The 68,217-nt window shown below is 52.3% G+C and overlaps 4 protein-coding genes across 9 annotated transcripts; all 4 read left to right on the top strand.

Moving 5' to 3' along the window:
* Positions 12,814 to 37,613, top strand: ASIC1 (acid sensing ion channel subunit 1). Of its 2 annotated transcripts, XM_018047810.1 has the most exons (12): positions 12,814 to 12,897; positions 13,759 to 14,135; positions 14,738 to 14,933; positions 32,035 to 32,185; positions 32,782 to 32,909; positions 33,206 to 33,356; positions 33,700 to 33,756; positions 34,223 to 34,376; positions 34,771 to 34,862; positions 35,058 to 35,137; positions 35,225 to 35,329; positions 35,494 to 37,613. In XM_018047810.1, the coding sequence occupies exons 2-12, from the start codon at positions 13,774 to 13,776 to the stop codon at positions 35,596 to 35,598; spliced, it is 1,581 nt and encodes a 526-aa protein (XP_017903299.1). In that variant the 5' UTR covers positions 12,814 to 12,897; positions 13,759 to 13,773; the 3' UTR covers positions 35,599 to 37,613. The 2 variants fall into 2 exon arrangements, with proteins under 2 accessions (XP_017903299.1, XP_017903300.1); XM_018047811.1 differs by lacking the exons at positions 12,814 to 12,897; positions 13,759 to 14,135; positions 14,738 to 14,933 and adding an exon at positions 28,398 to 29,495.
* On the top strand, positions 38,059 to 50,778 carry SMARCD1 (SWI/SNF related, matrix associated, actin dependent regulator of chromatin, subfamily d, member 1). The gene is made up of 13 exons (XM_018047808.1): positions 38,059 to 38,703; positions 39,382 to 39,569; positions 39,839 to 39,881; positions 39,977 to 40,099; positions 40,577 to 40,699; positions 41,757 to 41,873; positions 43,398 to 43,499; positions 43,794 to 43,955; positions 44,035 to 44,132; positions 45,514 to 45,649; positions 47,628 to 47,750; positions 48,848 to 48,949; positions 49,078 to 50,778. The coding sequence occupies exons 1-13, from the start codon at positions 38,527 to 38,529 to the stop codon at positions 49,129 to 49,131; spliced, it is 1,548 nt and encodes a 515-aa protein (XP_017903297.1). The 5' UTR covers positions 38,059 to 38,526; the 3' UTR covers positions 49,132 to 50,778.
* Positions 51,170 to 59,138, top strand: GPD1 (glycerol-3-phosphate dehydrogenase 1). The gene is made up of 8 exons (XM_005679977.3): positions 51,170 to 53,659; positions 54,148 to 54,325; positions 55,128 to 55,268; positions 55,840 to 55,978; positions 56,211 to 56,323; positions 56,996 to 57,229; positions 57,457 to 57,563; positions 58,499 to 59,138. Exons 1-8 carry the CDS (start codon positions 53,304 to 53,306, stop codon positions 58,593 to 58,595), a joined length of 1,365 nt encoding a protein of 454 aa, XP_005680034.1. The 5' UTR covers positions 51,170 to 53,303; the 3' UTR covers positions 58,596 to 59,138.
* LOC102170668 (cytochrome c oxidase assembly protein COX14) lies at positions 61,190 to 65,625 on the top strand. Of its 5 annotated transcripts, XR_001918040.1 has the most exons (4): positions 61,309 to 61,461; positions 63,920 to 64,030; positions 64,963 to 65,118; positions 65,222 to 65,625. XR_001918040.1 is itself a non-coding variant. In XM_005679975.3 (2 exons), exon 2 carries the CDS (start codon positions 65,230 to 65,232, stop codon positions 65,401 to 65,403), a length of 174 nt encoding a protein of 57 aa, XP_005680032.1. In that variant the 5' UTR covers positions 61,190 to 61,301; positions 65,222 to 65,229; the 3' UTR covers positions 65,404 to 65,625. The 5 variants fall into 5 exon arrangements, 2 of the variants coding, with proteins under 2 accessions (XP_005680032.1, XP_005680031.1); XR_001918041.1 differs by lacking the exon at positions 63,920 to 64,030; XR_001918039.1 differs by lacking the exon at positions 61,309 to 61,461 and having other exon boundaries at positions 63,742 to 64,030.

Genomic DNA, 68,217 nt, shown 5'->3' with positions numbered 1-68,217 from the left:
TTTCCTCAGTGCAAGAAAGAAGCCACATCTTTTTGTAGCCTCATGTTGAAATAACATTCCATCACCCCTGCTGAGTCCTGTCCACTAGAAGTGAGTCATTAAATACAGCCCACACTTGAGGGGTTAGGATCACACAAAGGCATGACTGCCGGGACGGAGGGGTCACTGAGAGTCACCTTAGGGACTGCCTACTATGATGGCCATGATGCTGATGATGATAGTGGAGGAGAGTGGCTGTTCTGATGATGGAGAATGTGAACAGACTAGGGAGGGGAGGGTATCTGAGAGCGAAAGTCCAGTCCATATTAGAGTTGAAAAGAGGTTCCTCCAAACTAGACCTGGGGCTTCCCAGGTGGCGCTAGTGTTTAGAACCCACCCACCAATGCAGGAGACATGAGAGACGCAGGTTCAATCCCTGGGTCAGAAAGATCCCCTGGAGGAGGGCATGGCAACCCACTCCAGTATTCTTGCCTGGAGAATCCCACGGACAGAGGAGCTTGGTGGGCTACGGTCCATAGGGTCACACAGAGTTGGACATGACTGAAGTGACTTAGGACTCATGCAAACTAGAGCTGAGCAGAGGAGTCCACTTGACTAGAGCCAGTTATGCAAGACTGCTCTCCTCCACCACACTGCAGTCCATTCTCGGTCCAAGTGCAGGTCCATTCCCCTAGAGTCCTCCTTCCGCATTACTTTCTTTGCCCATTTCCCCACCCTAGGCTGATGCTCTTCTTTAGGCAATTAATGAACTAAGTAATCGCCAAATGGAGAGCAATTACCACCAGCAATCAAAGGGAGGAGGGAAAAGAGTGGTCAGAGGCCCAAAGGAGACAGAGATTCTGTCAGTTTGGGGGCTGGGCTGCGGTTCTTTCAAGCTGGGTAAAGCGTCCACCCCTTCCTGTACAGAGTCCTCACGTCCTCGGTCTCTAGCTCCACTTCCCGCTAGGACACAGCCCACCACCACCACCACCACTCCTGACCTCCCCTCTCACGATCCTTCACGTGGCTGAAGCTTTAGGCCACAGCTTCACTGAGCCCAGGGGAACCCAGTCCCATGCCTCTCTCACTTGCCTCTAATCTTCTCTTCCTACTGCTGACTACCTGTTTCTTTCTTTGCTTTCTTTCTTTTAGCCACGCTGTACAACATGCAGGATTTTAGTTCCATGACTAGGGTTCAAACCCGTGCCCTCTGCAGTGGAAGTACAGAGGCTCAACCACTGGATTGTCAGGGAATTCCTTTACCTGCTATTTCTTAAAATCCCCCCAACATTACTCCTGCTTCAGAAGGAGCTTACGTTTTCTGATGCTTCATACCTTCAACGACCACCACCAAGTCTCCTAATCCAATGCCATGGTTTTCAGGTCTGGCAAGCCCAATAAAGCCTACTTCTCTGCAAAAGTCTCCTTAGGCAGCCAGATGATATTGGGTGTCAAGGGGCCAAGTTCTCTTGCAGTACGTTTGCCAAGTTGAATGACAGGGATAAAATGTATTAGCTTGAGAGGCAGGAGGTTAGAGCTCTAATCTCAGCTTTGTCACTCATTAATCATACCACTTATATTCTCTGGCCTCAGTGTCCTCATCTGTTAAATGGTGGGAGCTGAAGATGGGGGGTAGATTAGGTGATCTCTAAAGACCCTGCTGGGGGCTTCACTGGTGGCCCAATGGCTAAGACTTCCAACTCCCAAGGCAGGGGGCCTGGGTTCAATCTCTTGCCAGGAAATCCCACATCCCAGGGTTTGATCCCTTTTCAGGGATCTAGATCTACACGCCACAGCTGAAAATCCACTGTGCTACAACCGAAAGATCCCGCACGCCACAACTAAGACCGGGTACAGCCAAATCAACAATCAAATTTTTAAAAAGAAATGTATCATTTTTCAACTGTCTTTAAAAAATTTTTTTGAAATAAAATAAAGACCTTTCTGGGGGACTTCCCTGGTGGCAGGTGTGGGTTCGATCCGTGGTTGGGGACCTAAGATCCCACGTGCTGCACACTGCAGCCAAGAAATAAAATTAAAAAAAAAGATCTTGCTGGTTCTACACTTTGATTCTGAGTCCCATGAGGAGGGCGGAGGGTGGGTGGAGGGTGCCAGCTATGCTGGAAAGCTGAGGGGGACATGGCTAAGAGAACCGTTTCTGTTTGCAAAGGCTCATCAGACTTGGTCACCATGGGGAGCCTTTAACCTGTGCATTGTAAAAAGCCCAGGGCCACTCCAGCCTTCCTTTTCTGTATCTTCCCAGGCCCCCCGACCCCAGGTGCATGCCCTCAGCATCACCAGCTTCCCCTGTGGACCCTCTGCAGCACGTCCAGGCAGTCACCATCTCCCAGCCCTGTCTCCAGCACTCCTTTTCCTTCCTTTCCCCCTGCCAGACACACTCATACTGTCCCCACCTTGCTCAGACCAGACCTTTGCCTATTCTCTTCTGTGCATGCTAAGTCACTTCAGTCATGTCCAACTCTTTGCCACCCTATGGACTGTAGCCCGCCAGGCTCCTCCGTCCATGGGATTCTGCAGGAAAGAATACTGGAGGGGGTTGCCATTCTCTTCTCCAGGGGATCTTCCCGGCCCAGGGATCGAACCCACATCTCCTGCAGGTCAGGTGGATTCTTTACCACTGAGCCACTGGGCTTCCCCCAAACAGCCCTGCCTGTTCTGGGGCCTCCCACCCCCTTAGTCTATGTGACCTCTCTCTCCTGGTTCTTCTCTCTGACAGTCTCAGTCCCCTTTGTCTTTCAGCCTCCTTTCCTGCCTCTGCTCCTCCTGTTTACCACTTAAACCTATGTGAATTCCCTAAAGCTTTGTCCTTGGCCATCTCAAAATGCCAACACAATAACAAAAGCAAAAACAACCACGATTTAATGGTGCTTATACTGTACAGAAGAGCTCTCACATGTATTTTCATTTGATTCTTTGAGGTAAGCCATTCTCTCCTGTTTAATAGAAGTCAGTTCTGCCTTCATAGAGTCTCTGAAAACTGTCTTTTCTTTTTTATTTTCTTTGCCACTGCCCTAATTCAAGCCCTTAATGCCTCTTCTTAGACCCTTGCTTCAGCACCTAGCTGACAATAGCGTGGGTCTTAGCAGCTGCTGAGAAGGAAAAGGAGGTAGTTCCAGTTAACCAATTGACCAGGGGCTTTAGACTTAACTGAACCAGACTGGGCCCCACTCAGAACACAGCGGGCTGTACGGTAAAGATAAGGCTGTCAGAACCAGAATCATTCTAGGGAAGAGATTAGGGTCACACACGAAAATTCAGAATCTATGATTGGTCCAAGCGTCAAGAGGAGAGTTCCCGATGAAACAGGCCAAGGGCTGCATAATGAAGTCTAGGAGAATCTCCCTGGAAGCCCCACCTCCCCAGGATCTTTGTGCCGGTCCCAAATCATCTCCAGTTAACCCAGTCTGCAGCCTTAGCCTGCTGAAAGCAGGTCCACCTTGACTCTCTAGTTTAAGTCAGGAAAATCCTACCCCCATCAGGGAAGAAAGTAAGAATAAAGAAAATAATCTTAGAAATACTAAACAAAGAAATTTAAATACAGGCTTTGTTTTTTGTAATGGACTTTTGGGGGGCAATCATCGTAATACCATTTGTTTTGTCTGCTTTTACAGATGTTTAAAGCTTTTAAGAAAATCTGATTTATGAAGAGTTTAATTGATTTCATTTGCAATCAAAGTTTAAATATTTGGGGGAATGTAATTTGCTAAATTCATAAGTTTTGGACAAAGTGGTTGTATAAGTAGTGTGAGAATATTTGGAGGGATGTTAATAATTGAATAAAGATTAATAAATTGGACATCAAAGTAGAAAAAATAATCAGTATTCCTCTCCATGCCCCAAAGTGCCCGAGACATTAAAGAACTTATCAGCCTAAACTTTCCATCAGTGATTTCTGCTGTCTTCAATTAATTTCCATCTATAACTAACACCTCTGTGACCCCATTTCCTCATCTATAAAATGGGATGATATCATTACCTACTAAAAGGATAGTTGTGAGGATTTAATGAGAGAATTCCTTCCATTGCACTTAGAACAACACCCAGTATACAAACACTCAATACTGTCGGCTGTCTTTATCTTCCCCCAGTACCACTTTGATCCTGCCAACTCCTGCTCAAAGGCCTTTTTAAAAACATAATTTTATTTGCTTGCTTTTGGTTGTGCTGGGTCTTCACTGCCGCGTGGGCTTTTCCCTAGTTGCGGTGAGCGGTGGCTACTCTTGCTGCAGAGCACGGGCTCTAAGGTGCTTGGGCTTCAGTAGTTGTAGTGCTTGGGCCCAGTAGTTGTAGTGCTTGGGCTCAGTAGTTGTAGTTGCCAGGCTCTAAAGCACAGACTCAATAGTTGTGGCCCATGGGCTTAGTTGCTCCGCAGCACAGGGAATCTTCCTGGACCAGGGATCAAACCTGTATATCCTGCATTGGCAGGCCGATTTCTTTACCACTGAGCCACAGAGAAGCCCTCAAAACCCCTTAATTGCTCCCCAATCACCCCAGACAAATGCAAGCTCCTCCACATGATGTCAGGACCCTCTCTGTCCTTACCTCTCTCTGCTTCCCAGCCTTGGTCCTCACTATTCCCCCTCACCCACCAGACAGAGTTATTATCTCTTTGCTTCACCCTGGTCCCTGTATCATTCAGTTCAGTTGAGTTCAGTTCAGTTCAGTTGCTCAGTTGTGTCCGACTCTTTGCGGCCCCATGAATCGCAGCACGCCAGGCCTCCCTGTCCATCACCAACTCTCAGAGTTCACTCAGATTCACGTCCATCGAGTCCGTGATGCCATCCAGCCATCTCATCCTCTGTCGTCCTCTTCTCCTCCTGTCCCCAATCCCTCCCAGCATCAAAGTCTTTACCAATGAGTCAACTCTTTGCATGAGGTGGCCAAAGTACTGGAGTTTCAGCTCTAGCATCATTCCTTCCAAAGAAATCCCAGGGTTGATCTCCTTCAGAATGGACTGGTTGGATCTCCTTGCAGTCCAAGGGGCTCTCAAGAGTCTTCTCCAACACCATAGTTCAAAAGCATCAATTCTTTGGCGCTCAGCCTTCTTCACAGTCCAACTCTCACATCCATACATGACCACAGGAAAAACCATAGCCTTGACTAGACAGACCTTAGTTGGCAAAGTAATGTCTCTGCTTTTGAATATGCTATCTAGGTTGGTCATAACTTTTCTTCCAAGGAGTAAGCGTCTTTTAATTTCATGGCTGCAATCACCATCTGCAGTGATTTTGGAGCCCAAAAAAATAAAGTCTGACACTGTTTCCACTGTTTCCCCATCTATTTGCCATGAAGTGATGGGACCGGATGCCATGATCTTCGCTTTCTGAATGTTGAGCTTTAGGCTAACTTTTTCACTCTCCTCTTTCACTTTCATCAAGAGGCTTTTTAGTTCCTCTTCACTTTCTGCCCTAAGGGTGGTGTCATCTGCATATCTGAGGTTATTGATATTTCTCCCGGCAATCATGATTCCAGCTTGTGTTTCTTCCAGTCCAGCGTTTCTCATGATGTACTCTGCACAGAAGTTAAATAAGCAGGGTGACAATATACAGCCTTGATGTACTACTTTTCCTATTTGGAACCAGTCTGTTGTTCCATGTCCAGTTCTAACTGTTGCTTTCTGACCTGCATACAGATTTCTCAAGAGGCAGGTCAGGTGGTCTGGTATTCCCATTGCTTTCAGAATTTTCCACAGTTTATTGTGATCCACACAGTCAAAGGCTTTGGCACAGTCAATAAAGCAAAAGTAGATGTTTTTCTGGAACTCTCTTGCTTTTTCCATGATCCAGCAGATGTTGGCAAATTGATCTCTGGTTCCTCTGCCTTTTCTAAAACCAGCTTGAACATCTGGAAGTTCACAGTTCACATACTGCTGAAGCCTGGCTTGGAGAATTTTAAGCATTACTTTACTAGCATGTGAGATGAGGGCAGTTGTGCGGTAGTTTGAGCGTTCTTTGGCATTGCCTTTCTTTGGGATTGGAATGAAAACTGACCTTTTCCAGTCCTATGGCCACTGCTGAGTTTCCCAAATTTGCTGGCATATTGAGTGCAACACTTTCACAGCATCATCCTTCAGGACTTGAAACAGCTCAACTGGAATTCCATCACCTCCACTAGCTTTGTTCATAGTGATGCTTTCCAAGGCCCACTTGACTTCACATTCCAGGATATCTGGCTCTAGATTAGTGATCACACCATCATGATTATCTGGGTTGTGAAGATCTTTTTTGTCTCATTACTTCTTCCATATTCTTCCTCTTCCCAAAACGCCATGCCTCCCTCCCTGCCATTAGGGCCAATCCCAACTCCTACCCATCCTTCAAAACCTGTCTCAAATGCTACCTCCCACAAGACACGTTCCTGGTTACCATCAACGCTCTCCCTCCATGGAGCACTTCATTAGTAGCTCTTTCCTGGCAAACAGCACATTCAGTCTCCTGCATCAGAGCCAAGACTCACTTCTAATTGATCTCGGGGAACACAGATCTACCCTGCCCCAGGCCTGGTATATAATAGGTGCTCAGCTAACAGGCGGTGGCTTCCTCTAGCTCTGGGTGGTTGTGTCAGCTAAGCAGAAGCAGCAGGGGCCAGCAGGCTCCCCAGGCCAGTGTCCCTCTGCTTGCTGGCCTCCGTGGATCACGAGAGCACAGGAAACAGCGGCCAGGCCTGCGGGGGCACTTGGAAAGATGGCCGGCACACGGCGAGCTGTATCTGCTTAGCTCATCAGTGATTCCCCTGAGTTCAGCCCCTCAACATTTTTTTAGACTCCTCTGTGTCAGGCCTTGTGGGGCAGACAGCAAGACCACTGCCACTTCCTGAAGAGGTACGCCCTTGTGCCCCAAGCTCCCGTGTGTCCACATACACGTGCCCCTGTGTGCACCCTACTCAGCCTGAGTCCCTCTCGCGACAAAGCGAGTGTCGTTGGCAAGCCCAGGCTGAGGGCCGGCTTTCCCCCAGTTTCCAAACAACTCCCCTGTCCGCGCTGGCGCCCACCGTCTGCTTGCCCTGCGCCTCCTCCTCCCTCTGTTGGGGCTGCCGCTGATGATGAAATTTGGCTTGCAACACCCTCTTCCTCCCTTTCCTGCAGGCCTGGGAGAGGATTAAGCCGCTGGAGTCTGAAATCGGAAAGATCCCAGCTTCTGCTCCCCAGCACCTCCCCACGCCCCCTCCCCTCCCCGCCCATGCAAAACCAGAAAATTAATCTCCCCTTCTGCCTGTGATATGGCGGGCTGCATTACAAGCTGGGCGTCGAGATAAAGCGAGGAGCCGCGGGACGGCGGCCCAGCACTGGGGCCCCGGGTGGGGCCGGCCTGGGAGATAAGGGCCTCCCAGCCCCATGAATTATTCACCCGCACTGCCTCCTCTGGCTCAGAGGCCGCCCAGGGCGCTGAGATTGCACCTTCCAGAGAGGCCTGGTGAAGGTGGGAGGAGGGTCCATGGGGAAGGTGTGGGCTGTAGAGGGGTCCCCAGTGGGAGCAAGAGGGGAGGACTGTCTTCAGCTGGGGAACAGCTCAGAGACACAAGCTCCTTGCAGGGCCAACTGATGCAGAGGAAGGAAAGTGTCCCCAGCCTAGGGGACCCCAGATCCAGCCATGACCCCCAGGCTGCACTATTGAGCAGCTGCTAGGGCCAGGCTCGGCCCAGGTGCTGGTCGTCTAGAGCTGGAGATGCAGACCACCCTACACCAAGGTGCCCAGGACCCCATACACCTACTGATGCGGGCAGTGCACAGGCCACCCTCCCCTCCTCTGGAGGTCAAAGTAGCCACTGCCCACTCTGGGGGGACACCCTGCCTTGGGAAGGGGTTGTCAGGGGAGGACAGAGGACAGACCTACTCCCAGAGCAATCAGAGCCCACAAAACAGAGACTAGAGCAGCTGGAGCAGGAGGAAACTGGAGGTCAGGCTGCCAGCATGCTAAGCTGCTCAGTCGTGTCCGACTCTCAGCAACCCTGTGGACTGTAGCCCGTCAGGCTCCTCTGTCCACAGGATTATCCAGGCCATTTCCTCCTTCAGGGGATCTTTCCTGCGGGATTGATGCGGGATTGAACCTGCATTTCTTACGTCTAAGCCAAGGAGGCCAGGGTTGGGTAAGGGATTAACCAGGGAAGTTTTCTGGAAAAAGAAAAGCTCCAGGTCCTCTTCAGATCTTTTGTTTCTCCTTTGTTCACTCCTCTCAAAGACCCAGAATTTTAAAGGAGTGAGGGACCTTAGTGGTCTCTTCCTATTTCCAAGTCTCCATTGCTCCATCTCTAATTACCCTCTCTCTGTCTCAGTCTCTCTCCTCCACCTCCCTCCCCACATCTGCCCTTTCAATCTGCCTTGGCCCCAGTTTCTCCTCCTCTCTCTTGCTCTCTGCCTTTCTCTGTCTTATGTTTCCTCTTTAATCATCCCTTCCTTCTGAAGCTGTGACCCGCCCCCACCAAATGACAGGATGACACACAATTTGGGACTTGTGATGGGAGAAAGGTGGCCCCCAGGGAGGAAAAGAGGAAAAAGAGGGGTCCAATGTGATCCTGGAAGTGCAGATGAACCGCCAAGACGCCGGGGAGACAGCAGGGGCAGTATGGGGAGCCTCCCAAAGGTGTCCTGGTACAGGAAAGAGACTCAGTTACCCAGAGTGCCAGGAAAGAGAGGAGCTGGGAGCAGGTGAGGGTCAGAGGAGACTCCTTCCAGGCTGCAGTGCTGGGGGCCCCACCCGGGAAGCACCCTTGAACCCACTGATCCCTGTAGCAGATACGGTGCCCAGTGAACAAGGCTCTGCGTTTTGAGACCCACACTCATGTTGGAGGGGGAGGGGTGATGTGCGGAGAAGGGGAAGAGCAGAGAGCAAAGAGGGACCAGAATGAGAGGTGAACACGGAAAGGAGAAAAGCGTGAGCCCCGCAAAGATGGAGAAAGCAGTGAGTTGGGTGGGAGACAGAGGGACATTTAAGTGGGGCAGCGGAGAGATTAGAGAGAGGAATGAGGAAGAGAGAAGACAGGACAGGATTGGGGGAGGGGTGGTAAGCAGGGAGGAGTGAAGGGCAAGGGTAGCAGAGAAATGAGGGAAGAGGTAAGAGGAGCATTTGGACCAGAAAAGAGAATGAAGTGGGAGATAATGAAGGTCAAGAGACAAAGTGGAGTCTGGAGGGGTAGAGGAGAGGCGTGTTGATGGGGCTTGTCTGCCTCAGGTCCACAGCCCCTTCCCACCGTCTGCTAATTAACTCCTTAATTGTCTCCACATTTGCTGAGCTGGCAGATGAAGTGGTTGCAGACAGATTGGGGTGCGTGTGATTTCACGCACTGGGGAGCGGAGAAGAGCTGCTGGGAGTCCCAGGGGGCCTTACCCTCCCCCCTTCTCCTCCCTGTCTCCTAGAGCTGGAGGGTGCTTCTGCACCTAGAGCAGATGGGGCCATCTGCAAGGGAAGTGTCCGTGGGGAATTTGCCCCATCAACCTCTCAGGGATGAAAATAATACTTGCTGCTGTTGATGGAACACCTACTGTTTACCAGGCAGACATTTTTTTTTTTTTTCATCCCTGTGGGCATTAGCCAGATTTTATGGTTTGTGGAGAAAAGGAGTCTCAGATGAGTTAAGGAACTTGTCCAGGATCACACAGCACTGGTGTGACTGAGGTGGGATTTGAATTCAGGTCAGTATGATGCCAAAGCCCAGGGTGGGTCCTAGCCAGATGCCTTGTGCAGGGGAGAGAGGGATACCTACAGGCCTATTTCTCTCTCAGCCCCAGAAGAGAAAGGCTGCCGAGGTGAAGGGACTGCAGGTGCCAGAGAGGAGGAAAGTGTGGACAAGAAAGTGGGAGGAAGCTAAAGGAGCTAGGATCTGTCAAGGCCTGAATAAGAGGGAGGTGGGCCCAGAGAAAGAGAAAGAAGAAGCGTGACACTAATCACAGTGCTTGGATCCCTCACATGTCATCTTACCAAAGCCAGCTTCCCTTTTCTCTCATCCCTGCACCACAAGCCCCTGTCAGTAGGACTTGCCCTCCTGCCACTTGATGCTGGTCCATCCTTCAATTTCACTCCTGGTTTTTGCTAGACTGGAGTCAGTTGTCAGCGTGTTCATCTCTCCTTTGATACTGAGAGAATTTGGCCCATGACTCCAGGGCCAGTCCTGGGGCTGGACACAAGAAAAGCCACAGTGGAAGTTTGCCAAAATGTACAAGGATCCCTCTCACCTCAAATGAAGAGGAAACAATAGCCAGAGTCTGATATACAGGAATAACCAAAGCTTTGATCCAAACCTGTGGATTCTGAAGATCTAGATTTCTCAAGACTGACTGGTATATATCACAGATGTTGAGAAGTTGGGAAATCTGGACCCCACCTCCAGAGATTCTGATTTAATTGGTCTAAAGCGGGGCCACGGCAGCAGCATTTGAAAAAGCTACCCAGGTGACTCAGATGTGCAGCCTGGGCTGAGAACCACTGTCAGATTCTACCCTGATGTGGCTGCACTGGTGGTTTTATTACTGGATTCAAACAGTAATGCTAATAATAAGTTATTACTTATTGAAGATTTACTGAGTACAAGCTAATGTGCTGAGCTGTTTCTATGCATTAGTTCATGTAATTCTCAGAATCTCCTGTGAAATAAATATTATCCCCGTCTTACCGATGAGGAAACTGAGCTCAGAAGACCTGCTCATTCTAATGAATGGCAGAGCCAGGTCTGGGACGTGAGATTGCCCGAGTCACACTGTTACTTCCCCCCAGACTCCTCCTGAGGCTGCTCCTTGGCCTCAATCAGTCCTTGCCTGCCTCCACCTCACCTCATCACCACCCCCGCTGCTCCCTCAGTAACATCCCAGGTGACTGAAGCAATTTGCAGCCATTTGAAGAAGCTCCATGTGTCACTCAGCCTGCGAGGGTGGGGAGCTAGGGGAATTACAGATGCTTCAAAATGGCCCACCCCTCCTCCTGAAGTCATTTGGAATTCAGGAATCAGACTCTGCCCAAGATTTCCTCAGATCCCTGCTTGGGACCCTCCCAGGCTGAAATCCCATTCCCAAATGCCCCCCTTCGTGGATTCTAAGTATCTGGGAGGGTGCTGCCACCCAGTGGCTGCCCGGACACATGGCGGCTCTCTGGAACAGCCTGGTGCTGCTGGACAGCTCCCCAATCCAAGAGGAGAATCTAAGATCCTCCCTTCCTCTTCGTAGCACCTTGACCAAGAATCTAGTCATTGGATCCCAGTCTCCCACCTCCGCAGCCCTAAGCCTACACTCCCTCTTGGGATCTCCAGCTCCCTTCCCTGTAGTTCCATGTGCCCCCTGCCCCCAACCCCTCACAACTTCTCATCCAACTTTTTTTCTCCGTGCCAGCCCCTTCTCATTATATGCTCTCGTTCTGACTTAAAGCCCTGGGAACACACCTCTCACCTCCCTCTCCCAGAGCTGCACCAGCCCACAAGTGGAATGAAGGAGGGGCTAGAGATAGAATTCTTGTCCCCCACACTCCCCTCCTCATCATCTGACACCATCAGACCTCAACAGCCTTCGTGCTAAGAGCCCCTAATGAGCATTAGCAAATTAACAACTTCCCTTTGATTGCTCTTACTCTGTTAATTGGATAGGGAGGGCCCCCCAAGGCCTCTTAAAGAGGAGAAGGGAGGAAGAGGAGAGAGGTGAGAGCTACAGAAGAAGACCCCCCGCCCCCAGGCCTGGTCTTAGTGGCTCAGAATTTAGCTCCAAACCTGAGTACAGCTTCCCCTTCCATCCCTTCCTCTCCTGTCCACCTCCCCCAACCCCCAACCTCCCACCTCTCCCCATTCCCTTCTCTTTCCCTGTTTCTTGACTTCTGTCCAAATTCCCTTGACCTCTGGCTATTTCCCCTTCCTTCTCTGCTTCTTCTTTAGAGGTCTGGCAATGAGAAGCTGCAAACCTGCCGCCGCCTCCCACCACCAAGGCAAGGCCAGGGTTACCAGGATGGGGTTTCTGAGGCCAAGGCTCTGTGTTTGTTTATATATGTACATGTGTGTACGTGTCACTTGTAGGTGGGGAGCCAGGATAAGAGCAGGTGAATACTTGTAAGCTCATGAGTTCCTGCTCTGTGGGCCAGGCCTCTGGGGTGTGTGGGTGTCTGTGGGGGGTGCATGTAGGTAGCTGTGAGTGGCGTAATGTGACTCTGGTCTGTATATGTGTCTATGTCTCCGCACGGGCAAGCGCTTGAATCAGTCAAGTGTGACTCGGAGCTTGTGTGTGTGTGTGTACGCGCGCGCGCACACGCGCTTGTGTGCCACCAGAGGAAGCAGCAGTAAGAGGCAGGAGCATCGATCCGAAGGAGACGGCGCGGGGAGGGGGACGCTGGGGGCAGACACCTTCCCTCCCGTGCGCGCGCGCGCGCGCGCGCACTCACACACACACACACACTCACCACAGTCAGACACAAGCCACAGGGCCTCGCAAGCAGGGAGACGGCTCCGGGACCCGAGGGAGGCAGCGCCGCCGAGCGCGGCCAGGAGGAGGGGGCGAGGCAGCGGAGGGAACCCTCGATCCCGTTCCCCGGTCCGGGGTCCCCGCGCGCACACCGGCCCAGAGACACCCTCGCAGACACTCGTAGGCGCGCACGCGCACCCTCTCCCCTCCCCCGCCGCCTCCCCTCCCGCCGCCTCCCGGCCGGACGATGGATCCCTGCAGATCCCGGGGCTGAGAGCACCGCGCACCGCGCCGAGCCCGGGCGGACCGAGCCGAGGCGAGCGAGGGAGCGCGCGCGGCGGGCGGGCAGACGGAGCCGAGCCGAGCCGGGCCGGGCGGGCCGCTCCCTGCAGGGCTCTGCGCGGCGTGCCGCGGCGGCCGCCGGCTCCCGCTCCGGGCCATGAGCCCCTCCGCGGCTCGGCGCTGAGCCCGCGTCCGGCCCCGCGCCCCAGGACCCGCCGCCGGTTGCCGGGTTCCCGAAGCCCCCTCAGGTGGGTCTCCGATTCCCCCGCCTTTGGCTGCGGGACTCCCCAGCGTCCGGAAGCCGGGACTTTCCTCCCCTGTCGCTTTCCCCAGCTTCTGGGGCGCCTCAGTGGCTGGGGAGGGGGGCGGGGGCCGAGCAGGGCATCTGGCTGCGTCGAGAAGCTAGACTGGGGTGGGGGGGTTTGCGTCCGGGGCGGGGACAGCTCGTTGTCATAGGGAACCGCCCCCCCCCATTTTTGTGCAGCCACCTCGGGCTGCCCTCTACCCCCCACCCCCCACCCCAAACATGCACACAGACAGCCTGTGCCGTTCTGAGAACTGGAGACGCCTGCAGGTGTGGACACAGGCTGGGCCCCTCTCTGCCTCCCTGGGGGTTTCTGACCCAGGTTTAGCTCATGGGGTCGAGGGCGGGGGTGAAAACCCAGTCCTGGGGACACCCTTGACCAGGAACTCCTGAGGCCGGGTTCAGCCCATTTGGGGGAGTTTCTGTCTCCAGGATGGGGTGGACATTCCTGTCCCAGAGTGACCCCACATCTGGAGGAAACTCCTGTGCCTGCCTGTGGGAATATGGGGACTTCCCTCTCGTCCTCGGATGACCACATCTGGGGTCACCCCTGGCCCAGGAGGCGTCCCTGGGAGGGCATTCTTTTGGCCTAAACTGACCCCCAAGTCCCTGCATTGGCAGGAACCCTCTTCTGGGAGGGTGTCCACGGGGCAGCCACCTTTGGGCTTGCCCACCAGAGAAGTCTTCTGCCCCAGAGGCAGTGACCTCTGGAGGGGGGGACTCACCCAGATGGACCCAATTGAAGGGACGCCACGTGTACTCTCAACCCAGGGCAGTGACTGACTCCCCACCCCTCTCCCCCTAGATCCCCTCGGCCAGGATGGAACTGAAGGCTGAGGAGGAGGAGGTGGGTGGCCTCCAGCCGGTGAGCATCCAGGCCTTCGCCAGCAGCTCCACCCTGCACGGCCTGGCCCACATCTTCTCCTACGAGCGGCTGTCTCTGAAGCGGGCGCTCTGGGCCCTCTGCTTCCTGGGCTCCTTGGCTGTGCTGCTGTGTGTGTGCACCGAGCGTGTGCAGTACTACTTCCACTACCACCACGTCACCAAGCTCGACGAGGTGGCTGCCTCCCAGCTCACCTTCCCTGCCGTCACGCTGTGCAACCTCAACGAGTTCCGCTTTAGCCAAGTCTCCAAGAATGACCTGTACCACGCCGGGGAGCTGCTGGCCCTGCTCAACAACAGGTGGGGGGCTCCTATCCATCCCCACTCCCAGACACCCCATCAGGGTGCTTGTTCTCTAGCCCGCCATACAGCCTAGACAACCCTGCCCTCCAGCCCCCGAAACCTGCCACTCACAGCAAAGGAATTGGGGTACTGCCAAGCACCCAGTTAAGGGCAACCAATCTCTGATCCCAGCATGGTTCAAAACAGCTCTGCCCTTATCCAGCCTGAGCTGTGTGACATGGTCACACTCTCTGGAGGGACCTCTGCCCACCCTCTTGCTACTACGTCTCAATTTTCTCCTCTCTTGGGAGATCTGGGCATACTGTCTTTAAAGGGTAGAAACCATGGTATGAAAGCCATAGTGCCTGCCTTGAGCTCTCTGCCCACCCACCCTTACCCCTGTGCTCAGATGCCCGACCCCTGGGCAGCCAGTGCAGATCCTCTGTCTTCTCAGATCCCAGGGGGCAGATCCTCTAGACACGCCCAGCTCTTCTTTTGGGCCTCTGCCCAGGGCTGGATGCTGCCCTTCCCCCAGAGTTGGGCATGGGACACTGGAGGCAGAATGGAGGCAGGAACTGAAGATCCTGCCAACCCATGCACTGCTCACCCCTGGGCTCCAGGTATGAGATACCAGACACGCAGATGGCAGATGAAAAGCAGCTGGAGATACTGCAGGACAAGGCCAACTTTCGCAGCTTCAAGCCCAAGCCCTTCAACATGCGCGAGTTTTATGACCGCGCAGGGCACGACATCCGAGACATGCTGCTTTCCTGCCACTTCCGGGGGGAGGTCTGCAGCGCTGAGGACTTCAAGGTGGTGAGTGAGTCCCCTGGCTGGCAGGGTGTGAGTCAGCCGGACCCCTGAGGAAGAGGAGACTAGGAGCCAGAGGGCCTCTGGGGAGGATGTTGTATGTTCCTAGGGTTCACTTCTGGCAGAAGGGGGACTTTGTTTAGTTTAGGGGGGCATTTGCTGTTAGTGAAGGCCTCAGCCTTGTGTCTGTGATGGCAGGAAAGAGAGCCTACAGTGCATAGATGTGTGTGTATGTGTGCATGTGTGTGTGCACACACAGCCTAGCAGAGCCCCGCACCCCATCAAGCTTACCTTCTGGGCCACAGGTGTCAGAGCTTGGGGTGGCAGTGGGTAAGCTGCAGCCTTGTTACTCAAAATGAGATTTTGAACAAAATCTGGGAGTTTGAACAAAAGGTAGAACTTTGCCACCCCATTTCTCAGCCCTACTGAGTCATAATCTGCAGCTTAACAAAATCCTCAGGTGGTTTGAGTTAAAGTCTGAGCTGCAGCATGAAACATGGCAAGTAAGGGAAGCTTTCTCTTAAAAAATTGGACAGGTAATTCCCTCTGTGCCACCCCTGCCCCTGGTCACACAGACACACACACACACACAGTGTCTGCTTGGGTTCCCCCCTGGCCACACACACACACACACACACACACACACACACAGAGTGTCTGGTTGGGTTCCCCCCTTGCCAGCCCATAGTCAGGGTCTGAGGAAGAAGAGATGATTTGGGGCTCATAGCATGGCTGAACCGGAGATTCCCTTTGCTTCTTGAAGTAGAGATGCCCCACAAATACTCATACCCCCCGCCACAGATGGGCCTGACTGGCATCTCATGTGACAGGGGATTATGAGCAAGTCATACGGGTTGCTGGAGGGTTAAAGTCAGGCAGAGTGTGGGGACCAGACTCCACCAGAGGGACCAGAGGAACTGGAGCCATGTGTGAAGAAGAGTACCAAATGTGAGGATGATGCCTGGAACTCTTCTGAATACTCTCTAGGCTCTCCTTCAATCCCCTGGATGAATAGTCATATTTATCTCTATTGAACGAGTGCATAAGCTGAGACAGAGAGGTAGAATGAGTTACCCAGCTCACAGAGCTGGTTAGTGAGAGACTCAGGATTAGAACTCATGTCTTATTCAGTCCTAACGCAGTGTGCTCTTTGCATTAATATTGCTGACCCTGGAGTTACCATGTTTACTTCCAATTCTGGCCATTGCTCTTGAAAGCCCAGTCTCCTTAGGACTCTTTTTCTCTCTATGTGCGTGTGTGTGAGCTGCTCAGTCGTGTCCGACTCTTTGCGACCCCACGGACTGTAGCCCCGCCAGGCTCCTCTGTCCCTGGGATTTCCCAGGCAAGTGGGTTGCCAGTCCCTTCTCCAATTTTCTCTCCATACCTGCCCCTAGTTCTCCACTCTCAGATCCTCCCCCTTTGCTCCCTGCCCATTTTCTCCCACACTTGATTGCTTCCTCCCTAGCATTAGAGGAGCATGAACTGCATTTGTGTAGAAAGGTTAGAACCATGGTCATGCTTGTTTTTTCCTCTGAAGTTATACAAGACTTCCCAATCTCTTTAAGCCTTGCTCTGAGACCAGTTTTATGGGCCTTTGTCAATCCTGCTGGACAAAGCTTACATGACCACAGTCCTTGCTGAGCCAAGCTCATAGGGAGCTTAGTGTGAGGCAAGAACCATTTCCTTCCCACTTTTCCTCAGAGCAGGTGAGTGCTAGATTCCCCAGAGCCCAAGACCAGAGGGCTCCCAGACTCACCAACTGTATTTCCGAGGGTAGTAGAACTATAGATGAAGGCGGAAATGAAAGCCAGAGCCCTCCTCCTCTGCAGCATATTTCACACAAGCAAAAGGGACCATCAAGAAAGACAGAGGGATGACCCTGGGGGATGGGATGGGGAGGGAGGCGGGAGAGGGGTTCTGGATGGGGAACACATGTGTGCCGTGGCTGATTCATGTCGATGTATGGCAAAAACCACTACAATATTGTAAAATAATTAGCTTCCAATTAAATAATTTTTTTAAAAAAAGAGGGGATTTCTCTAGTGGTCCGGTGGTTAGGACTCTATGCTTCCACTGTGGGGAGGGGTGCAGGTTCGATCCCTGGTTGGGAAACTAAGATACCACATGCCACGCAGCCAGAACAATTTGAAAAAAAAAAAAGAAAGAAAACCCATTAGATCGAATGGTTTGTAGTGTTTGGATAAGGACAGGAATTTGTTGGCTCGACCTGGGAAGGTGCTAAGGCAAAAAGTGGGGTTACCATTAGGTCATAGAAAGTATACAGTTGAGGCTTCATTCGTCCTTTATGTCCAGGAAGATTCCAAGTGGTGATGCTAACATATATTTGGTTCATGGAAATTGAGATACTGAAATGTGATCGGTCTATGTTGTCTGAAGGGACAACCCTACACAATTAGATGGAGAGATGATTGGTCCACAGAGTTCCAGAGCAATGAGAATTCTTCTTCTTGCTGGGGAGAGATACCTGGCTAGAATCCCGCAGCCCCAACACTGGCACTTCTTGGTCCTGGGTGGTCAGGGAAGATTAGGTTTTTGCTGTTTCTAAGCCCATGTGGAAGACCTGACCCTGAATCTAGCTGGATCCAAACTTCTCAGATCTTCCTTCTACCCTCTCAGGTTGCCCTCACTGCAGTCCCTTTCTACTCTGCCCAAAGGGATGTCCCTGCACATGGGAGTCTGGCTGACATCTCCCTGGTGGAGAAGGGTGCTGGCATTCTCCAGCTCTCTGGCCCTAAGGGGCACAAACACTCATGCGTGATACTCCACCTTCATCCTCCTTAATTAACACCTGCCTCTCCATCCTTGCTAGTCTCTGCTAGGCCAAGAGGCGTGTACCCAGCCCCTGGACAGATGAAGCACTGACAGAAAACATCTGTCTGTCAGATCAGAGCTTAGGGAGACCATCCTGGCATCTTTTGTTCCCTTGAGAGTAGAGGTTCTTAACCAGGCATCCAGTGCCAGCTCAATGGGTTTGCAAAATAGAGCATGTGTGGACACATGTGAACTCTTCCACAGGTTCCAAGGACAACCTTCATCCAAAAACAGGACCCCTGAATCTGGAGGATGGTGCAGGGGGCATAGGAAGGGCATCCTGTGGTCCACCAGCTCCCCCGGTGGGGTCTGCCATCACAAGCTTTCTCCCCAGATCTGCTTCTGAATCCTGCTCAACCTCGGGGATGACCTGGTGATCGAAGAAGTGGCTTGGCCAGGTCCATCCCCCAGTGGTGGCAGAGTCAGCTCAGGAGAGTGAGGGGAACCTGGGCTAAATCTGGGAGAAGCTGGTTTGGAAACCTTTGGGGACTGAAAAGGCAGAGGGCCATGGGGAAGAGCTCCCCACAGCAGCCCAGTTGGGTTGACCTCAATAGCTTTCTCCTGAGCTACCAAAGACCCACAGGCCCCATCTTTCCTGGCCTCCTCTTCTCCTTCTTGATGGGGTGTTTGGTTGCCAGGGCAACAGGGTCTGAGACTCCACTCACCCACCCCACTTTGAGGCCAGCCAGGGCAAGGCAGGGCAGGGGTTCCATGGAGGGGGCCGGGGGCGCAGCTGTCTGCTGGTGTCTGGGTGGGGGCCAGGGGGGAGCGAGCACAGTCGCAGCTGGTGCCAGCCTCCAGCTGCACCTTATCTGTCCCTGGCAGTGGGAGCGCCGATGTGGCTGGAATGCTGAACAGTTCCAAGGGGAGGGGGCTGGCAGATGGTGGCCTAGTGTGCCCTATGCCACCCCCTTCTCCAGCTGAGACCCAGAGCCTTCGCCTGGGGGAGAGAGAAGTGGGAATTCATCTCTGAACCCTGCGAGAGATGGAAGGGAGGGGCAGAGAATGGAAATCCCGGGGTGGGTGTGCAGGGGGATAGTCTTCTTTCAGGAGGGGGTGGACTTGGGGACAAGGGATAGGGGACAAGAATCCCTGGGGGACCCTGGAGTGGTGGCAGAAGCCTCTCAGAGGAGAGGTGCAGTGAGGAGGTAGACAAATAAATCCCCTCAAGGCTCTGGACCTGGACAGGGAGCTTCTGGAGCACCTAGGGGAGGTGAGATGCCGATACGAGAGGGGCGATCCTGGGGCCCAGAAGCGAGCAGAACCAGGCATGGTCGGTCCCAGGGAGAGCCAGGACTAGCAATAAGAGCTTCCTTATCTCCAGGGCTGGCTCTGCCGGTTCACTGACACCCCTCACTCCACGAGACCCCACAGCAGCTCAGACCTTGGGTCCCTGGGGGGGCCTGACCTCACTCCCGGGGTCTGTCCCCTGCAGCTGGGCAGGGAGTGGAGGGGGTGCTGGTGCGGCGCTGCTCAGACTGCTGCTCTCGGAGGAAGGAGGTTCCCTGGGCTACCGTGTCCAGAAGCCTGGTGGTCTTTGTCTGTCGGGGGAAAGGGGTGCAGATGGGGGAGCATGCAGGGATTGCGGAGGGACAGGAGGAGCTGGCGGGCAGAGATTAGGTTTGGGGAAGGGGCACCCCGCCCTCAGGCATTCTTGGGTACTTCCCATCTCTCCCTCCCACTCTCAGAAGTGTCTGAGGTTACAGGGGAGGTGACTGAATAGAGCCCATTGCAAGAATCCAGGGGACCCTGCATTGAGGTCTCTCTCATAACACACGACACACACACACCCACACACACCCCCTTGGGTGACTCAGTTTCCTCTCTCACTTCCTCCCTCTCCTCCTCCCCCATACCTTGCTGTTTCTGACTCCGCCCCTCTCCCAGACTGCTGTCAGCTAAGGGGTTACTCTAAGTTAATTGATCTCCGGCTGTTGGCTAAAGTAATAGGGAGTTGATGTAAGTAAGTGCCTCTGGGGGCAGAGCCGGAAATGGAGGGGTGCGGAGGAGCCGCTTCCAAGCCTTGGGCTTTCTTCTGCCCCAGCCGGCGGAGCACTACCTCTAAGGTAGGGCCGCCTTGGCACCTGGTGTGCATCCAGGAAGCAAAGGGGAGGCCTGCTGAGAGGTCTGAATGTCTCTGCTGGCAAACTCTGGAGGTGGCTCGGAGCATGCTTCAACTTTGTTGAAGGCAAACTGAATTCCTGGGGATGGTGAGGGAGACTGGATTTTAGGCACGAGGGCTGGAGTTGGGAGAGTCAAGCTTCGCTGAATTCCTTCCTGTGACCCTCTGAGGCCCTTAGACGTGCCAAGCCCCGTGCTGGGCACCAGGGGGCAGTGGTGAGCAGGCCGACGGTGTCCCTGCCCTCAGGGAGCTTAGAGTCACGTGCTGTAACCCCAGGAGGCACAGAGGGCAGGGCCGGCGCTAAGGGAAGCCTAAGGGTTTCAGAGCAGAAAATCACGTGCCAGGCATGAGAGGTCCCTCATCATCTGGGTGGAGTCCTTCCAATCTCCCCAGCCCAGCTCAGCTATTCCGAATCTCCAGTTCTACAGAAAGTATGGTGTCTCCTCACCCCAGCCTCCTCCCCCTGACGGCCAGTCTAGTTCTTGTCTGTGGTCAGGCTCCGGAGGCAGGAGCTGTCCCTCACTGTTCATCTGAAGTGGCTCCGAGAGTCTGTACCCTCCGCTGAGAACCTTGGGATCAGAATTCTGGTGAGGGGTTCTGGGAGGCAAAGCAGGGAAGGAGACAGCTCACAGGAGAAGGGTGTCTGGTTTGGGTGGAGGGTGCAGCTGGACACTGGCGCTCCTGGGATCTCTTTTGGGCATAGTTTCATCTGGCTCCATTTCTCAATTTCCTCTGAGCCAAGGGGGCTCTGAATGGATTTTTAAATTTGCCGGGGGGCAGCTTCTCCTTCAGCTTCTGGGACTCTCTGGCTAGCCCCTGCTGGCTCACGGGTGGAATGGGTGTGCAGTACATTTCCCAGATATGTGCATCAGACATCTTCTTTGTGGAAAATTTTGAAATGATCATGAAACTGCAGTGTAGTTTCAGTCACCTTGAGGGGAAATTCCCTTAGGAAACTCTAAGGACGGAGACGCTCACCCCAGGCTCTCCAACGCCACTCCTAAAGGAGAAGGAGGGCAAGTTGTGTCTTTTCTGAGCTCCTATGAATTCTTGGAAAGATAACCCTTTCCCGATCCTCTCATCTGCCCCCTCCATGTGGCTGACAGTACTCGAAGCCTGGGAGGCTGGGCTGTATGGCTGAGTATTGAGTGTCTCTGGTGTGTCGGCTCTTTCGTGCCTGGCTGGGAACATCCCTGGGGAGAGAAAATGCTGCAGTGGCCTTGACCCTGGACAGCAGCCAGCTCAGGCTTCCTCACCACACGCCGCACATGTGCCCTAGGTGTATGAGAAGCCGTGTGCACCTCTCTATGTATGTCTGAAAGTGTGGATTAGGGTGTGATGTGGACAGGGATGGATGTGCATGGGGGCACACGCAGCTCGCTTCATGTGGCTGCAGGAGAGAGCGTGTGTGCCCGTGAACCTCAGCCCCATGCAGAGCACATATCAGCAAAATCAATCCTCTCTTTTGGTCACGCTTTGCAGTTTACAAATTCCCTTTAAATCCTGTGATCCTTATAATTCTGGGAGGCAGGAAGATGTTAATATCTTCACTTGAAAGATGAGGAAACTGAAGTCCAGAAGTGTTACATGACCTGCCCGAGGCCACAGAGCCAGTAAATGCCAGAACATAAGCTTGGCTTCAGATCTTCTATGCCTGATTCTTTGTGGGTGACGGCAGAAGTGGGGATGTGTGTAGTAGAAGAGGGTGCCCAGCTCCCCATCTGTAAAGAGACAGTGGGGGTGAGACAGGAAAGGGAAGCAAAAGAAAGTAAAAGAGAAGATCCCCAGTCTCAGGATGACCGCACCATCTTGTGACTCCTGCTTCTTCGTGGCACCATTTGGCCAAGTCCCAACCTTACAGGGGACTTCCCAGGGCCCTAGTGGTAAAGAATCTGCCTGCTGATGCAGGACACATGGGTTTGAACCCTGGGTCAGGAAGATCCCCTGGAAGAGGGCATGGCGACCCACTCCAGTATTCTTGCCTGGAGAGTCCCATGGACAGAGGAGCCTGACAGGCTACAGTCCATGGAGTTGCAAAGAGTCGGACACGACTGAAGCAACTTAGCACAGCATACACAGCACAGCCTTAGATGGACCCACTACTGGCTTCCTCAGCCATGCTCTACCAGAGGAAGTCACATGACAGGCAGGCTCAGAATCACATTGTGTTCATGACCAACATCCTTATAAGGGCCTGCAGCGCTGCCCTGGCAACCCCACTGTGTTTTCCTGGTCAACCTGCTCTCCCCGTGATTACTGTAAATTTCTCCATGCTTCTCAAAGCGCCACCCTTCCTAGCCCTGCTCTCACCCTCGGCAGATGACCTCGCCTCCTGCTTCGTAGGGAAGATAGAAGCCTCAGACAAGATCTCTCTGCTTCTCTGGGTTCCTGCCCCCGAAGGGGAACATCCATCTTATCTAAGCTGAAATCTCAACCTATTCTTACCGTCTGATCTCCTTTGACTTTTGAGGGAATTTTACCTTAAAGATCCTGCCTCTCCCTCCTTTATAGTCAGTCTCTCTCTCTCCAGTGGAACCTCCCCATTGATAGTGAAACATGCTTGAGGTTCTTCCATCTTAAATGTATAGCTATAATGACAGCTAATGTTTATTGAGCACTTACTATGTACCAGGCTTTAGGTTAAAATAAAAACAAAACAAAAAATCTCTCAACTCCACTACTCCCCACCCCCACCCAGCTCCCACAGTCTCTCTCTGCTTTCTTTCACAGACAATATCCTTACAATTGATGGATAGATTCCACTGTCTCCATTTTCTCGTCTCGATCTCACTCTCTGACCCACTCAGGCTGCCTTCTTCCCGTCCTCAGCACTCCGCCAAAATGGTTCTCGCTGAGGCCACTAGTGACCTCCAAGTGTCCAAAATCCACAACCGTTTTTTTATCCCTGATGGCTCAAAAATCATTCAAAATGGTTTACCACCACCTTTATTTTTTTAAGCAAGTTTGCTTTATTTATTTATTGTTATTATTTTTGGCTGTCTTGGGTCTTCATTGTGGCATATAGACTCTTCAGAGGTCTGCTGGCTTCCTCTAGTTGCAGCGAATGGGGGTTTCTCTCTAGTTGGTGCATGCAGGCTTAGTATTTCCCCCAAAGTGAAAGTGAAAGTCGCTCAGTCGGGTCCGACTCTTTGTGACACCATGGACTGTACAGGCCAGAATACTGGAGTGGGTAGCCTTTCCCTTCTCCAGGGGATCTTCCCTACCCAGGGATTGAACCAGGGTCTCCTGTACTGCAGGTGGATTCTTTACCAACTGAGCTATCAGGGAAGCCCAGTATTTCCCTGACCAGGGATCAAACAGTCATCCCCTGCATTGGAAGGCAGATTCTTAATGCTGAGCCATCAGGGGAGTCCCGCACAACCTCTTTTCGCATGACTCTATTGCCTGGTAACGGTATTCTCTTGATTCCCCGGCTTTGTCTCAGTACTCCTGCGTCTTTGCCAGTTATTCTCTTCCACGTGGCCATTAAATGTTGGCACTACCCAAGTCTCAATCTCAAGCTTTCCTCTCCTTCTAAATCGTGATTTAATGGTGCAGCTTGATGAATTTTTCATTCGTATATTTTTATACTGGTGTATTTATGTAATATTTTATATATTATATCAGTGTGTACTTACATTGATATAAAATTGTAAAACAAGTCTAGAGTCCCAGAAAGTTCTTTCAGACCCTTTCCTAGTCAATCTTACCCCATAAGAGTTAACCACTGTCCTGGCTCCTGTCAGTGGAGGTCAGGTTCACCAGCTCTTTTTTTTTTTTTTTTTTTTTTTAGTTAGAGGATAATTACTTTACAATACTGTGATGGTTTCCCCAGTTCTTAAACTTCCTAGACTATGTAACATTAATGCAATATATACATGTTTGTGTTGGTCTTCTTTTGCTCATGACTACGTCTGGAAGATTCAGTCTCTGAGTTAATAAATAGTCCGTTCTTTTTCAATGCTGTGTAGTACCTCATTATGTAAATAGCATAAAATTGATCCATTCTTCTCTTGCTAGACATGTGGGTTGTTCCTAGTTTTTGGCTATTATACATAAATTTACTGTAAACATGCTGTTCTTGTCTTTAGGTTGCCAAATGCACTCATTTCTCTTGGGTATATGACTAGGAGGGCTTCCCCAAAGGCTCAGTCAGTAAAGAATCTGCCCGCAGAACAGCAGACGTGGGTTCTATCCCTGGGATGAGAAGTTCCCCTGGAAAGGGGCATGGCAACCCACTCCAGTCTTCTTGCCTGGAGAATCCCGTGGACTGAGAAGCCTGGTGGGCTACACAGTCCATAGGGTCGCAAAGAGCTGGACACGACTGAAGTGACTGAGCGTGCACGCACAATGACTAGGAGCTGCGGTTAAATCATAAAAGTTAAGGTTCTGTTTAGCTTGAATGGATACTACCAAATCAGGCCATCTTTCTGTCTTTTCTAAAAAACTTTATATTCTATTCCTGAGCGGTCTCATCTTTACTCGTGACTTCAATTACCATGTACACACTGACAACTGCCAAATGTATGTCTCAGCCCAGCTCTCTCCTCTTAGCATCAGCTCCAGTGGCCAATTTTTCACTTAACATCTCCACTTGGATCTCCCCAAGGCTCCAAGAACCCAGCATTTTGCAAAGCCAAATTCATCATCTTAGCTCCCAAACGTGTCCTGTACTTGTGTTGCTGATCTAGTGAGCCATTTACCCACTTATGCAAACTAGACACCATCGTGGGCACTCCATCTCCCTCTCCTCCCTAACCAGGTCTCCCAGTGTGCCTCCTGAACATCTCCACTCCATCTCCGTGTTTGAGGCCACCCATGGCTCCATGTCTCACCTAGACTGCTCCAGTGGTTTCCTAACAGAACTTGTAGAACCCCTCAGTCTCTTCCAGAGTGGTCTCTTTAAAACACTGCTCTGATTGCTTGAAATCCTTCCATGGGGAAATGGACCAGAATCCTGACCCTGAGGGGTCTGGTCCTGCCTGCTCTCTGGCCACATCCTCCTCCTCTGAGCTGTCTCCTCTTGGGACTTTGCAGTGCCTCTGTGCTCTGGAATTTCACCCCCACCCCCACCAACACATACATAAGCAGAGCTTTACCTAATTACTCCTCCTTATTCTGTAAGTATTTACCTGGCTGTGTTGGGTCTTAGCTGCAGCATTTGGGGCCTTTCATGTGGCGCATGGACCCTCTGGTTGTGGCTTGCAGACTCAGTAGTTGAGGCGCTTAGGCATAGTTGCTCTGTGGCATGTGAGATCTTAGTTCCCCAACCAGGGATTGAACCCCTGTCTCCTGCATTACAAGGTGGATTCTGAACCACTGGACCACCAGGGAAGCCGTCCTCCTTATTCTTTAGATTTCAGTCCAAACATCACTTTCTCAGAGAAACCTTCCTCAGTGTCGAGTCTGGGTCAGATTCTCCTGTCATTCACTTCCACGAAATCATATTATTTTTTTCATAGCACCTATCATACTTTGCAACTAAGTATTTATTTTTGCAATTAAAAAAAACAAACAAACACTGTCTCCCCCACCTGATAATAAGGTCCGTAAGGGCCCAGTCCTTTATCTTTTTCCCATGGTGCTCAGCACAAGAACACTCAGGAAAGACTTGATGAGTAAATGCAAAAATGGAGACGGAAGGGACTTAGTGAGGAATGACCTACTTATAGTGTCAAGCCCACTGCTTGCTCTCCAGGAGACTTGAATGGGTCATGTGCCTCAGTTTCCCTATTTATCAAATAGGGAGAAATTACTCAAACTTGCTTATTTTGCTGGGTTTTATATATGAATCCCCTGAGGCATCAACTAAAAAGCAGGAAATACTTCCATAGAGGTGAGGGGTGGGTGGAGTTAGAAAGAGATGTGGAGAAAGTCAGAGAGAACTGGGTGGCCAGGCTCGGCTTGAGAGAGGTCCTGGGAAGGCAGTAATGGGAGGAGTTGCATCTTTGGACGGAGAGTGCAGAATTGAATGTTGTTCCCAGAGTGTGTGCTGCTTGGGCACTTCTCCTGGCCCCCCTGGGTGTGCTGGCGGGGGAGTCTGTGTGTTCGGCTTAACCCTTTCCACATCTCCCTATTACTGTGACAAATGTGGATTATCTACCTTCCGGAACAAGATGAGGAGAGAATGTTAGAGGATGGAGGAGGGAGGAAGAGCAGTTGAGGGGTGTGTGTGTGCGTGTGTGTGTGTGTGTGTGTGTGTGTGCGCGCGTGTGTGTTCCTTGCCCACAAGAGGGCTGAGTGTAGGTGTGGGTGTGGGTCTTTGTGTTCGAGTCGGGGAAGAAGTGTCCAGCCACAGCAGATCTGCTGCCCTCAGAAGCTGCTCCGTGTGTGCTTGCCCTGCTCTCTGCCAAGGCCCAGCACAGGGAACTTTCCTGCCTTGGTTTCTTCCCTCTGGAAGTTCAATCTACTTCCTCTTCCAGGGAGGCTGCAGGAGGGGAACGATGCCCTCTAGTGGGCTTGGGGTGCAAGGGCAGCTGCAGCTTCCCCAGCCCAAGCCTCAATATAGGCTGGCCCACCCTCAACCCGAGTCTGGAACTCACCTCTGAAAAAAACGGCATCCTGGGCATGCACAAAGCACTCCAAGAGCTGAGGTCTGCTAAGCAGGAAGAAAACGCACAGGGGACAGGAACCAGAAAAAGAACCCATAAATTCATACAGGAGAAGCCTGAGGACGACAGCTAAATCCAGGAGGTCTCGCTTCATCTCTACAGTGACTTAGTGCTGGTTGGCCTGGGTGTTCCTGGTCTTTTCCTTCCTGTTTCTCCACGTGGTCCCTGCGTCCTGCTCTTTCATTCTCACGGCCCCTCTCCTTAAGGAGCTACTGATGACTGAGCATGCCCGAAGGGACTTGAGCATCCCTGGATCCTTCAGTCTGTTCTGAGTAGATACTCACTATGCCCTGGAATCAGGGTAGGCTTCTTGGAGGAGATAGCATGTGAGTAGGGTCTCGAAAAATGAGTAGAAAGTTTCCAGAGAGTCCAGGGAAGGCATGATACTGTGGATGAGCCTAGTGTGTCTGTGGAATGAAAGAGGGCATGGTGGCTGGGTGCTGGTTGCTGAACTGGGTAGGGTGGGGAGGTGAGGCTGGAGGATAAACTGCCAAGGCCTTGTAGGTTTCAGGGTGTGGGGTAAGGGTTCAGGGATGGGGAACTGAATTTTACCAAGAGGCCCTGGGGAGTGAGAGAAGGTCTTGAAGCAGAAGAATGGTCAGAATTACACAGCATGGACTAAAAGTGGGGAGAAACTGCAGGGAGGCGGGGAGTGAGGGAGACCAGCTGGGAGGCGTTTGTTTACGGGAAAGAGGAGGTGGCCAGTCTGAGGGCAGTGGCTTAAGGATGGAGAGGGACCAGATCTCGAAGGCTGCTCTTCTTCCGGGGCCTCTGTGTCCCTGGCAGCAAAGCTGGGGCCACAGGTCCCACATCAGTCAGTTCTGCTGGATCCTGGCACCTTGCCTCCCATCCTTGACACACTCTAGGGTCTCTACATACAGATGGAGGAGGAGAGATGTATGGGAGCAGGGAGGGGCAAGGAGGAAAAGGAGGGGAAGGAGCCTGGGGCTGTGGGTTGGTTAAGGATTAGAAGGGCCCAAGTAGACTTGCCTGACCCCCACTGTCCCTCCTCTGGCCCTGTGGAGGAAGGGTTAATTTGTTTCCCCTCCCTCCCCTTCTCCTCCCCTCAGGTCACCTTCTAGGCCCTGGAGACTTGGCTGGTGGCTCAAGTTCCTCAACCAGTGGCCCTGAGTAATCAGAGCACAGAGGGGCCAGGGGCCTGGGGGTGGGGACTGATGGGAGCAAGAAGAGCATCAGAGGCGCAGGCGCTGGGGGTACTTGCGAGGCTGAGGATTTGGGGGTACCCCAGGTTGATTCCCAGCACTCTCTACCTGACTCAGGACCCTGGGGAGGCCTGCAACTGCTCCCCTGGACTGTTGGGGGTGGGCAAGCTCAGAGGGGGAGTGGTGATCTGCCAGGAAGGTTTTCAGCTGCCAGAGACAGGGTCCCTCCCCTCATTGCCGGGAAATGGCTATAAATGAGTCTGTGGTCAGTGAGAGACCTCTGCTAATGGAACCTGGGCTGCCCCCCAAGCCACAGAAGGGAGTGCAGCTCAATGTGTGTGTGGGGGTTGCTGACTGAAGCAGAGCAGGGGTCAGGGGAGGGAGGGGAGGATCCATGGTGTCAAGGATGGCTAGGAGGAACTGGAGGCTGAGGGAGCAATTAGGGGTTCAGGGAGTAACCGATGGTAAACTGTGGTCAGCTCAGTGATGAGAAGCAAGTTGAGAGTCAGAGGAAAAATTAGAGGGGACCTGGGGTGTAAGAGTGTATGGGGAGAAGTGGGGGATAAATTAGTTAATTGGGGAGATTATAAATCAGGGGGAGTTAGAGAATAATTAGAGCTTAATTAGAGGTACTGAGTGAGTATGGGGGCTCAGATAACTCAGAGGAAAGGTCAGATCAGGTGAGAATGAGGGTAAGGCTGAGGGATGACTGGAGGGTGAGAGGGAGTCTGAGGGGGTGTGTGTATCCTGGGGGAGGGGCAGAGACTGTTGCTGGCTGAGTGAGAGCAGAGGACTCCGCTAGATCTCATCTCACCTGGAGAGGTGGTTACCAGGAGCCCCAGGGCTTCTCCAGGGTTTCCACTCTGTTCTTGACCCTGTCAGTCCTGCTGGAGCTGGCGACAGGCAGGGGGCTCCAGCCCCCCTCCCCTCCATCAGCCTCCATTTCTCACTGCCATCAATTATTCATGGGCTCAGACACCCGCCCTCCCTGGCAGGGCAGGCTGGCCCTCCTCTCCACGCCCCGCCCCACCTCAGCCACGCTGCCACGGAGGCCCTGGCGAGAGAGGGGACGGCCAGCCGGGCGGCAGAGACCTGATCAGAGGACCGGAGGACCCTGCCTAGGGCCACAGCCCTGTCCCCGCTCTCCTGCCAACCTCCCGGGGCCAGGAAGCCCCTGGAGAAGATGCCCATCTATATCTTCTGCTCCGTGTCGCTCTCCCCTGGGGAGGAGGCCCCCGGGCCCTTGGGAGATGTATGGGGTCCCCGTCGGCGGCAGCAGCGGGACAGCCCCGACTCAGAAGAGGAGGAAGAAGAGAAGCAAAAGGAGGCAGAGAGGAAGGAGGCCAGAGAGGGGGACTCACTGATGGACCTGGTGGCCTTCGCCAACAGCTGCACCCTCCACGGCACCAACCACATCTTCGTGGAGGGGGGTCCTGGGCCGAGGCAGGCCCTGTGGGCAGCGGCCTTCGTCCTGGCACTGGGAGCCTTCCTGTGGCAGGTAGGAGATCGAGTTGCTTATTACCTCAGCTACCCACATGTGACGCTGCTAGACGAAGTGGCCACCACGGAGCTGGCCTTCCCGGCGGTCACCCTCTGCAACACCAACGCAGTGAGGCTGTCCCAACTCAGCTACCCCGACCTGCTGTACCTGGCCCCCATGCTGGGGCTGGACGAAAGCGATGACCCGGGGGTGCCACTCGCGCCCCCAGGGCCCGAGGCCTTCTCGGGGGAGCCCTTTAACCTGCATCGCTTCTACAATCGCTCCTGTCACCGGCTGGAGGACATGCTGCTCTACTGCTCGTACTGCGGGGGGCCCTGTGGCCCTCACAACTTCTCGGTGGTGAGTGGGGCCCAGTGTCTGCCGTGTTCACGCGGACGGTGAGCGTGGCGACCGTGCTGGTGACCGTCCTGCCCCTCCTCCCCAGGCCACCCACCTCCTGTGACATGCCTCAGAGACCCCTCACCCGGGAGCCCCAGGGTCTGCAGCTGGGCTCCATTTCCAGGGCTGTGCCAGGACTGCCCTCCCTGTTAGAATCCTGGACACACAGTTGGTAACTAGTTGCTGCCCCAAAGCCTCCAGTGTCTCCCCAAATATCCTCCAGCATGTCCAGCCCTTTCCAAAACCTCCCTGTGATCCAGCAGGGTCCGGACTGGACTGACTCTGTCACTGAGGTCAGCCTTCACTGAGGTCAGCCAGTGCCTATGTGTGGCCTTAACAATTTTGACTGTCACCCCCGGAATGGAGCTGGCACCAGTGCCACCTGGTCTCTGGAGGTGCAGGAGAAGGGTGTGGAAGGGAGGCAGAGGGGTAGGGGTACCCCCTGCACCCCAGCACCCCCATCAGCAGCATCCTCACATGGTCTTCCTGTGCTCCTCCTACCACGTGTGTGCATGTGTGTGTGTGCACATGCGTGTGTGTGTGTGTGTGCGCACGTGTGTCTGAGGGAGAATGACAGGTCTCCTCCAAATCCTCCCCCTTCTGCTTCCAGTTCAAAGTGGCCAGGGACCCGATTCCCAGGGGAAGCCTAGGAACGTCTAGGGCCTTCCCTGGTGAGGGACCAAGTGACACCCCATCCTCTTCCCCAGCTCAGCTTCCAGTTTCATCTGGCCTGACAGGTGCCCTCCTGTCCCCTACAAGTGCCAGATGCCAGGCCTCTCCTCCCCATACACCCATCTCTCAGCCCCCCACCTCTTCCCTAGTGCAGGGGCCGGTGGGTGTTATCATGTCGGTGCATCGTGGACTGACTACAGACAAACTGGGACCTGGAGGTTTCGGGCTCTGGGCCTCAGACAGGCAGGGAGTTAGAGGAACACGAGAGAAGGAAGGGGTCAACCTGGTTTCTGGGATCTAAGGGTAGAGGAGGCACTTCTCAAGCAGAACCACCAGGTGGCAGCAGAGTCCACTGGTCCTCAGCACAGCCCTTGAAGCCAGCGCTAGGGCTGTAGCTCCCAGCCCATCTCAGCCACCAGGAGTTCCTCACTCCCGGGGTGAGGGGTAGGCAGGGGTGCATGTTCAGCCTGAACTCTGTGGCTCAGTGCCACAAAGCCTGGTACTGGGGCTGGGGGATTAGGAGTTCTCTACCTCATCTCTGAACCTCACCCACAAAATGGGGGAATGCTTTTGTTATTTTTTTCCAGAGGGGAGAGGAGAAGGCTGTTCTAGGAAGGGGGCAAAGACTCTCGCCTAGCAACCCACACGCCCTCCCAACCCCAGTCCAGCCTGGGGTCTCTCTTTCTCTGGGCTGTGTCTGCACTCACCTTGTGACTTGCTTTGTGGACTCGTCACCATCTCATAGGAGTAAAAGCACACTCGCCTCACGTAGGGGAACTTGGAGGCATTCTGGGAGGCTGTGGGGAAAGGACCATGAAGAATTGGTTCACTTTTCTCTTTGTGACTGTGCAATCAGAGCTGAATAAGAACTGCTCTGAGACATGGAGTGGTGGGGGAGGGGCGGTCCTGCCCCTGGGGCTGAGATCTCTTCTGCAGCCCTCACCATTCTGCACCAGCATTAGCGAATATGCCATGTTCTGGATAATTCTGGTGATAATAGAACAATGATGGCCATGAGGGGCTAATGGCAGAGGAAAGGAGCACGCTTAGCGTGGTCTCTGGCAGAGCAGGGTTTCAAATGCCTGGGCGGGGGTTCGGGGGGGCGGAAATCTAGGAGAAGAGATGTGTCTCAGAAGGCCCTGTGCCTGAGGAGAGGGTCCCAGGAGGGACCAGAGGTGTGGCAGATGATGGAGCTATGTATGCAGGGGCCCTGCAGGAAAAGGGTCACCCTTTGGATGGTTTAGTTGGAAAGACTAACAAAGGGACTGTTTTCAGAGCTGCAGGAGAGTAAAGAAAAACAATGAGGGGGGCTGAGGCACCAGAAATAGTGGGAAATTGTCAGAGTCAAGCTAAAGGAACAGGAAGAGGCAACAGTGCTAGGCAGGAAGCCCCCCTGGCAGGATTTGTAGTCAGGAAGGGTCTAAGCCACCCTCGCAGATAAATGGCCCAGTCTTTCCCTCCTGTCCTGGTAGACGACAGTCCACGGGGTGGCAAAGAGTCAGACACGGCTGAGCAAACGTCATGCAGCAGCTCCCTCCTCCCATCCTCTGATCCCTCACTGATACCTCTCCTCGGTGGAACCCAACCTGAAGCCAGTCTGTTGGCGAAGGCGCACAGGCAGTGCACCCTGCAGGGATCAGCCTTCCAGGGCGCACAGCCGGCCAAAGGACGACGGAGTGGGTGGGAAGGAGGACAGATGGGGAATGGGCTGCTCAGGAGGGATCATTCCTAAAGGGCTGAGACTCCACCAGCTGGAGGGTCCGGAGACAGTCCCCGGTGGGCAGAGGGTACGGCAGGACTCTCAGGCTCTCCACTCTGCCCCGGCCAGGTCTTCACGCGGTATGGAAAGTGCTACACGTTCAACTCTGGCCGAGATGGGCGCCCACGGCTGAAGACCATGAAGGGTGGGACGGGCAACGGGCTGGAGATCATGCTGGACATTCAGCAGGACGAGTACCTGCCCGTGTGGGGGGAAACCGGTATGTCGCCTATCTTGGGGGGAGCCCCCTCCCTGTGGCTCCAGGCCTCAGCCTCTGGCAGGGGCTCTGAGGCAGGGCGTGGGCTCTCTTCCCTTCCTCCCAGCATCTCCAGCTCCCACTCTACCTGACGGCCACACTCACATTTCCCTGGCTCCCCTTTCCTGGCTCAGTTACTCTCCAAGGTAACCAGCCATCGCTTTCCACCCGTGGCCGCCACTCACTCTATAAATAACTCTGTCTCTTCTTGGGCTGCCTGCCGTCTGTCTGGTCTCAGGGGCCTTGGGACAGAGATATGGGGGAGAAGGAGGGAGAGCAATGGAGAGCCTCTGAGACAGTGAGAAATAATCTGAAACAATGAGATATGTAACGGAAGCCAAGTAAGAGCAGAATTGTGCAGAAAATGCAGGGGTCACCAAGGCAGCATGGGGCTGGTGAATCCAGAAGGAGACCTGGGGAAGGGCCAGGGCTCCTTGGACTAACTATCCTCCCCTAGTCTCATCGTGGTCGTCTCAAGAGAGGGAGGAGGCCCCCAGCTCTGAGGAAGGTTAGGGAGGAAGAAGAAGCCCTCCCAACGCACACCCCTCTCATCCCCATAGATGAGACGTCCTTCGAAGCAGGCATCAAAGTGCAGATCCACAGTCAGGATGAACCTCCCTTCATCGACCAGCTGGGCTTCGGCGTAGCCCCAGGGTTCCAGACCTTTGTGGCCTGCCAAGAGCAGCGGGTGAGAGGGCCACAGGAAGCTAGTCCCAAGGGTGGGGCCTGGGGGCTCAAGATGGAGGTGGAGTGGTGGGCAATCAATAATGAGAAGGACAGGTGAGTTAGAGCCTGGGTAGCCATCTGACTAGTCAGGAGCATGACTGGTCCAATGAATGGGATGCTTCGTAAACTCTGAGACCCTCAGAGGCTGCAGAGGGAGAGGGGGCAGGACTCCTGAGTTCTGCATCGTGTCAGAGGAGTCCATCAAGGTGACTCGGGGAGAAGTCCCCACACCCCCCAGCTCCCCGGCTCTCCCAGCAGCTCATCTACCTGCCCCCGCCCTGGGGCACCTGCAAAGCTGTTACCATGGACTTGGATTTCTTCGACTCCTACAGCATTACCGCCTGCCGCATCGACTGTGAGACGCGCTACCTGGTGGAGAACTGTAACTGCCGCATGGTGCACATGCCAGGTGAGGCCCTGGGCCCCTCAGCCCGCCGCGGCCCCCCTCCCCCCCCGCTCCCCATGCAGGCCAGCCTCCCGCCAACAGGCGAGCGAGACCAGCTGGCTGCTCCTCACTCCAGTTCCAGCAGTCTATCCCATATGGTTCTCAACTCCTGGCTGGACCCATAGGGATTGGTGAGAAGGGTCCAGGATAGATGGACTGTAGCATGGGTCACCTCCAGTACAGACTAGGCACCGACTATTCCTGCCCTCCCACCCTCTCCCAGCCTCCAGCCTTTAGGCCTCTGCTACCACCAGTCATAAGACCCCTTTCATCTCCATCCTGTACTGCTGTCTTTTTTCGTCTCCAGGGGACGCCCCATACTGCACTCCAGAGCAGTACAAGGAGTGTGCAGATCCTGCTCTGGGTGAGTGCCCCTGGCCCAAGGAAGTCTGGGGAGGGAAGGAGGTGCTGCCAGCTGTCTGCATAGGGGTCTCAGAGCAAGCTCTCAGGAGCTTCTAATAACTCCTGGATCAGGCTTCGCGTGCACCCTTCTGTGTCTGACTCTGGCAAGGCTGGGCATAGCATCTCTAGAGGCCCTGTGAAAAATGAACAGGGGTCACCTGGGAGGGGTGGCCCTCACCTGCTCTCATCGGCACCTCAGCTGATTGACCCCAGAGCGCCCTGAGAGAAGGAGATATGGGGATTAAGAAATATCCACGGGGAGGCTGGGTGAGGGATCGGCACTGCTGGGCACAGGGCTGTAATGAAGGACAAGTCAGAAAAAGAGAAGGGGGCTCAGGCTTCCTTTGGGCAGAGCCAGGGTGTGGGTGTTGGGAAGGTGCTGGCAGAAGGCCACCACTCAACTGGCACCTCTCACCTGGCTGGCACAGACTTCCTGGTGGAGAAGGACCAGGAGTACTGTGTGTGTGAAATGCCCTGCAACCTGACCCGCTATGGCAAGGAGCTGTCCATGGTCAAGATCCCCAGCAAAGCATCAGCCAAATACTTGGCCAAGAAGTTCAACAAGTCTGAGCAGTACATAGGGTAAGGGCTCTGGCTGTGAAGGGCAAGGGATGGGCCCTGTTGGGGTCAGCAGACAGGAGGAAACTGACAACACAGGGAAGGCCACCAAAGAGTCTCAGATGGGCGTGGAGGGAAGATCAAGTCAGAACACGTTAAGGAGGCACCCCTTTCTCATTCCTCCTCTCTTCTTCCTCGTGGCTGTAACTGGGATCGCCTCACAATTGCCGGTGTGTGGAGCGACTTTTCAATTACCCCATCATGTTTAATCCTCTAAAAGGGAGGCAGGTAGCCACATCAGCAAGTTTTATAGATACGGAGGCTGAGATTCAGTGAGGATAGCTTGCTGAGGTCACCCAGCTATTAGGGGACAGAAATGCAACTTGAACCGAGGTCTCCTCTCTCATCCCCTCTGCAGGGAGAACATCCTGGTGCTGGACATTTTCTTTGAAGTCCTCAACTATGAGACCATTGAGCAGAAGAAGGCCTATGAGATTGCAGGGCTCCTGGGTGAGCTGCTGGTAGCAACCTGTCCCCTTCCCATGACACGGGCATGGCGTGACACCCTACCACCCGAAGCGGGCTGCTCACCTCTGTCCCACACGGCCTCCTCCCCTGCCGGCCCCAGGGGCCTTCTGTCCCAGTGAGCTCCACCGCTCCCACTGTGTCCTGACTCCCCTGACCTCCCTGTGGGCCCCCCTGCAGGTGACATTGGAGGCCAAATGGGGCTGTTCATCGGGGCCAGCATCCTCACGGTGCTGGAACTCTTTGACTACGCCTATGAGGTGAGTGGGGGTGGGGTGCTGGGGCGGGGCCACTGGAGGGGCGGGGCTCCAGACTGCCCACCCACCCGCCACCCCACTTCATCCCAGGTCATAAAACACAAGCTGTGCAGAAGAGGGAAGTGCCAGAAGGAGGCCAAACGGAGCAGCGCGGACAAGGGCGTGGCCCTCAGCCTGGATGACGTCAAAAGACACGTGAGGGAGCGAGAGAGGCGCGCCCTCCAGCCCCATCCCTTCCCCGACCACCCCAGGACCACCCCCCTTGCCACCTCTTCTCCTTTGCCTCCCCCACGCCCCGGGGGCACCTGCGGCCCTTCCGATAACCCATAACCGGTCCCTGTCCTGTGCCCTTCCCCCAGAACCCGTGCGAGAGCCTCCGGGGCCATCCTGCCGGGATGACGTATGCGGCCAACATCCTACCTCACCATCCGGCCCGAGGCACTTTTGAGGACTTTACCTGCTGAGCCCCGAAGGCCACTGTACCAAAGGCCTAGATGGGGAGGGCTAGGAGAGCAAGGGGGCCCCCAGCTGCCCCCCACATCTGCCCTGGGGACTCACTCCCCTCTCCCAAGGCAGCCCCCCACTCCTGGGCGGTCCTTTCCTCTTGAATGTGGTGAGGAAGGAGTCTCGAACCACAGAGTCCTCTCCCCGCCTCAATCCCTTTCTTTTCCTTTTTTAACAAAACTAATCTAAAACAGAAACTAAAAAGAGAGAATGGGGCAAGTGACCTCAGGCTGCCCCTCTCTGCTCCATGCTGCCTCCCACAGCTCCCAGCCTGAATTCTGTCTGTCCGGCTGTCTGTCATCTGAGTGTCCACCTACATTTTGCTGCCTCCAGTCACCAAAGCCCCCTTCCAATGAGGGGTGGAGGGGATCCTTGGGGTCTGGAGTTTGGCCCCAAACCAGAGAATGTACCTTGAAGGGGAGGGCTAGTAGGGGGGGCTTCCCCAGCCTTAAGAGACCCTCTGAGCCCAGTGACGCCCCCCAACCCCAAGTCTCCAGGCAGGAACCCTAGTCGTGTCTGTTCTCCCCCCACCACCTGGTAACCTGTGAAGTCTCTAGGGAGGTGGGGGTGGGGGATCCCCTGAAGAAGTGGAGCTGGGACACGATGTGGCCCTGGTGCTGTAGGCCACATCCTGATACCTGCAAGTTCACCCCCAACCCCAGAGCTGCTGGAGAGAAATCGCAAGAGGCAGCCCTCCTCTGCCATCCCATAAGAGATCCAGCTGGTTGGCTTCCAGCTCAGGGAGCTGGGCACTGGTGCCTAACCTCACTGGTCCCTCTCCCCCAGGCCCCTGCAGATGGCCACATCCATAAATTTTCTTATGGAATTCTCCCAAGTCCTCTTCTGAAACAGTTGCTTCTCTCAACAACTTCATCTGCATTTTCTATTTCTATACGATACAGACTCTATATTGCTATATCTCTGTATATACTTTCCCCCGACTCTGTCTCTATTTCATCCCCTGTGTGTCTAAGAACAACCCTCTCCATCCCTCCTACAAGTTCCCCTTCTGTGTTTCCACCCCTTCCCTGGTCTCTGAATGCCTTCGCCTGTATAAAGAGTTGGACTCTCCCCTGGTGTCTGTACTGTGTACACACATCCCTCTAAGAAGCACAAGGAGACGACACGCGCATTGTAACCTTCGCACTGTCTCGGTGGCGACATAAAGGAAGCTGTGAATTACAAGCTCTGCCTCTTTCTGGCCTCACCCTGTCCCCCCAGCCTGGGTTTCCTTTGCCTTCCCTGCAGCCTTAACATTCCCTCCCCTGCTCCACCCACCCCACTGTCCTTTGCCTGGCTGACTGAAGCCTCCCCAGGGAAGGGGCTGCTACAGCAAGAGCCCCCACCCATGGGATGGAGATCTGCTCTGCGCACTAAGGCAAGGGTGGCAGAGATGGAGCTGTGAGCTGATGACTGCAGCAGAAGCAGCAGGGTGTGAACCCGCAGAGGCTGAGGTCTTCAGTCAGTGGCCTTTGCCTCCTTCTGGATGCCCAGGCCTCTTTGCTCACCTAATACCCAAGCCCATCCCTTATACTTCTGGTGAGGTACCGTTTGATAGTGGAACGAAAGAGACAGGCCTAGAGGGGACGTTGAAAGCTCTGCTATTCTGTTCCTCCTTTCCTCCCTTACTGAGAAACCAGCGAGATAGAGGACCTGCCATGCCCCTTCCACCAGGCACTCCTCCCAGGCCAGAGCCCTGCCCCTTCCCAGGCCTTCTCTGTCCAGCTGCCTCTCAGCCTCCAATCCCAGAACAAGACCTGTGGCAGGTCATCTGTGCATTGGCCTGGAGCTGGAGAGTGAGGCCATAGGATCTTTGGCAACTCTTGGTTCCCAGGAGTTCCTTAGAGATCAAACCTCTCCAGAGGGAAGCAGGAGCAAGGCCAAAGGGTGTGCAGTGGATGGGGAACAGCAGGCAGGGCTATGGGTGACGCATGCCTCTGGTCTAATAAACTGGGTTTTAACCATCTCCTCTTCAGTGTCGTTCTTCTCTTGTTTGAATAGTATTTAGGCCTTCCCACTAAGTGTCTAGAGCTGAGCTTGGCTTGGGGCCACACAATCAGGGGAGGAGTAAGGAGGCGGGAGCAGGGGTGCTCTGGTCCTCCTGGGGTGGGACAGGCTGACATCACACCAGGAATGGTTTGAACCACTGGGCAGGGAAAGAGGAAGAGGTCAAAGGCAACAAAGATCCCAAAAAGAAGTCCTAGCAGAAAGGATTCTTTGGCGAGGAGGAAGGGTCACACTTCGAAATAAACTTAAAATCTGGTAGCAGTTTAGGTTAAAAGTCAGGGGGAAAGCTGGGCTGAAGTTCCTGTAGTTATTGAGGCACTTTATGGAATGAGCCCCGGACTATGAACCGGAAGATCTGCATTATAGGTTTCTACTTTACTACTAACTTGGTTGACTTCACCAAGTCATTTACTGAGTTCACCTCGCCTGCTTGTAAAATGGAATAAACAGTGCGTTCTCTTCAGTGTGCTGGGCTTACAGCAGGAAGAGAAGGAAAGGAAAAACGCACTGCGTTTGGAAAGGTAAACGCACTGCGCCAAGATGAAGCATTTACTCCATCACCCTCGCGCAGGGATGGTGCAGTAGTCCCCCTTTCCAGGTCCTTGTCTCCCTCCGTCGGCCTGGTGGCGCCCTTTCGCACGGCCTCTCTGTCCCAGAGCTCTTCTCGATGGTTTTCCCTCCCGGATCGTGAAAGCTGGAGGGAGTGGTCACACGCCTTTTCCGCTAGTTGCTCCCCTCTAGCCCACAGTCTCGCTGCCCTGAGCCTCCCGTGCCGGCGGGCCGGCCGGGCGGACAGGAGGGCGCACGGGGGGCGCGCGGGGGGGGCGGGGGGAGTTCCGGTTCCGGTTCTTTGTGCAGCTGCAGCAGCGGCTCCGGGAAAGATGGCGGCCCGGGCGGGTTTCCAGTCTGTGGCTCCGAGCGGCGGCGCCGGCGCCTCAGGAGGGGCGGGTGCGGCGGCTGCCCTGGGCCCGGGCGGGACACCGGGGCCTCCGGTGCGAATGGGCCCGGCGCCGGGTCAAGGGCTATACCGCTCCCCGATGCCTGGAGCGGCCTATCCGGTGAGTGGGGCAGGAGGAGGGGCGCGGGCCGGGGGCGGGGCCGAGCGGGGGCCTGGGAGTGACAGGGGTGGGGGGAGGAGGAGGAGGGACGCGCCTGGGAGGGATTCGGGCGCCGAGTTGGGGTCGGGGGAGACGCGGTGGGGAAGGGAAGGGAGGCTGTTAGCATCCCCACCTGCTCCTAGAGGCATTGTTTTCTTGGGGAGTCAGGATGTAAAACCAGGGTGGACGAAGTGAGGCCAGACGTGGGCCTGTGAGACCTTGAGTGCAAATGGACTAGGCAGGTCCAGTGCCCAGGAACACAGAAGGTGTAGCTGGCAAATTGAGGTCAGCTTCTGAGGAGATAGTGCCTGACAGTACTCTCTGAGTAAATATGGGACTAGAAGAGATGTCCAGTGTGCCAGATACAAAATAGACCGGGGGCGGGGGGCCGATTTGAGTATAGTCTGGCTGTCTTTGCTTTGGGGCTATATTCTCCTGTGGAGTCAGGGCTGGAGCAGTGGAAGTTCCAATTACTTGGATATCAGAGAGGTAGAGGGCTCTCCTCCCACCCCGCCATTGTGCTCCACCCCACGTCCCTGCCTTGTTTCATTCAAAGAACTCAGGCCTCCCCCACTTTCCCTTTCTCGGTGGGATTTGCAGGGGAAGCCATGACATCTCTAGGTCCTCTCCCCTCTGTAGAGACCAGGTATGCTACCAGGCAGCCGGATGACACCTCAGGGACCTTCCATGGGACCCCCTGGCTATGGGGGGAACCCTTCAGTCCGACCTGGCCTGGCCCAGTCAGGGATGGACCAGTCCCGCAAGAGACCTGCGCCTCAGCAGATCCAGCAGGTCCAGCAGCAGGCGGTCCAAAATCGGAACCACAAGTAAGATGATCCCAGGGTGGAGGGAGGGAGGGAGGAGGCCTGAGAGGACGCAGGTGCTGGGGTGCCTGAGCAGAGAAGCGCAGTGCCGTGTCAGCAGGCGGTACTCATTCTTGAAATAATTGCTTCGTGTTTGTTAGGGGCGGGGGTGTCTTTGATTTGAGACAAGCTTTGCAGTTTCTTCACTTTACTATAAATGGAGGTGCTGACAGCCTGTCTTCATGTTCTGGCTAGTTCCATCCCAACCTGATAACAGTATTTATTCCAAACAGTGCAAAAAAAAAGAAGATGGCTGACAAAATTCTACCTCAAAGGGTGAGTCCAGGGTATAGACCTTCTTGAGGTTGTGGTGAGTTGGAGAGTAGAGGTGGTCAGCCTTAGATCCCAATGATATCTTTCTGTTCCCTAAGATTCGTGAACTGGTACCAGAATCCCAGGCCTATATGGATCTCTTGGCTTTTGAAAGGAAACTGGACCAGACTATCATGAGGAAACGGCTAGATATCCAGGAGGCCTTGAAACGTCCCATCAAGGTAACACAGGAGAGTACTAGGCAGAGAGCCAAAGGAGAGGACTCGGGAACCTTCAGCAGGCTTAGGATGAGAAATCAAAGGCATAGCACAGCTTTCCTTGGCATTTAAATTACATCTCTTCTGCCTACAAACTGAGAATTACATTAGAAGCGTAAGAACAGAACAGCAAAGGGGAAGGGGCTTTTGATAGTTCTTGCACCAGAAATATACCCTGTTGGTGTTTTTGCCGTAACTGCTCTGCCTCCTTGGGAACCTGGCATCTTGCATGACTGTCTACCTGGCATCCCAGTGAATGCATCTGCACTGAGGCCCGTGGCCTGTGCTCCTCTTCTCATTGGAATCTCCATCCAGCCACCCCAGGGACTGGGTAGACAGTAAGCCAGTCTGTTAGGAGTCATTGTCGGGTTTGGGGGGACCCTTGTCTTCAACATCAAACCACTGAGGCCCCACTGTCAATCCTGTTTCTGCCTTCCTCAGCAAAAACGGAAGCTGCGAATTTTCATTTCTAACACTTTCAATCCGGCTAAGTCAGATGCTGAGGATGGGGAAGGGACGGTGGCTTCCTGGGAACTTCGGGTAGAAGGACGGCTCCTGGAGGATGTGAGTTCAAGGTCCACGGTGGTCGGTGTCTAGGGTGGGAGCTTCTGGGAACAAGCAGTATTGTCTGGTTGGCAGGAAGCCTGACTGGTGCTTACAGCTCCTGTTGGGAACAGCAGGGAGAGGGTCACTGTGTTCTCTGCACTAACAGACAATGGTTCTTTGTGTCTGGCTCCCACAGCTTGGCCCTCTCTGTGGTATCACATCGAGAACCTTATTGTGCTGGGATTTGATTTGTTGTTTACCTCTCTCCTGATGCTGCTAGCCATTGGATTTGGCAGTATCTGCAGATTTTTCAGTTATTTTTTTCCTTGTAAACCAAGTGAATTTGCACTTAACATTTGGGCCATGCTCTCTTCCCTGAGTCCTTGAGGTCCTTGATTTCTGCTGTGGCCTCTCCGTCTTCCCAGCTCCTATTGGAAACAGCTCGCAGTTTATGTGGGATTGATTTCTGTGCCTGGCTCTTTGTTGTTTCATGGGGAACATCAGCTGCCAGGTGATAGCTTCCAACTTCCCACCCCAGAAGCTCCTTGGAGACGCTCACCTGCCATTCCCTTATACTCTCTGGCTCTCTATTTTTAGCTGTTCACAGGCAAGCCAGTGTGAACGCATTTTTCAGAAGAACCAGGGGTCAATGTCGGAGCCTCCGTTTTCTCTATATAGGTCCAGTCCATCTGCCAGTGGTGCCATGTCATCCAGATAAAGCTGTTTTTGTTCTGGCTGCTTATTACCTGTGATTCACTTCTCCTCTAGAGTCAGAATTTTCTCTGTTCAGACTCGCTTTTTTCTGTGTAAAGGTTTGGCTTAACTTGCATCATTTCCCTTGGGAAAAAGAGGTGGGCAAGCCAATGACCCTATACACGTTATAGGCTGCTTCTTCGGGGTCCTGTTGCTACCACAACTTGTTTAATAGACACCTACCTTGCCATTTCCTAAGATACACTCAGAAGACATTTTTGTTTTTTTCCCATTGCTTTTGTGGGTTCCTTGTTTATGGGACTTTGTTTTGGGGAATTTCTTCTGGCTTTTTCTAACATGACGTCTCATCTCTCTTTTCCAGTCAGCCTTGTCCAAATATGATGCCACCAAACAAAAGAGGAAGTTTTCTTCTTTTTTTAAATCCTTGGTGATCGAACTGGACAAAGACCTGTATGGACCAGACAACCATCTGGTAGAAGTGAGTAGTTCTGTCCTCTAGACCTTGGCTTTATTAGTAGTGGATGATGGCCTTGGGAGCTAAACTTCAATGTCTAGGGAGAGGGGCGTGGGTACCTCCAATGCAGTTTGCACATTGGCCTCCAGGTGGCACTAGCTGTTTGGTTTTGGTACTATTTGGACCCAAGAGTTCTTATAGTCTGACTTGTCCCACCTTTTAAATTTAATTAACTTGATTGCTGCCCCCACTCTCAAGAGAAAGTCTAATAGAGGCTTTTTATACATGCCAGGAATGGTGAGATGTAGCTCTCCACACGCCATTCATCTTTTTTCCTGGTAACAAGTGCTGTGTTTAAGGGGGTTCATTAATAGGCTTTAGTCCTTACCAAGGCTACTTCTTCTCTTTTCGGAGAAGGCAATGGCACCTCACTCCAGTACTCTTGCCTGGAAAATCCCATAGACGGAGGAGCCTGGTGGGCTGCAGTCCATGGGGTTGCTAAGAGTCAGACACAACTGAGTGGCTTCACTTTCACTTTTCACTTTCATGCATTGGAGAAGGAAATGGCAACCCACTCCAGTGTTCTTGCGTGGAGAATCCCAGGGACAGGGGAGCCTGGTGGGCTGCCATCTATGGGGCGCACAGAGTCGGACACGACTGAAGCGACTTAGCAGCAGCAGCAGCAGCGAGGCTACTTTTACAGATCTGCTGCTTGCTTTTGGTTCCTGCTTTGTTTAGATTCACATTCCAAATCATCAGAAATTCTTTATTATAATGCCTGATTACATAGTGTTCTAAAGACCTTGTTAGCAGCAGTGTTCTTTGCGATACAGTCAAAACAAGAATGAGATAGTCGAGCACTCCAAGTGAACTTAACCTGCTCCTCTCTTTGCCAGTGTAGCCACAGCCCCTTAACCTCAACCACTAAGAAACATGGGAAGGTCTTTACCATCTAATAAGGGAAGTAAGTCATAGAATCAATAGAAATTTGTAAATATATTTAACTTTATAGCAGTAGAGCATAGTGCCTGAGAATGTGGACTGTGGACTCCAACACACCAGAGCTCAGATAACAGCTCCACCACTTACTGGCTGTTGACCTTGGGCAGCTTGCTTCATTCTTGTAAGCGTTAGTTTCCTCATCTGTAAAATAGGTTTAATCGTGCCTTTCTCATATGGATGTTGTGGGGATTCAATGTGATAATCCAAGTACATGTCCTAGAATACTTTGGCACATAGTAAGTACTCAGTAGATGATAGCTACGTTATTTTACTGTACACGTGTATATTATCCATTTTGTGGATAAAATTATCACTGAAAATACAGGCTAAGTTAAATGTGACCCTGAGCAATCAGAATTAAAATGTCTGTCTCCTTATAGACAGGAATCCCAAAGTCATATGCGGTTTTTTAAAATGTCTCATGCTGTTGCTCTTCTCCAGTAGCCTCATTAATCAAAGTTGAAAATTCAGTCATTACAGAAGCTCTTCCCTCCCACCCCAGCTCTTCCTCTGGGAGAGCACCCCCTGACATCTTCCTCTCTGTAGTGGCACAGGACCGCCACTACCCAGGAGACGGACGGCTTCCAGGTGAAGCGGCCAGGAGACGTGAATGTGCGGTGCACTGTCCTGCTGATGCTGGACTACCAGGTATCTGCTGCCCTGAGGAGGCCCAGCTTTCAGCCCCATCCCATCAGCAGTCTGACATTTAAAGGCAGTTTAAGTCCAGTTGCAGGGAATTTGCCATCAGACTGTTAGCTCCCTGCATATCTTTAAGGGCTAGGGTCTTAGTCATTTCTGAGTTCCTCTTCGTGTTTTTCTGCTCCAGAGAAAGCACAACATGCATGCTGTTGAATGGCGTGAATGTGTGGCCACACCAAGTGCCCCATAATAGCACATAGACTCAGCTCACTAGCTTCACCTCTGCACCCTCGTTCTCTCCAGCCTCCTCAGTTTAAATTAGACCCTCGTCTGGCTCGGCTCCTGGGCATCCACACCCAGACCCGTCCGGTGATCATTCAAGCACTGTGGCAATATATTAAGACACACAAGCTCCAGGACCCACATGAGCGGGAGTTTGTCATTTGTGACAAGTACCTCCAGCAGGTGAGAAAAGTTTCCACTCTTTTCTCAAGTCCACTGCAGCACCAGTTGTACTCTTAGCTGCTTCTCCTCTTTCCCACAGATCTTTGAGTCTCAACGTATGAAGTTTTCAGAGATTCCCCAACGGCTCCATGCCTTGCTTATGCCACCTGAGCCCATTATCATTAATCATGTCATCAGGTAAGCATGTGTACGCAAGGCAGTGTGTGCTGGAGCTGGCTTGTACCACCTGCACAAGTCAGTTCTCAGAATTTTTAGGAAATTTATAAGCAGGTTGTTAAACATAGTCATTATTTAGGATTATATAAACTTGCGATTAAATACATTATATAAAAAATAAGTGTAAATGTACTCAGTCATCATATCTGAGTTATTATATTGGTTTACTGGTGTTTGGGCTTCCCTGGTGGTTCAGATGGTAGAGAATCTGCCTGCAATGCAGGAGACCCAGGTTCAATCCCTGAGTCAGGAAAATACCTGGAGAAGAGAATGGCAACCCACTCCAGTATTCTTGCCTGGAGAATTCCATGGACAGAGGAGCCGGGCCGGTTACAGTCCGTGGAATCTCAAAGAGTCAGACACGACTGAGCAACTGACATACACATACTGGTGTGTGTTTTTGAAGTTACTTCTGTCTCTCGTGTCTGTGTGGTGGAAATACTATCGAATGATGTGTTACTGCACATCCCTTCCCAATTCCTCGATGAGTGATATAATGTCGACATCTTGAAATCAACCATGTTGAGAATATTTAAAACACAGAAATTAGCAAATGCTCCAAGTCAGGGCTTTTTCTTACCGTTGTTTTTCTCTTTTGGAGAATCAGTTATTAGAATTTATCAGCGCATCACTGATGAACTCCTGTCTTTTCTCTGGGTGGTAGGACATCCCAGTCTGAGACTCCAACTCCCGTTACCGCTGTCTGCTTTTCTGTTCAGAAGATGGATGAACAAGGCGTGTCTAGGCAGATAGTGAAAGAAGGCACTTTCTCCTCAGAGCACCATGTCTTCTGGCTCTACGTAGTCTTTGCCTTCTTTCCCTTAGTCCGTATTAACTCCAGTAAAGCTGTCCTTTCACTAGACCCTGAAACCATCATCACTCAGCTGATAGTAATTCCTACAACCCATACGCTGGGTCAGTAGAAGCTAGTTTGTCCTATATTCGTGTGGTTAAATTTAGGCCACGTTTTATTTTGTGTGGTGTGTGTTTACTTGAATGTATTTTCAGAGTCAGTTTAATAAGTAAAGATACGGTAGCAGTGGTCTCTTTGTGGGGAAGGAGAAACTTACTTTTCATTGGCTATCTTTTGTACCATTTGACTTTTTACCATTTCTACTGAGGCTTATATGCAGTATATTGCACCCAGTTAAAATCTGATGATTTTTGGCTGATGTGCACATCCTATAGCTACCACCGCAGGGAGAGCACAGAGCACTTCTGTCACACCAGCAAGGTCTCTGGTCCCCTTTTGCAGTCAACTCCTTGCCCTTCAGTCTAAGGCTTGTGTAATTAGGTCTTAGGGAACAAGCCCTTTACCAGGCCCCCTTGGTTTCCTCCTCAGTGTTGACCCGAATGATCAGAAAAAGACAGCTTGTTATGACATTGATGTGGAAGTGGATGATACCTTGAAGACCCAGATGAATTCTTTTCTGCTGTCTACTGCCAGCCAGCAGGAGATTGCTACCCTAGACAACAAGGTAGGGACCATGGCCTGGATAGTTGGGTGTCACCAGCCCTCTATCACAGCTTCTTGGCTTCTTTGATTTTTGATATTTGTTCAAAATATATTGATACCCAGTATATGCTGGGCACTCTGTTTGGTGCTGGTTGGAGCCAGACACACATAAGTTCTGATTCTTAACTATATCTCTTAATAGCTTTGAGCCTCAGTTTCTGATCTGTGAAACCATAATGCCTATTTTTCTAAAGTTGTTATGAGGATTAAATGAGACAATGTATGTAAAGACATGACCTTGTATCTGGCACATAAAAACAAATGGCGGCTGCTGCTTCTGTTGTTATTACCATGAACATTATTAGACATAGTCCATGCAAGTAAAGCCAGAAAGGCTCTGGGAACACAAAGGAAAACAGAAGGGGTTTCTTGGAAGAGGTGATGCCCCAACCTAATCTTGAAGGACATGGGAGTCAACTTTGGAGTTGGACTATAAAGAAAACTAAGCACCAGAGAATTGATGCTTTTGAACTGTGGTGCTGGAGAAGACTCTTGAGAGTCCCTTGGACTGCAAGATCAAACCAGTCAATCCTAAAGGAAATCAGTCCTGAATATTCATTGGAAGGACTGATGTAAAGCTGAAACTCCCAATACTTTGGCCACCTGATGCGAAGAACTGACTCCTTGGAAAAGACCCTGATGCTGGGAAAGATTGAAGGCAGGAGAAGGGGACGACAGAGGATGAGATGGCTGGATGGCATCACCGAGTCAATGGACATGAGTTTGAGCAAGCTCTAGGAGTTGGTGATGGACAGGGAGGCCTGGCGTGCTGCAGTCCATGGGGTCGCAAAGAGTCGGACACAACTGAGTGACTGAACTGAACTGATGGGAGTCAAGAAAAGGGGAGAAAGGATGATGGTACTTGAGGGTGTGGGGGGCAGAGGACATTCCAGGAAGAGGGAGCAGGGTATATGCAGGCTCAGAGATGAGCAGAGAACCTGGCATGTTGAAGAAACACAAGCTCTTCACTGTGTTAGATAAAGCTCGGGGTGCCAGGGAGAAGAAATGAGAGGGAAGCAGGAACCTAGTCCTGAAACCACTTTGAGGCAGGGTAAACTGGTTTATACTTTGTCCTGAAAATGGGAGGGCCTGGTGCTGTTTTATTTAGAATGCTCACTGGCAGGATGGTGGGAGGTGAACTGTAAGGGGGTCAGATCTGGGGGACGAAGCCTAGGTGGGGGATGGTGCAGTAATGCGCATGATGTATGCTACGGGTTGGGCCTAACCTTACGGCGCTGATCGTGAGGACGGACAGACGGACGTGAGTAGCTAGGTTTGGGAGGTGTTGAGGTGGAACTGTAGGGATCTGGACACTGGATGGAGAGGTGGGGTGAGGTGTGAGGGAGAAGAGGTGTTACGAAGACCTCCAGGTTTTCAGCTGGAGTGTGCAGTTGTAGTCATTCAGATTGGGAGCAGGAGAAGCAAGCCTTGGGAAAAGGTAGTGATTTTGTTTTGGGGAGTTTAAGGTGTCTTGAGGTGTCAAGCAGATGCATCAGTAGGAGTGTAGAAAATGAACTGTGATCTGCAGCCTGGGGACTTGTCACCGTCAGTAGTGCTGGAAGACATACAAGTAGATGAAATTACCAGGAAGAGCGTGGCGCATCAGCGAACAAAACCCACGGACCACAGCTACAGAGACAGCTCTGTGTACCACTTCTTTTCTACCTGAGAGTTTCCAGACCTGTTTGTGCTGTGGATTAAAAATTTCCCATGTAGTGTCATCCACAGTGGACATGGTGCAGACTGTAAGGAAAACTTCACACACGGGCGGTGGACAGAGACAGCGCCAAGCGCCAGAGCAGGTGGGGCCCTGGGCAGCAGTGCCATTTGGGGGCTGCATTCTGTTCCTTGGTTGGGAGTGGCGCAAGGAGAAGTCATACACTGCCTGCCACTTAACTTTGCTTTTCCCCAACGTGGAAATGTTACGAACTTCCTTTCAGATCCATGAGACAATAGAGACTATCAATCAGCTGAAGACCCAGCGGGAGTTCATGCTGAGCTTTGCCAGAGACCCTCAGGGTTTCATCAACGACTGGCTTCAGTCCCAGTGCCGGGACCTCAAGGTAGAGAACCGGGGACAGGTGCAGAGAGACTTGGGCCCGAGAGGCATGCGTCTGCTCTGTGTCTGTAGCGTGTGGTGGAGAGCCGGGGAGAGGCGAGGGGCCAGACTTTCTTCAGCGAGTTCTAGTAGGGAAATGGAAATGAAACCGTCAAGTGTTTATCTCGTATTTACCGTGTGCTGTCACTGTGCTCACGTTGTAGGGGATACAGAGTGCAAAACTCGGCCCCTGCTTTCAAAGTAGCATCCATTCTGTTTGAGAAACCAGGCTGATGGGATTTTAAAAGTAGTAAATCATGTGAGACATTATCAGAATTTCACCGGTACCAATAAGATGAAACAAAGAAGAAGGGAGATTGGTGAGACTAGGATAGCTTGGAAAGGCTTTCTGGAGAATTTGGGATTTGAGAGAGGGGTGCTCTCTGAGAGGAGCTCGCAGAGAGAGGAGCACCGCAAGCTCAGGCAGGAAGGCAGGAGTGAGCACAATATGTGAGACGCGCCCTCAGTTCTCGCCTGTCCCGTGCTGACTGCAGCCAGCCTGGCCAGAGGAGCAGGGCGTGGGGGTGCCAGGAAGGATCCCTGAACAAGGCAGGGGCTTGTCCACAGCATGAGTGGCTTGGGGTGCTGTTTTAGTGGTTTAGTAAAGTACCACAGCGCCTGTGGCTTAAACAAGGGAAATGGATGGTCTCACAGTTCTGGAGGCTAGAGCCTGAAGTCACAGTGTCAGCAGGGTTTGGCCCCTTCCAAAGGTGGGGAGGGAGAGTGTTCCGGGCCTCTCTCCTGGCTTTTAGTCGCTCAGGTGCTTCTTGGTTTGCAGATGGTGTTCTCCATGTGTGTGCCTGATGTCTTTCCTCTGTACGTGTCTGTCTCTGTGTCTGAGTTTCCCCTCTTTATAAAGATATCCATCATTGGATTAGGCCCACCCTAACGACCTTATCCTAACTTGATCATCTGCAGAGACCCTATTTCCAAAGAAGGTCACATTCACAGGTACCGGGGGCTTAGGATTTCAGTATCTTTTAGGGAACACTGTTCAGTCCATAACAGATGACAAGGAAGGAAACAAGCCTGTTCTCTCTCCCGCTTCCCGTTCTATCTCAGGTCATGACTGATGTGGTGGGTAACTCAGAGGAGGAACGCCGAGCAGAGTTCTACTTCCAGCCTTGGGCCCAGGAAGCTGTGTGTCGATATTTCTACTCCAAGGTAGGCACCTAGGGTGCAGAGGAGAAACTGACAAAAGGCAAGGGGTCTGCACCTGGTGGGGCTCAGTGGCGTCAAGAGCAACTTGTGGTCTGTCTCATCCTCCACTCCCTCCACTATTTTCTCCTTAGGTGCAGCAGAGACGACAAGAATTAGAGCAAGCCCTGGGGATCCGAAATACATAGGGCTTCTCCCACAGCCCTGATTGGCTGCACCGATTTCTTTATTGGGCCCTGTGCTGCCTGCCTCATGGCACCTGCCTTGGTCTTGCTTGGGGCTTTCCAGGGGATGCTGTCGGTTCTAAGACAACACCAGAATGAAGAGGGTCTCACGTGACACCGGCTCTCCTCTTCTCCCACCCCATCCCTTCCTATCCCCAGCTTCCCTTTGCCCCACAAAGTTCCCATGTGCCTCGCCCCTCCCCTGGTCTGCATAGGACCTCTAGATAGTATTAGAGAGAGAACCTGTAGTGGTAATCAGTGCATTGAATGGATTGGGCCTAAGGCCAAGTGGTCTTCAAGGGGACCAGCTACACTGATCCTGCCCTTCAGAGACCCAGGAGTTGGGAGCTATAGCCCCTTCTCCATGACTCAGGCCTGAGGGCACTCTATAAGCTAGTTGATCTTGGCTCTCCTGATAACAGAATCCAGTTTCCTTCCTTCCCTCCACAGGTATGGAGCAAACTCTCCCTTCCCTTGTTGCCCTCTAGCACTAAAGGAACCCTGGCTCTTGGGCTCCACTGTGCCCCAGGTCAGTCCACAGCCCTCCAGATGGGCCTGCTGTCTCAGTGCTCCTCCCCTCCCTTACAGGGGGTCCACATCAGTATTAGAGTTTGTTCTCGTAGTATTGCTCCCGCCCAGCACACTCCCTGTAGCTGCTGTTGAGGATTCCCTCCTGTCTGTCCTAACAGGGCATTCGGGTGGGGGAATCTTGCCTTTCCCTGTCAGAGCCCCGGGGACCTCACCTAGGGTGCTGTCATTGCCAGCAGAGGCTGTTCCTTTCTGCTGTAGCGTGGAGGTGTGATTCATTCATTCACTCCGCCCTGCCTCCCCCATCCCTTCATGGAGAAACAGGCCTGCAATCAAACGGGTAAAAGCCCTGGGCCATCCCTGTCTTCCTGCCCCTTGTCTGCCCAGTTGACACCCACTGGTGACTGCTAGGGCACTGAGGAGTGAAAGCGCCCAGGGCTGGAGAGAGCTCTGGCTCGGGTTTGTGACTCTTCCCTCTCCCTGCCTCACAGGATTGTGACCCCCAGCCCCCGCCCTCAAAGCTTCAGACCCCTCAGGTAGCAGCAGGACCTTGTTGTGTGATCTTGGCCCCTTGGAACTGAGATGGTTTTGCATCTTTCCAGGAGAGCCTCAAATTCTTCCAGGTTGTATCACCCCCCCGAGTTAGCATATCCCAGGCTCGCAGACTCAACACAGCAGGGTGGGAGACAGCTGGGCACAGAGGGGGAATTCCGTTCGGCATGGGCTGTAAACCTGCAGAACTGACAAAGCCCCTGCTTCCCCACCCCCTCCTCAGGCTCCTGCGAGCACATCCCCCAGCCCTGTATCCCTGCCTGTTCCACGCTGGGGACAGCAGGACTCTCTCCCCATCTTCTTCCAGTCATTAATCCTCCCCTCCCCGAAAGGTTCTCCCCACAGTGACACTGGACAGCCTCTGTCCCTGGGGCTGGAACCATGAGAAGGAAGCTCAGCACTCCTACAGTGTCCCTGTTGAAGATAACTGTTTTTATTAACTGAATTATTATGTTTTTTTCATGGACCAAAATTTTTTTTGTACTGCCCCCTTATCAGTGTCACCCAGTTTTAATAAAAGAATCTTCTGAAGAACGGGTCCCCGTCCGTACTGACGGAGAGCTCTTCCCTGAGTGTTCTCCAGTGCCATTAGCCATGCTCATGGTGTTTGTTCATTTGACAAGTGTTTATTGAGCACCTGCTGTGTGCCATCTGTGGTTCCAGGCACTGGGGATATGGTGGAAAATAAGGTTTCTACCCTATGGGTCTCAAAGTTTTGCCTTAGAGCTTGTTCTGTCAGCCCCAGTGGTCCAAGCAGGGCAGATGCTGGCTGAGATTAGCAGGCTTCATCACTGCATCTGAGTCCTGCCCTCAGTTCCTGTTAAGTGGCACTGACATCCTCTCCCTTGCGCTTCTGCGTTCCCCTGGGTATCCTTGGGCACCTGTGATCCCTTACACTCGATGAGCCTGAGCCTCTAGAATGCTCAGGGCTCCCATCTGCACACGGGCCGGAGACGTTTGTGTTCTCTGTGCCTGTCACTCTTTAACGTTTCACTCTCTCAACCCTGAGTAAGATTTTGGTTCTTAAGACTGGCGTGGATGTGCTCTGCTATCATCCTGGTACTGTAGATGGCCAACCCCTCACTGGTAGAGCTAACACTCTCAGGATTAGTTCCCAGTAGCAGAAGCAGGAGGTTCTGCCTCTGTTGCCGTCATAATAGGCTTGCTTCCCACCAGGTGGCTCTTTGCTTTCCTCCTCTGTGCCATTATCTAGCTTGGTTCTAACCAAGAAGGGAATTTAAGATACAGGACGAAGGCAACCACATTTCAAAACTAAAAAGTTAACCTTTGCTTCCGTGGATGTGAATACTCAAGTATTGCCTATGTGCAGTCAAACCCAGCAAGGATACAACCACTGTTCCCAGTCTGGACTGTGGGGGTTTATCAGACTTGAGTAGGAAAAGCAGAGAGAAGTGTGTGTGGGTGATAACTTGGAGTGGAAAAAATTGATGTCAAGGACATTGAAATGGCATCTGTTTTCACCCAGGCTAATTACATGTGTAATGAATGGCTGATGAACCATTATTAATTTCAAGCAAATAATCTACAGTTTGCTCTTGGGAAAAGAACTCTTGTGTAACAGATAAGTTCCTGTGACAAGCTAATTCTGAATCTCTACACACTTCATTCCTATATAAATGAACAAATTCTTTGTCTCCTAAAAATGATTGTAGGGAGAAAATGAGAGATGGAAACATTTAGGCAAAAACACGAGGTTATTTTATGCATAAACATCCATTCTTTAGGGTTCTCATCCTATGTGCCAGGGACACAAGCATTCTTTCTCTTCATCACCCATAATCGGAGCTCCCAGCTGGCAGCCTGGCACTGGTGCCTTTTTCTCAATGCCAGGGTAATAACAGTAATCTGCAGGAAGCTGGCTATGTAGTAGGCTTAATTTTGTTCCTAAGAGAAATCAGCTGCTGATTTCATTTATGTCCCTGTAAGGGAACTCCCTGGCCATGGGAGCAGAGTATGGTGGGCTTTTCCAGGGCAGTCTCTAGAACTCAGAAACCATTTCTCCCCAGTCTTGGTCTCAGGGCCACTGACCCTGATTCAGTGGTTGCACACAGCCTCCCCTCTGGCCCAGTACTTAGCACAGTTTGCAGCCAGCAACAGCCCAGTGGGACGGAAACACCCACTCAGCAGTTGGCCAAGCCAGGAGGTCAGCACGTGAGCACACAGTGGTGTCTGCTTTCCAGGCCAAGGTGCACAGACGGCTGGAGTGTTAGGGGCCTTTGCCCCGCTCTCCACATCAGCCTAGAAACAGAAGCTCGCTGCTTAAACATTGCTGTGGGCAACGTAGAGCCTTGAGCTACTCAGTGTGTCCCTTGCACTCTCCCTCCCAAAAGCACACACCCCACTTAGTCTCAGTTACAGCATCTGAGACCACAAGGCTCTACAAGGCTCACAGCTGCCCCAGGTCCTGCCTCCCTCCCCTTTCTGGCTTCTGCAAAATAGCCACTAAGCTGAAGGAGCCCCTGGCATGGTAGTAGCTGGGAAACCCAAGAGAGAAGTGAAGGAAGCTCAGTGCCTCTCAAGGACAGTGAACACTTGGGCTGCCTGCCTTCTGTCCTCCTCAAGCCCAGAGTCTGCAAAAGACTTGTGGACCACTTTGCGTCCAACTTTAACCCTTCCTGCCCTCCTTTCTGGAAGGCATTCAGGTGAGGCGAGACCCACTGGTGGGTTCTGTTTCTCAGGCTAGTGGGGTCTTCCTATCCTTTGGCTGCCCCCAAAGCAGGCCCTCCTCTCACCTTCTATGTAGTCTTACCTTACGTAAAAGGGCTCACACCCTCCACCTCACTCAAACACAGCGCTGCAGTGGAGCTAGAGTGGGACCAGTGACACGTGACCCATCACTGCCAGAGGATAAACCTGCAGAGGAGTTTTGGGGTCCTGGGAGATCATGTGGGGGCAATTCCTACCTTGGAAAAGCAAGCATGCCTGTGTCTGCTGCTAGGACTGAATACAGCTTATTCCAGGGCTAGGGGACAGAAGGGAGTGCAGGGGACTGCTCGCTTGTTCCTTATCTGGGCTTGCTCTTGGCAGACCTCAAGATGAGCCCATTGCAGGGAGGGAGGGGGGTGAGGACCTGGGCAGGAGCCAAGGGAAGAAGCCTGCCAGCACCGTCAGCTGGCAAACCTAAGAGGAAAAGCGGGCCCTGTCTGTGCCCCATTCCTGTTCCCCACCTGTCTCTCCCCTTTTCCCCCCTTTCCCTGGCCCTGCCAGACTGTCTCCCTGGGTGCCCGCCTTCCCTCCCCTGGAGGGCGGGGCTTGGCTGCACCCACGTGTGTTGGAGTTATATGCTCCCAGCCGGCAGGGGAGCTGGGGAGAGTGGCACCCAGCTGGCGGCTCAGGCAGAGAGCAGCACCATGACCGGCAAGAAAATCTGCATTGTAGGCTCTGGCAACTGGTAAGCAGCTCTGTCAAGGAGTGTGTTGGGGGGCAGGGGGGGCTCCCTCCAGTCTTCGGAAGTCAGGGAGGGAGGCTTGGTGAGCAGGAAGTGCTCTGGCTCCCGCTGCTGTCTCTTGCCTACTCCACCAGGACAGAGGGCGCCCCGACCCCTCCTGGCCCTTGCCTCTTGGCAGTGGCACCTGTTCCCCACAGGAAGGGAGCCTCCAGAGGGCTCCCTGCCTGAAAAGCTGTGTGGGCGGCGGCGGTGGGGGGCAGTGTTGGGAGATCAGAAAGCTGGCCCCCTTCTGAAGCAGCAGTGTCAGGGAGGCTGTCTCCTTTCTACTGCCTGCTCATTAGAGACACAGTGTCATAGGGGATGGGGTGACAAGCGAGGTGGCAAGTACATAATCCAGTGGATACTGTGGTACCCCGAGGTAGAGCACAGTCCCCTCCCCGCCACTGTTCCTGCCTCATCACTCCACTTTTTGTGCTCTCTGCTCCCGCCAGGGGCTCAGCCATCGCCAAGATTGTGGGTGGCAATGCAGCCCAGCTGGCACACTTTGACCCACGGGTGACCATGTGGGTGTTTGAGGAAGACATCGGGGGCAGAAAGCTGACAGAGATCATCAACACACAGCACGAGAATGTCAAATACCTGCCAGGGCACAAGCTGCCCCCCAATGTGGTGAGCCCCAACACCCCGTAGAAAGCGAGCGGGAAGCGGAGGGGGTGCTTCCTGCTGGGAGGGGGCCATTTCATGTGCCACTGGTCTTGAGAAGCATCTCAGGAGGGCTCCTCCAGGCACAGGGTACCCTCGTGCACAGCTCCCAGAGCACTCTGGGACTGAGGACAACCCGAGTGCATACCCCCGCATCTCCACCTTGCCCCGTGGGCTCCCAGGAGGAAAGGGAGGGGGAGAAGGTGAGGAAGTTGGTCTCCATGACAACCAGAGGCAGGTTCTCTGGTTCCCAGACTTGGGGTTCGGGTAGTGCCTGCTGGGCTCTAATCCTGTTACTCATTCACTGGGTGATTAGCAGACATGAAGACTGCTCCTTGGACTTAAGGTCTTTGGTCAAATCCATGTGGCTTACTCCCCACCTAGAAAGGGCAAGCAGGGAAGAGAGCAGGAAGACTGGGGCTCTCCAATCCCAGCTGGGGGCCCTAAGGAGCAGGGTGATGAAATCTTACTTGTCCTCTTCCTCCTGCCAAGCCCAGATCTCACTGTCCCACAGCCAAGGGCTAGGAGAGGGCTGGGAGGAGGTTTCCAAGAGTTCTCAAGAGTCCAGGACAGCTGAAGCGTAGAAGAAATAATGGTGAGGGAGGAGAACAGAGTGTCTTGCTCCTCCAGGTTCAGCCCTTCCAGATTCAACCCCAAAACTACCCTTCCTTCTTCCCCACCAGCCTCACTCTGGTTCCTAGATCTCCCGAATGGGGCTCCACAGGGGCTAGAAGTCTGTCAGGCCCATGAGCACTGGTCACCCCCACAGGTGGCTGTCCCTGATGTGGTCCAGGCTGCAGCGGATGCCGACATCCTGATCTTTGTGGTGCCCCATCAGTTCATCGGCAAGATCTGCGATCAGCTCAAGGGCCACCTGAAGTCTGATGCCATTGGCGTGTCTCTTATTAAGGTGCCAGAGACACCTTCCTGTGGAAGGGGGTACAGCCGCCTGCTGTGGGGCTCAGGGTTGGTGAAGTGAGACCCACAGAAAACTGCACAAGTAGGCCAGGAATTTTCTGAAGAGAGAAGAGTTAGCTCTGGGGGGGCTGGAGAAGCAGATGCCGAGGGCCACTGGGAAGAGAAAGTTGGTTGGGGAGTAGATAAGGTGTCAGTTTGGAAGCAGATGTCTTAGGGAATTTAGATGTATGAGGGATGCCTAGGGGATATGAGAAGCAGGCTGGTTTGAGGAGCTGAGAATGGATGGAAGCTGGTTTGGAGTACTCAGGGGTGGGGTGTTCAGAGGTGTGGAGGGGATACATTACCTTGGAGAAGTAGGTTGTGGAAGAATTGTTGGATGCTTTCATTTTCACATGAAAACGCTATCTGCTCTCCTCACAGCAAGCTCTGGCTGCGCTGGACTAGGGGAGGACCTTTGGGGAGGGACACTGACGAACAGTGAATTTGGAAGGGGCAGGATTTCTGGGTGGGAAGCCCTCAGTTGGGGTAAAAGGCACCTGTCCTGAGCTCCATCCTGTGCCCAGGGGGTAGACGAGGGCCCCAAGGGGCTGAAGCTCATCTCTGAAGTGATTGGGGAGCGCCTTGGCATCCCCATGAGCGTGCTGATGGGGGCCAACATTGCCAACGAGGTGGCTGATGAGAAGTTCTGTGAGACAACCATTGGTGAGACCCCACCCACCTACCTACATAGTGCAACTCTAGTTAAACCCCCTCCCCATGCTTTATTTCCCACCCACCTAGCCATCTTCTCCCCATAAGGCAGGTGAAGGAAGAAGCATTAGAGATGAGGGGGGTTGGACGCCCCTATGGAAAGAGTTGTAGCTCCTGCTTCAGGCAGGTGTGGGAAGAAGAGTCAAGAGCCCCTTCTTAAAACCTTACCTCCTCCCCAATTTAGGTAGCAAGAACATGGCTCACGGACAGCTTCTGAAAGAGTTGATGCAGACACCCAATTTCCGCATCACGGTGGTGCAGGAGGTGGACACAGTAGAGATCTGTGGGGCCTTAAAGGTGAGAGGGGCACAGAGGCAGCTATGAGGTGAGAAGAAGGTCCTGAAAGAAGGCCTAGCTTAGCTGTCCAACACTGCCGGGGCTCCAGGTGCTCACTCCCCATCCTCACTGAGCAGGACACATGGGAAGCACTGCAGAAGCAAAGCCAGGAGCACTCAGGCCTGCACTCGCTTACCTGCAGACACTGGGCTCCCTTCTTCCTCTCCTCTGTAGCCCCTTGTGGGACACCCTATCCCTGGCTCAAAGGGCTGGTCTGGTGGGGAAGAGGAGATGCCCTGGCGGAGCACCCGGGGTAACGGGAGATGAGATGTCCAGGACACCCAGACAGACTGATGACCAGAACTCTGGCTCCCAGACAGAGCTATGGATGGCTATCAGGGACATAAAACAGCCGTGGATGGGTGGGCCGGGTAGACCGGTTTTCAGGGAAAGTCCTCAAGGATGGAGTACAGGGCAGGGCTGGGGGGCCAGGAAGCACAAGTCCAAGCTAAAAGAAGGGAGTGCAGCAAGGGGGGAAACCAAGAGTGGAAGGAGTTGAGGAGTGCACCCACCTTCCTTATGAAGGGAGTGGGCACATCATGGCTGATGGAAGAAGCACGAGGCAGGTGCTGAGGGTCCCAAATGGGGCCTGCGGGAGGGATCCTTTCTCACCCATGACTCCACTCTTCAAAGAATATAGTGGCCGTGGGGGCTGGCTTCTGTGACGGCCTGGGCTTTGGCGACAACACCAAGGCGGCTGTGATCCGACTGGGACTCATGGAGATGATCGCCTTTGCCAAGCTCTTCTGCAGCGGCTCCGTGTCCTCTGCCACCTTCTTGGAGAGCTGCGGTGTTGCCGACCTCATCACCACCTGCTACGGAGGGCGGAACCGGAAGGTGGCCGAGGCCTTCGCCCGCACAGGAAAGGTGGGCCCTGGGGAGAATGGAGCAGGGAGGGTGGAGGGTGGGCCCTGTAGGTGTTAGGCAGAGGAACCTGGCTTGTGTCATCTCTTGAGCACAAACATTAAGATTGTTGTGAACATTCCCATTTCTTTCCTCTTAAGACCCACCTCCTGCCGGAGCCCCAATCTCTCCATCTCACACTGACAACTCCCCTCTCCCATTCCCATCTGCCCGTCCTATTTTCTTCACAGTCCATTGAGCAGCTGGAGAAAGAGATGCTGAATGGACAGAAGCTGCAGGGGCCCCTGACAGCCCGGGAGCTGCACAGTATCCTCCAGCACAAAGGCATGGTGGACAAGTAAGTGTCGGGCCCAGCCCCACTCCTGAGGGAACCATGGCCAGAAGTGCTCTCCCCGTTCATCATCTTCCTGAACCCTCCTCACTGCCCACTGTGAAGCAGGCAGAGAGGGAAAGGTGGTCTTATGTTTACACACAGAGCCAAGAGCCTGGAGAGGGCCTAGTGGGCCCACTGTGCCCAGCTAGTGCATTGTCTTTGAATTCTTTCCAGTCTAGTGCTCTCTATACCACATTGCTAGGACCCTTTACATGGCCTCCCGCTGTCCTCTGCTATGTGGGTGGACAGGAATAAGCTTCTGTGACTGTCTGCCTTTTTGTCTATCACCTTCAGTCTAAGCCACTTATTTGAGGCCATCCCTTCTGTCCTCGAATACTGTCCTGGGTGGTGAGGTGTGAGGAAAAGGACAGTCTTCTTTTCAGGGAGCACAGAGACAGTGGGGGTGATGAACTGAACTGAGCAGAGCTCTGTTGATTTGAGAAAGAATCATAGAGCAAGAGAATTCGAAACAAGCTCAGAAGATCAGCTCACGACTGGTCAGGTAAAGCCTCCTGGTAAAAGGAGCAGCCTGGGAAGAAAGAAACTGGCATTTACTGAGCACCTTCACATAACTCCTAATCACTTCTTCACTACTTTGTTATACTGACTCCCTTTTACAGCTGATGATAGTGAGGCTCAGAGAGATTAAGTGGCTTGCCAAGTTGGAACAGAAGTTGATGCCAGGAAATCATGCAGGCAAGTTCAATATGATAGGGAGAAGGGCAATAAGAACCTGACCCTAAAACCCAGAGCTAGGAAATTCAACTTCTCAGCAGTTGGAAATTGAGAGCCAGGGTCTGCTTGAGCTTGAAGGTGGGAGAGCAGGGAGTAGAGGGTTAGGGGTGGAGGATTGGGGGCTCGTCTGGAGGCCAAGCTGGCTCTGTCCTTCCCCATTCTAGGTTCCCTCTGTTCACAGCTGTATACAAGATATGCTACGAGAACCTGCCAGTGGGGGAATTCATCCTCTGCCTGCAGAATCATCCAGAACATGTGTGAGCAGGCCTGAGGCCCAGGCCAGGCAGCCTCTTTATCAATGGAGACAGGCAGAAGCTTGGGGTGCCTGGCCACCAGGAGCTCCGGGACTCCCCACAGAGCAGCGTCTTCTTAGCTTTTCACTGAGTGACAGGAGGCTGAGGGCCCGGGTTCCTGCCTGGAGATCCTGAAGCAGCCCACAACCTCTTGGCCATCACATCTCACCGGAAATGGAGTTGCCTAGTCCCTCTCCAAATGGGGAGCTTTCTCCCTATCCTGTGAGAGGGGCAGAATCAGCCCCAGAGTGGCCTGCTTTGGGCCTGTGAGGGGAGGAGGGGAGGGAAAGGGAGGTAAGGTAAGGGCTGCTTCGTGCTGCCTCACATAGACCAGAATTCTTGTCCCCATGCCTCAGCTACAAGAGGGATGAGGCAAGGGCTGCAGGGAGGGGTCTGGGCTTTTGAGCTGACATGGCCCCAGGGACCCCTTTGCTCTGACCTCTGCCAGGCCCCACAGGGCATCAATGGATCTCTCAGTGTTTGTTCATAAAATACAAAGATCTCAAACAACCGCCTTCTAGCTTCTCCTAGCAACATCTGCGTCCTCAGAAAGCTCTGGTCATCTCCCCTTTCCCCCTCCCCCAGGCTGCCCTGGCACCAGAGTTGCTGCCACGCTGGCATCTCTGGCCCTGGGGCTTGTCATTCTCTCTTGGGACTTCCCAGTCCCTAGTTCTTTGCCAGCTCCTCCCTACCATGCGTGACCTTTCCAAGCCTCTCTCACCCTCCCCACCAGTACCCTCTTTGGGGAGGAGGAACTTAATCTGCTGACAGAGCTACACCTTTTCATAGCAAACTCAGATCACCCTGCTCCCTGTGACCTTTGTAACTGCTCTGCCTCCCTTCTTGGGAGCTCTAGTGGGGGGAGGTGTCAGCTGGGTCCCTCCTGCTGCTGACTCCCCAAGACATCTTGGAGCCTTACCTCCTCCTAAACCCTATACCCAATTCTTAGCCACCCCTAGAGCAGCCAGGGCAGCTAACCAGCACCTGTACCTGGAGGCCAAAGGGCCAGAGAGTGGGTAAGGGAGGACGAGCAGGTCCCCATCTTGGTGGTCCTGACACTCCAAGGTCAGCTCTCCTTTGTCACCTGAAGGCCTTCTCATGCAGTATTGACTTCTCTAGCACCTCAAGAGCTGGGAAACTCATGGAGGTGGAAAAACAGTCAAACCACACTACCCCCTGGGGTGAGAAGAGGAGGGAGAGATCTGTGCTTTGCAGTGGCCTTGCTCCAGGCTAGAATGGCAGCAGGGGAATGTCACAGGTCAGCAGCTTGAGCCCCTGGCTATAAATAGAGCCCGAGGGCTCCTGTCACTTACAGCAGAGGGTCTCAGCTTCCTGTGTGGCAGTGCCTGGCACACTGTGGCTCTGACCAGCATTAAGTTAATCTTCCCTTACTCCTGGACAAACCAGGCAGGAGCTTGAGAATAGGAGTCACCCTCACCAGTGAAGGGCAGAGCTTCCTGGGTCAGGCACTGAGGCTGGGCCCAGTTCAGGTGCTGACTGGGTCCAGAAACTGCCTCTCCAGGAGGTCAAAGTCAGGGCAAAATGACAGCTCCTTTCCTAGGCTGCAGCTGCGACACTCTTGGAGAGTCAGAAACCTTTGCTTATTTTTGTTCACTCCACCATTAACTGAATCTGAGGCTTCTGAATCAGGCCTACTTGCCTATCCAAAAAAAATTTTGCCTATCCAAAAACCGATTTGTTTTTTCCAGAAACAAGTTGGGGAAGGACGCTTAACTGCACGTGGCTGTGCACGTGCAGTGGTGCATCACTACATGCGTATGTTTTCACTCATGCCACAGGAAAAAGGAAGGAAGAAATCTTTCCTCGATTGTCCCGGCCACTCCCGGCCCCTTGCTAGGGTGCCCACGTAGTCCCGCTTTCCCCAAGTGGCATCCCCCCCACCCAATCCTTTCCGGGCGCTTCTTTGGGGCTATATCATGCCGCCTGCAAGCGGGGAGGTCACATATGGGACAGAAACATTACGGAAATGCGACCCTTGCGTTCACTCCGTGCCCATAGCCACACCTGCCGCAGTCCTGGGCGGCCCAGGCCTCGCGGTGCGGGTCGGATTCCTACCTGAGCTGGGCTTAGGGCCGGTGGCGGGGAAGAGGGCAGCTCCAATCTGTAGGGGGCGCACAGTCCCCTTCAGAGGGCTGACTCCTAGAGAACCTACCTAGCTACCGGAGACGTCACTGTGCCACAGGCTGAGGATTGGCTGGTTTTCTCGGAGAGAAAGCTCGCCTTTTCTCTGGTGACTGAGTATCCTAAAGTTCTGGTTCCAGAACTTGGGTCGCAACTACAACCCCCAGAAATCAACGGGCCTCTCCGAGAGGAAGACTCGTCTGAGGATGCGTAGTAAAGGCGCCTGACCCGGAAGTCGGAAGTTCAAAGGCAGAAACCAATCAGAGCTGCGACCGGCGCGGTCTCCCGCCTTCGCGGGCGGGGTTATGATGCGTCCGACGCGCAGGGCTCTACCCTCGTCAGGAGCCAAATTCTAGAGGGTAAGCGGGGCCAGGGGGCGGGAAAAGTGTGGTGTTCGGCACCAATAGCGCTTCAGCATTCAGTGTTGTTCCTGGGCCACTATCCTTACTAGTCTGGTCCCGGGTGCCGCTTCCGGCTACGCTCGGAGGTCGCGCAGGCTGGAGGCAGGACGAGAGGCAACGGCAGCATCCAGGTACGCCCTGAGTCAGGCCGGAGCCCGGGCCGCGGCTGTGCTGCGGCGCGCCCGCTGGGGCCGGCCTTTCTTACCGCATCCTCGCATGCCCAGTCTTAGGTGTCCTTGAGGTTTACCGCGTATCGTGCGCTGCTTCCAGCCCAGCAGCCTCCTCGCTGCCGTAGGTTTCTGTCAGGCCTTGACTCCACCGCGCGTTTTGTCCTCCACGCTCTGATTCTAGTAACTCTGACCCTTTCTCATCTTGTAGTCCGCTGTGCCCTGAAATGCAGCTTTCCCGGGCACCCGTTCCTGTTTATCGATTTACTGACTCCACTCGTTTGCTGCTTTCAATTCCTGGGATATGTCTCCCTCCCTCTTCACTGACGTAAATCCTCCCAATCCTTCTAACGACTGCTGCCCGCCCTTCTCCACCTTTCTGCCAACTTTTCTTGAGCCCTCGCTTTGTCTCTGAAGTCGAAAAATGCCTCTTTTCTTCCGGTCACCGCTGTCTTCTACTTTATCTAACAGAATTTGGGATGCACAGCTTATCCCCATCAAACCATAAACTCCTTTGGGACAGAAGCCACCTTCTCTGCAGCCTTCATACAGTGAGGCTAGATAGTAGATGAAAGGTAGATAAGTGAGTAAATCTAAGCTGAGGTGGATGGACCCATTTGAGGAAATGAGTTTTCCAGAGGAGGGAGATCAGAGCTTTGAGGTTCTCCCGTGTTCAGGGGGCAGAAAAAGAAAAAAGAGCCACAGTCTGAAAACGTTTTTATAGATTACACCCCTGTGTCATTTTTCATTATGGTTCTTTTGTTTTTTTTTTTCTTGTTATTCTGAAACCAGTCTAACCCTGTAACAGACCCTTGAGCTTTATTAAGAAACCTGATGCCCCATAGATGAGAAGGTTCTCCTGCTAACCTCAAAATTTTTCATTTTCAAGGTTAATCCTTCTACTTGGACTTCTAATGTCCTCTTTTTCTGGGCCATCCTAAATCTTATTCCATCCCACCCACATCACTCAGTTTAGCCACCAGTTTCTTCTTTTCTTCTCTGGGAGTTGGTGATGGACAGGGAAGGCTGGCTTGCTGCAGTCTGTGGGTTCGCAAAGAGTAGGATCTGACTGAGTGGCTGAATTGAACTTCTTCTCTGAAAACATTCAAATCTCCTTATCAGTAAGCAAAACAAAACTAGAATTTACTTGACCTTGTGTTACCTTCACAAGCCGCTACTCTTTCATTGCCATTCCCTTAACCAGCAAATCACAGTATCGGTTCTTATCTTTGGGGTGAAAGGGGGTTATGATCCTTCTAATCATGTTTCTCTCTATCCTAGAAAAATGCATAGACATGTTGGGGTTCATGGGCCTTTTTCATTCTGGCCCAGTACACCCGAAAGATAAAGCATACCTCTGTTAGTGGCAGTAACTTGATAGCAGTGATTTTCAACCATTGTCATGGTTAAATGAAAGAGCATTCCACATGTTTCTGGAATTTCCTGCCTGTTTTCCTTCCCTAATTGTTTTCTTTCTTCAAACTGGTGTTCCCTTGACTTCACTCTCTTTGGTTTTATCCTCTAATTTGGTATCACTTGTTATTTCCGTATGTATCTGTAGCCTAGCCTCTTTCCCAGGATTTGTTCCATATTTGCATATCCATGTGCCTGACAGACATCATCACGTGAATTTTGCATTAAGCATCTTAACTTGAACATGTCCAATTCATGATCTTGGCTGACGCTTCCTGCCACCACCACCATCCCCATACATACATATAGACACACCTGTTTCTTCTCTTTTCTATTAACAGTATCCCACTCCATAAAGTTTCCTCAGTTGTTAACTTGCAGAAACATCAACTTTGCCCTAGCCCATCCAGTTAATAAGCCTTGTTCTACTTCCAGAATAATTTCTTCATCTGTGTTCTCCTTTTCTACTGCCCTGCTTTAGCTCAGGGTCTGAAAAGAGTTTTTGTTAATTTGAAAATAGAAATCTCAGGTTGGATTAGACAGGAGAAGAGATTCTAGAAATTTTTCATCAGTAGATCTTCTATCACCCTTCTAGGCAAGATCTACCATCCTGTTTCCAGCCTTCTTCCTCCAGCTCTGAGAAGAGGTGGTCCTATAAGTGGTTAGCATCTGGCTAGGGTAATGGGGGATAGGATGAGAAAGAATAAGTTAGGCGAAGTTTGAAGGCTGCCAGCTCTCTTTGCTAGGAGCTTATTACCTTAGTAGGACTTGCCTGTAGCTCAAATGGTAAAGAATCTGCCTGTGATGCACTAGACCAGGGTTCGATCCCTGGGTCAGGAAGTTCCTCTGGAGAAGGGAATGGCAGTCCACTCTGGTATTCTTGGAGAAGGAAATGGCAACCCACTCCAGTATTCTTGCCTGGAGAATCCCGTGGATGGAGGAGCTTGGTGGGCTACAGTCCACGGGTCGCAAAGAGTCGGACACGACTGAGCGACCTCACTTTCACACTTTCACTTATTACCTTAGTGTTCTGCTGTGTGTGTGTGTGTGTTTCTGTCTCATAGCTTAGAGGCCTTTCAAACTTCAAATAACTTGAAAACAGCTCTTTCTTATCTTGCCCCTGTGCCATTTGGTTTTCTTCCTCTGACATTATTTAATGTTACTTTCAGTAGCCACTTGGAATTATGATTCAAGGAAGCTGTGCCTCAGCTCAGCATTGGGATCCACCCTCAAGGACTGGCTCAAAGGCAGTGTTCAACTCATGGGACTTACTTTGAAAAGTAATTAGACATCTTACCCTACTCAAGATCCCCTCAACCAGCTAATTTTGAACTTCTCTCCTTTCAAATTCTTTAAAGAAACCTATTCTCACTAACTGCAGTCAGATTTTTAGTTCTCTCAGAGTCCCAGATTGAGGAACATTTTGTTCAAGATGAGAGATTCTCATTCTGAACTTTATCTTGTTTCCTAGCTCAGAATACCCAGGGAACACTTAAATTAGAAGTAATTTATCTCAAGCAAATGTGAGTTAACAATTTGCTGGGGCCTCAGTAAGTTTCTTTTTAGCTCTTGGGATAGGTTCTTGGTTTTATGTTTGAAACTTAGAATTAATGCTGTAGGTTATGTCTAATTGAAACAATATAAACATACTATTGGCACTATTTCAAGGATACTATGGCTTAAATAGATGCTTGAAGACCAACCTGGGAATCTGAGCCATAAATAAGATGATTTTATGGGGAAACAAATTGGATATTGCCCAGAAAGTTCCTATTTGATCCTCCTTGACAGAATAATATACTGCTAATATTTAATCTCTGGCTATTTCCATTAATTCCTTACTGGCCAGAAAAACTGATGTGTGCCTAAAGTAATGCACCAATTAAGATTTCTAGGTGGTCTATACCAGTCACTTCATTCCATAAACATGGAGGGTCAAGTGTTAGCTGTGATGTCATTCATATACACCTGGTTTGAGCTGTGTTTCTGTACCTTGTATGCAGACTTTATTTGCCCTTTTGAATCTTAATTATCTTCCCGTATGTGCTGTGCTTAGTTGCTCAGTCGTGTCCTACTCTTTGTGACCCCGTGGACTAACCTGTCAGGCTTTTCTGTCCACGGGGATTCTCCAGGCAAGGATACTGGATTGTCATGCCCTCCTCTATGGGATCTTGCCAACCCAGGGATTGAACCCAGGTCTCCCACATTGCAGGCAGATTCTTTACCAGCTGAGCCACCAGGGAAGCCCAAGAATACTGGAGTGAATAGCCTATCCCTCCTCCAGGGGATCTTCCCAACCCAGGAATTGAACCGGGGTCTCCTGCATTGCAGGTGGATTCTTTACCAGCTGAGCTACCAAACTCTGCATGTGAGTAGCAGCTATTCAGAATAGAGTGCAACCAGATAAGCAGGGGACGGGGCTGGGCAGATGAGGCCTTATCCTTGGGTCTAAATCCAGTCTGTCTTTATAGGGGACAACATGCCAACTGCCAAGCAACTAGCTGACATTGGCTACAAGACCTTCTCCACCTCCATGATGCTCCTCACGGTGTATGGGGGCTACCTCTGCAGTGTCCGAGCCTACCACTATTTCCAGCGGCGCAGCTCCCAGCGCCAGGCTGCAGAAGAACAGAAGACCTCAGGAGCCCTATAGAATTGCGGGGCTTTTTTCCTTGAGCAGAGAGGCCTGAGGCATGCTGTGGAAAGACTGCACCTGCAATCATTTCTGAGTCAAGAGGACCAGGGCCTTACTGGCTTTCGAACTCTGTGGAAAATGCCCATGTTTTCTCTGGTACAGCCAGTTTGGAGAGGGTATCGAATCAAAACAGGAATGGGAGGGTGAGGCACACCTATAGCCATTAAATACTTTGCCATATCTGTGTCTTGGTGCTTTTGTTTACTTGAATAGGGTGTGGACCACAGAGGTGGAGCCTTGACTACCCATTTTCTAGTCACAGATTAAAGAGTATCTTGAAAGTGAAAGTGATGGTGAAGTCTCAGTCGTGTCCGACTCTTTGCGACCCCATGGACTGTAGCCTATCAGGCTCCTCCATCCGTGGGATTTTCCAGGCAAGAGTGCTGGAGTGGATTGCCATTGTTCTGCCTGTTAAGTAGTTCTAGGGGTAGTAATCTCAACTCTCATGATCTCAATGAAAAGACTGCCCCAGCACCTGTATAAATCCCCTGAGAAGACTGTAAAGACCAAAGCTCTTTTTTGGTCAGGGGCCATTTCTGGGCCAATTATTATGTCCAAGTAATGGGGTTCTGTGGTCAGCATGGCCACACGTGTCAAAGGAGGCAGAGGCTCCTGTTTAGTGGCTGTATCAAAATTGCATGAACTAGAAGAGGGATAGTTCTTAAAATGTGAAGGACTTTTGGGCAGCCTATAGTATTGCGGTCTGTCTCCTTAGGGACAGTGGGTATAAGCATCAGGTTCAAGTTCTCTTCTTGCAAAGAGGATATGAAAGAACAGCATTTGAGGTAAAACCCAACTATGAAGAGAGACTTGCCATTTCATTTTGAGCTTTGAGACTTGCTTGTTCATGTCATTCTCGGTAATTGCCCAAATAAACCCTGTGGACACCTGTCCTCTGCTCTCATGTACACACTGCTCTGACCTTTGTCTCTCTATTCCTAAACCTATCACCTGAAAGCCCTGTTCCAGGATTTTAAAACTCAGCTTTCCTATATCCTCAACCCTTTCCTCTCATCCTTCTGGACATGCTAATGAAGGACTTCACTGCCTTCTCACTTGCCTGTATAGTAGGATCATGGTTCTCAGCTCCCCAATGCCACTTCCAATAAAACTAGTCCTTTCTGAGGAGCTTTCTTATATTCTCATTTTCACTGTTTTAAAACTTGAAGACTTTAACTCAGTGGATTCCTTCTCTTTTCTTCCCATCTGCTCCTTTGTGGCTGAATCAGCGTCCCTGTCCAGCCTGTGGCCAGAGCCAGTCCTCTTAATAGAGCCCCTGCCTCCAGCCTCACCCTTAGCCCCAGACCTTGTTCCCTTAGTTATCTAATTCAGCCTCTTCCTCCTTAGTAGATACGCTTGCTTAAGTGGTAGTTCCTAATTTAAAAGACTGGTTTGAAGTTGAATGAGAGAATTCATATTAATACTCTGGTACCTGACAAACAGTAAGTGTCAGCTATTCATACCTGCTGCTGACCTCCACACCTGCATCTTCCAGGCTGACCTTTTGAGCTTCAGATACAACCAGTTGCTTGCTATATCCACTCGAATCTATAGTCCTCTCTTATGTGACATGTCCAATACTAAGCACTTCTTTGTATCTCCAGGACCTATTCGTGTTTTTTCCGCTTTCTTTTCACTATCATCTATGTCAGGAATATAGGGGTCTTATTACATTATTCCCTGTATCCTACTGCCAACCAAGTAATTGTCTTACTAATTTTTACCATTTAAACATCCATTTGGTCAGTTCTACCCTTGTCATTTCTTGCTTACACTTTTGCAGAAGACTTTTAGTTCACAGTTCCAATCTTGACCTCATCAGATTTGCTGCATTGTTATCTGATAATTAGATCGATATTGGCAACAAAAGGAGATGATGGCATTCTTCTGCTTCAGATCCCCTTTGAAGCTCAGCCATAGACATCAGGTTAAGAATCGCTGACCCAGGGACTTCCCTGGTAGTCCAGTGGCTAAGACTCCACGCTCCCAATGCAGGGGGCCCAGGTTCGATCCAGGAACTAGATCCCTTATGCTACAACTAAAGATCCCACACACTGCAACAGAGACTGAAGATCTTGCATGCCACAACTGAGACCCAGCGCAGCCAAGTGAGTTAAAGAAGCCCTCACCTATGGTCAAGTCCAAACTCCTTAGTATGGTGCATCCTCAGGTCCTTCAGATTGACCCACCTTTACATTCCTACCTCACCCTTTGTGTTCTCGTAGCATCAAACCCCTTGTGTGGTTGCACGTTGTTTCTTGTCTCCATGCTTGTTCGTGCTTTCTCTCTAAAGGGAACCTCCTCTCCATCTGACTGTATCCTTTTTCCAAAAAGGTTTCTCTGACCCTTCACCCTCCCACGCTGGGCCAAGTATCTATAGAAGACACCATTTTTTCTCTTAAAAATCTTTAAAAGCACAGATAGTTAAGACAATTTTGAAAAGAAAGAAGATGGGTTGGGGCTACCAGACACCAAGACACTATAGAAAGCTAATAGTAACTAAGTGTTGTATTAGTACAGGAGCAGACAAATAGACCAATGGCATAGAAAAATAAACTCAGACACAGATCAATATCTATCTATATATATATGAGAAATTGAATATGAGAAGATACATCACAAACCCATGAGGAAACCCATAGTCTCTGTTGTTATGGATACATAGGTGGTTGTAAAAGTATAAAAAATGGATTGCAAGGACAACAGTAGTCATTATATTGGGGATGAGGTAAGGTGGAACAGGGTACAAGCTGAAGGAGGCCTTAGATGGAA

This window comes from Capra hircus, chromosome 5 (genome assembly GCF_001704415.2).
Source record: "Capra hircus breed San Clemente chromosome 5, ASM170441v1, whole genome shotgun sequence".
Lineage (NCBI taxonomy): Eukaryota > Metazoa > Chordata > Mammalia > Artiodactyla > Bovidae > Capra > Capra hircus.
The sequence above is the reverse complement of the archived record's forward strand: the minus strand, read 5'-3'. Positions and strand labels throughout refer to the sequence as shown.

What these genes read in the sequence shown, in the direction of transcription:
- ASIC1 (XM_018047811.1), top strand. Translation starts at nt 28,839, where the DNA reads ATGCCCATCTATATCTTCTGCTCCGTGTCGCTCTCCCCTGGGGAGGAG. An exon ending in CCGCATGGTGCACATGCCAG is followed by an intron (nt 33,357 to 33,699) that starts GTGAGGCCCTGG and finishes TTTCGTCTCCAG; the next exon opens with GGGACGCCCCATACTGCACT. An exon ending in TGAGATTGCAGGGCTCCTGG is followed by an intron (nt 34,863 to 35,057) that starts GTGAGCTGCTGG and finishes GCCCCCCTGCAG; the next exon opens with GTGACATTGGAGGCCAAATG.
- SMARCD1 (XM_018047808.1), top strand. Translation starts at nt 38,527, where the DNA reads ATGGCGGCCCGGGCGGGTTTCCAGTCTGTGGCTCCGAGCGGCGGCGCC. An exon ending in TGCCTGGAGCGGCCTATCCG is followed by an intron (nt 38,704 to 39,381) that starts GTGAGTGGGGCA and finishes TCCCCTCTGTAG; the next exon opens with AGACCAGGTATGCTACCAGG. An exon ending in AAGGACGGCTCCTGGAGGAT is followed by an intron (nt 40,700 to 41,756) that starts GTGAGTTCAAGG and finishes TCTCTTTTCCAG; the next exon opens with TCAGCCTTGTCCAAATATGA.
- GPD1 (XM_005679977.3), top strand. Translation starts at nt 53,304, where the DNA reads ATGAGCCCATTGCAGGGAGGGAGGGGGGTGAGGACCTGGGCAGGAGCC. An exon ending in CCTTCGCCCGCACAGGAAAG is followed by an intron (nt 57,230 to 57,456) that starts GTGGGCCCTGGG and finishes TTTTCTTCACAG; the next exon opens with TCCATTGAGCAGCTGGAGAA. An exon ending in CACAAAGGCATGGTGGACAA is followed by an intron (nt 57,564 to 58,498) that starts GTAAGTGTCGGG and finishes TCCCCATTCTAG; the next exon opens with GTTCCCTCTGTTCACAGCTG.
- LOC102170668 (XM_005679975.3), top strand. Translation starts at nt 65,230, where the DNA reads ATGCCAACTGCCAAGCAACTAGCTGACATTGGCTACAAGACCTTCTCC.